Raw genomic sequence first — 72,089 nt, forward strand, 5'->3', positions numbered from 1 at the left:
GTAATTGTTGCTACGTGAATTTATGCTTTCGCCCCTGTTTACTTACTAAGCATTTAGCTTACCCCATTCCTTTTGTTTTCCTTAGCAGGGGCCGACGCGGGGATTTTGGCACTTACACTAGTGTAGTTAAGTTTGTTTGTAATAGTTGAACAGTTAGGATGGTTGTTTTTGTTTTGGTGGTTTGTATAAGAACCCTTCTTAGGGTCTATCTTCTGCTGGTTGTGGTTGTAGTATATTAGAGTGGTTTGACTCGAGACTTTTGAAGATGTAAATATAACTTTTGGGATTGTATATATTGTATATAGTGCTCTTTCGATCTATCTCGTTTGATTGCTTTAAGTTTTGAGTCCTGGCGCGAGTTAGGCAGGCGGCCCGCCGATACCCTTGGGTTCGCCCTTGGGAGAAGTGGGGTCGTCACACCTACCAAACATATATAAAGCTATTTTTTCCCAAGTATCATGATAAAGGTTTTACGCCTATAACATTCATGATTCACAACTTATGCCCAAGAAGAGCACCCAGTCCATTCTACTTATTCACGTAATCGAAACCATAACACCACTCAGCCCAAGCTCACCCCGCGCAAAGACCACACGAAGCTGCTCTGATACCACCTGTGACAGCCCCACCTTCCTTTAGGGCGTACCCCAAGAGATAGCGAACCACTTGCCCAACTCTTGTCAGGATTCAGTCATTCACATTAATTTCAGAGATAACGTTAACTTCAAAGTAAGCACAAAATTTTCCAAGAAATATTACCACCATCCAACTACACAAAACATTCATACTTAGGTACGCAACTAAAAGGATCAAAATATAAGTAAATCAATCATCTCACAAAATATAAATAGGATGGCAATTGCTTAAAATGAGGACTATAACTTTCGAGCTCACTATTCTTTGGATGCCAAATCAATAACACTATAATTCTTCAAAGTAACATGTACATGCTACAAATCATTTGAATATACAATCCAAAAAGGTAAGAACTTGAACAATTAGTACAAGTTTAAAATTCCTAATACAACTAGTACTATTCTTGTCTCTCTCATCCCGTACCCTGTTAAGAAAAACAAATAAAGAGATGAGTAAGAAGCCCAGCGAGGTTTCAAGAAAACATGTAGTCAAATTGGCAAAATATCTTTCACATATCCCAATATCTTCGAACGAACATAGTAAACAGTTACAAGCAGAGTCATTAACAGCTCAAACATTCAAATAAGCAGTTTAACACCAGCAAGAAAGGATACGGTACTGATACGGTGGCTTCCACCAAATTTTAGGCAAAGCACCAAGGATTCAAACGTTGATAAAACTGATATGGTGCTCCTGCCAGATTCCATTCGTAGCACTTAGTTTCGCACAGTGTTTCGTTTGTAGCCAATTTCGCAGTAACATTTTTCAAGTCTGTTGACATTCCCTCAACGTTTGCAATATAGTAACAAGTCAAGTAGAACACTGCTTATCTCCAATCTTTGTCCACCTATCAACCTCCTACTGGGTCCAAACGCCAAGATAACAGAGATGGTAACAGAGGTGGTAATGCTCAAATATACCGATTCCAAAGGACGCATCGAATGGATGAAGCAGTAAATAGAGGAGAAACAGTTAACAGTAATCAGTACCTATGTGTTGTTCTTGGTTTTGATGATCACAAAAGTTCGTTGAAATGTTTATACAGACCAACAAAGTGAACACTTTGATCAGGCCTGATGGAACAAGGAAAGCATATGTTTGATTGACTCCAGTCTACGATGCTTTGGATGTGGCAAACAAGATTGGAATAATATAAACAAATTTAGTCATTGTTTTGTTCCGATCAAAGATACTGTCTTTTAAGTATGTCAATTTTGTTATTCTCGGTACTTTGAAATGTTTATCTAACCTTCTTCAAATATAAGTGTTTTTACCTATCAAAGAATCAGGTACTAATATGTCATGAAATGCAAAACAACCAAAAGAAGAAGCAAAAACAGGACAATCATGTCGGACGGCCGAAAGGAATCTGTCGGACGTCCGAAAGGATAAAGAACATCAAGAAGGAAGTGCTGTCGGACACTCATAAAGAAGCATCGGATGTCCGGAAGGATCGGACGCATACCTCGGAGGCATAACAACCGCATCGGACGTTCGAAGAATTCCAAGATGACTTGTCAACTCTCTGCCTGCGATCGGACGCTGTGTAGCCGGATGATACAAACGCATCGGACGTCCGATCCTCAACTTGGCTGTTCTTCAGACGATTGGTTCGGACGATGATATAGTCGTCGGACGTCCGACAGCCCCAACGGCTAGTTGACTCTTCAGCTACCTTCTATCCGTTGGAAGCATTGATGAAACCCATTTCTGGTTCCCTTTAAAATCAAACTGGTCTGAACCAAGTAGGGATTTTTGCACACTTTGTTTACAAGATCTCAAGAGATATTTTAGCTAGAAAATAGTCTCCAAAGCAAGATTTGTTTTAAAGTGGTGTGAATTTCTGGTGAGCATTTCTTTTGTGGTTGAAAGGATCTTTAGTGTAGCTTTGTTGAGGGTTTTCTGAGTGTTTGTAAAACTTCTTAGCTTGACTAAGTGAGGCTTAGGGTAAGGAGGAAGTGCTCCCTCCATTGTACATCTAGTTGATCTTCTTTCATCAAAGAGAAGTTGCTCTTCCTAGTGTTTGGTTTTCAAGTTTGAGGATAGCTTGGTAGACACTTGGTTTGATTCCCTATCTTACTTTTCTGTTTAATAAAATTCTCATTGCTTGTCTATACTTATTTTTCTGATCAATATTGCTCTTGTCTTCTAATCTACTAGGTTGATCATTACTAGAAAAGAAGGTAAATTTTTATTAAAGAAAAAGTGCATAAATTTGGTTAAGATTTTAATCAACCCAATTCACCCCCCCTCTTGGTTGTTTTTGGGACTTACAATTGGTATCAGAGCTTGGTCTCCTTGAGATTAAGCTCTAACGGCTAGGAGTAAAGATGACAACCAGTCATGCTATGTTTGTTGAGGGGCAATCTGTTACTAGGCCTCCCATGTTCAGTGGCTCCAACTATGTTAGCTGGAAAGAAAGGATGATTATCTTTTTGCAATCTATTGATATTGAGCTATGGTTTATTGTGAGTGAAGGACCGCATGAAACTAACTTTCTTGATGCAGAAACAGGTTTACTTCGACCAAAAACGAGAGCTGAAATGAATGCTCAAGACAGGACTAACTTCACATTGAATGCCAAGGCCATGAATGTTCTTTATAGTGCCTTAGATTCAAATGAATCAATTAGAGTAAAAGGCTGCAAATCGGCCAAAGAAATGTGGGATAAACTAAGAGAAATCCATGAGGGTGGTGACAATGTGAAAGAACAGAAAAAGGCTATCTTGGTCACAAAATATGAATCATTTAAAATTGAACCTCTTGAGGATATTGACAAAATGTATTGCAGGTTCACTGACTTGATCAAAGATCTCGAGGTGTTGGGCAAAGAGTACACCTTGGGAGAGAAGAACAGGAAAATTCTCAATGCATTGGGCAAAGAATGGGAAAATAAAGTGACTGCAATAGAGGAGGCTAAGGATTTAAGTTCTGTGCCTATTGAATCTATCATTAACTCACTAACCTCTTATGAGTTGAAACTGAAATCTAAAGTGCAGGAGGAAGAGGATGCTAGAGCAAGGAGAAACATTGCTCTAAAGACTACTCAAGGTGAAGATGATACAGCTCACTTGGATGATGAAGACTCGGATGGTGATGATAATGATCTTGCTCTCATCACCAGAGGCTTCAAGAGAATCTTGAATAAAAGAAAGTTTAGAAGGGGAGGACCTAGCAATCAATTCCAGAATCAGCCATCTATCGCAAAGTACAAAGGAAAACAAGATTTCAACAAGAAACAGTTGGACAAATGCTTCGAATGTGGACAGGCTGGACACTATGCAAACGAATGCCCCATGAAGAAGATGAAAAATGGAAAAGCTGATCGAAAGCCAAGATTCAACAACTTTCAGATTACTTGGAATGAATGCAACTCCGAAGGGGAAGTTGAAGAAGAAGAAGAATCAGCTCAAATGGCCTTCATGGCTATTGAAAATAATGAGGTAACTTCCACACACTCTCAATCTGAAAGTGATGATGATGAAGATGATGATCTTGAATCTTTTGTTGAAAAACTGCATAATGCCTTGAAGGAATCTTATGATAAAAACAAGCAGTTAAAACAGAAAATGGCTTTTCTCATTCAAGAAAATGCAAGTCTTTTTCAACAAAACAAACAACTAAAGACCGACAATGAAAGTCTTGTAAGAGCCGGATGTAATGTTCAAAATGAGCTTGATAGAAAGACAAATATTTGTGAAATGCTGAAGGAAAGACATGGTGATTTAAAAAAAAAAGAATGGACAACTTGGATGAGACTTTGAAAGCAAGAAAGCAGGAGTTTATCAAAAGGAACATGTCATCTACACATCCTACTACTTTTCAAAGAACATTTGCACACAACAAAAATGCACATGGTTTCACAACATATAGAAGAGGTGGATTGAGATATGTCAAACCAGTACATGTTAAGGACTCTTCCATTATGTGTGGTTTTTGTTGTCAAAGAGGGCATTTGAAAGGTGATTGCTATGTGAAAAGAAATCTGAACAAAGGGATGAAATGCATGTGGTTAGTTAGATACAATGCTAACTATTATGGATCCAAAAATTAAAAAGGGTACCAAACACTTTATCTTTTCAGGAAAAAGGATCAAACAAGTCCAAATGGTTTATTGATAGCGGCTGCTCAAGGCACATGACCGGTGATCCCTCTTTGTTCATAAAGCTGAAATCAAAATCAAGTGGAAAGGTGACATTTAGTGATGATGTGAAAGCTAAGACAATTGGAATAGGTGATGTTGGTAAGGATGGTGAAAATTTTGTTCATAATGTACTCTTAGTTGATAACTTAGGTTATAACTTGCTTAGTGTTAGTCAATTGTGTGATAAAGACTTGTATGTGTTGTTTAAAAAGCATGAATGCATTGTACTTGATTCCAAATATAATGTTGTGTTCAAAGGGAAGAGGTTTAATGACATATATATTGTGATTCTTGATAAAGTTGATTCTTCTAGCTTAAAATGTCTTAAAGTTTCAAATGAAGATTCTTGGTTGTGGCATAGAAGACTTTGTCATTTTAACATGGATTTACTAAAGAAAATTTCGAAAAAGGAGTTGGTTAGAGGCTTGCCAAAAATCAGTTTTGATAAGGACAAAATATGTGATGCATGTCAATTTGGGAAGCAAACAAAAATTTTCTTTAAGCCAAAGATGTGTGTATCTACTTCTAAACCTTTGGAACTATTGCATCTTGATTTATTTTGTCCCACTCAAATTACTAGCTTGGGAGGTAAAAGATATTGTTTTGTAATTGTTGATGATTATTCTAGATACACTTGGGTGATATTTCTTGCTCATAAAGATGATGCCTTCAAGAATTTTACTTCATTGTTTGCTAAAGTGCAAAATCTGCTTGGGTTAAAAATTGTTAGGATTAGAAGTGATAATGGGACGGAATTCAAGTATTGTGGTTTTCCAGAATTTTGTGATCATAATGGTATAACACATGAGTTTTCTATTGCAAGGACTCCACAGCAAAATGGTGTTGTAGAAAGGAAAAACAGGACTCTCCAAGAGGCTGTTAGAACTATGCTGAATGAATGTAGGTTGCCTAAATATCTTTGGGCTGAAGCGGTAAACACTGCATGTTATGTGATGAATAGAATACTCTTGAGACCTATTTTAAAGAAAACTCCTTATGAGCTGATTTTTGATAAGAAACCTACGGTTGGTTATTTCAAAGTATTTGGTTGTAAATGCTTTATTTTGAATCTAAAGGAACATCTTGGTAAGTTTGATAAAAAATCTGATGAAGGAATATTTTTGGGGTATTGTGAAAATAAAAGAGGATATAGAGTTTTTAATAGAAAGACTCTTGTGATTGAAGAAGCTATACATATAACATTTGATGAAACCAATGATGATAATTTCAAAAGTTCGTGTGAGGATGATGATGTAGGTGTTCGAGAAGGAATGGAAAAGCTATCAATTGGAAATGAAGGAAGCTCTAAACCAGCAGCAACTGAAATGGAAAATGAAGTTCATAATGATCAAGAAGAGGAAGATGAAGATAAAAATGATGATCCACTCAAAGATCTTCCCAAGGCTTGGAAATTCAGCCAAAATCATCCAAAAGAGCTTATAATTGGTGATCCATCCGAGAAGGTAAACACTCGTTCCACATCTAGAAAATTGATTGACAATTTTGCTTTAGTTTCTCTTTTTGAACCCAAAAATATCAATGATACTTTAAAGGATGAAAACTGGATTTTGGCAATGTAAGAGGAACTTAATCAATTTGAGAGAAATGAAGTTTGGACACTTGTTGATAGACCTCAAAATCAACCTATCATTGGCACAAAGTGGATTTTTAGAAATAAGTTGGATGATAAAGGTGTTGTTGTAAGAAATAAAACCACATTAGTTGCTAAAGGATATGCACAAGAAGAATGAATTGATTTTGATGAAACATTTGCTCCCGTAGCAAGATTAGAATCTATTAGAATGCTTCTTGCTTTTGCATGCTTTAAAGGCTTCAAATTGTTTCAAATGGATGTTAAAAGTGCTTTTTTAAATGGTTTTATTGATCAAGAAGTATATGTGGATCAACCCCCCGGTTTTGAAAATACAAAATTTCCAAGTCATGTGTTTAAACTATCTAAAGCTTTGTATGGTCTAAAACAGGCTCCAAGAGCTTGGTATGAAAGACTAAGTGGTTTTTTGATTGAAAATGGTTTCAAAAGGGGTGTTGTGGACACCACACTTTTTACTAACCAAGTGTTGAATGACCTTCTTATTGTGCAAATATATGTTGATGATATTATTTTTTGTGCTACTAATGAGTATCTATGTAAGGAGTTTTCCACCACTATGCAAAGTGAATTTGAAATGAGTATGATGGGAGAATTAAATTTCTTCCTTGGACTTCAAATACATCAAGCTCTTGAGGGAATTTTTATAAATCAAACAAAATATATCAAGGAATTGCTGAAAAGGTTTGGCATGGAGGACTCAAAGCAAGTTGGAACTCCAATGTGCACTTCTACAAAGCTTGACAAAGATGAAGAAGGTAATCATGTGGATGAAAAGCATTATAGAGGTATGATCGGAAGCCTACTCTATTTAACCGCAAGTAGACCTGATATTATGTTTGCTGTTTGCTTGTGTGCTAGATTTCAATCTTGTCCAAAAGAATCACATTTGAATGCTGTAAAAAGGATTTTTAGGTATTTGAAAGGTACATTAGACTATGGTCTTTGGTATGCTAGATCTAATGAGTTTGCACTATATGGTTATTCGGATGCTGATTTTGGAGGTTGTCGTGTGGATAGAAAGAGTACTAGTGGAACTTGTCATTTTCTTGGAAATTGTTTAGTCTCTTGGTTTAGCAAGAAACAATGTGCAATCTCTTTGTCTACAACCGAAGCGGAATATATTGCCGCTAGTGCATGTTGTGCTCAACTTTTATGGATGAAGCACACTTTGAATGATTTTGGATTGTCGTATGACTGCATGCCTGTATTCTGTGATAATACTAGTGCTATAAATTTGACCAAAAATCCTATTCATCATTCTAGGACAAAGCACATAGATATAAAGCATCACTTTATTCGTGATATGGTTCAAAAAGGTGAAATATGTGTAAATTATGTTTGTTCTAAAGATCAATTTGCTGATATTTTTACAAAAGCTTTGCCATTAGATCAGTTCATTCATCTGAAATCAAAATTAGGAATAATTGAAAAATCATCTTAATTTTTTTTGGGTCTTCGGACGTCCGAAAGAAGATGAACGGACGTCCGATGATGTTCTTCAGCCATTTTCCAGATTGTGCCTGTTCGGACGCATCTGTCGGACGCACAACTTCGTTCGGCCATCCGACAGTGCAACGGCTCATTTTTTAAAAACAACTTTCTTCCTCATTTGCTTCAGTCTCTTCCTATTCTATTTCCTCTCGGACGAAAACTCTCTCTTCCCTCACTCTTAAATTCGTACCATTTTGAAGCTCTCATTCTCAAATTGACTCAAACAAAACTTTGTCTGACTGATTGCGATTCATCTCTCCTGATCATTTCACCGAATCGCATAGCATTGCACAAATTCTCAAATTTCCCTCAAAACCCTACTCTTTCATAACTGCTCTGACAACTCTTGATCAAGGCCTTTTTGTCCCAAAATTTCTGTGCGATTCACTTCCCTACTGCTGTGTGCATCATTTGCATCTTTCATTCCACACATTTCGCACAATGGTGAATCTTAGAGGAGGAAAGGTCACTGCCGGACGCAAGCTTCCACTCAGGGATGAGGATGAGGATCTTCCTACGGTCAAACGTTCATCCAAGCGCTTCAAGAGAGGAGCCATAAAGGGTCAAATGTCACGGCCTACTCCACAACCCACTTCTCAACCAGAATCTGGACAGGGGAGCTCTTCTCAACCGCCTCCTAAATCAGCCCCTCTCCCTCCATTCTTTGATGATGCTGCGAAAGACAAATACTCCTGGATATCCCAAAAAGGTGTCATCCCTCAAAGAACTGTAAACCCCTCTGAATTTCGCTCCATAGGTTTAGAATCCATTCTGAGTCTATTTGCTTTCCAGAAATGGTCACATCTCATTTCTATGCCCAATGTCTATTACCCTGATATGCTGCATCAATTTTTTGCCAATCTTAGGAAAGGAACTGACTAAACTGAGATCATGTCCAGGGTAAATGGGGTAGACCTAATCTTTGATTCTGATACTGTGAATTCCATTTTAAATACTACCATTGAACGTTTATGCAAAGATAAAATTGCTAATTTCTTTTCCTATGAAGAGCTCCCTACTGCTGATAATCATTTTGATGGGACAAAAATGTTAACTTATTTCAAAAGAAGTTTTTCCTCACCTGCTGATGCTAAATTGAATGATCTGCCCCCTGTGAATTTAATTGCCATTTCTATCATTTCAAACCTGCTTGTGCCCACTGATGGCCACAGAACTGATGCAAACAAAATGGAGTTGTATCTCTTTTATTGTTTTCGAGAAAAAATTCGGATTGATTTTGGTTTTGTCATGTGCAAGTTTTTACTTCGCTATACCACTGACTCTCGAAGAAAACTATCCTATGGAAAGTTTTTTCAAAAGATTTTTGAGTTTTACAAAGTTCCAATTCTAGGTGTTTGTCCCAAAGAAGCATCTTCTTATGCCTTTACCAAAGCATATTTTGAAAGAAAAAATCTTGTTTTTAAAGATAATCTGTGGGCATATAAGGGGGCATCATCTAGTGAACAGAGGTCTAAGACTGTACATGATCCTTCATTCAGTTCACTCACTCCCATTCACCCTAGGAAGTCTGCCACCAAAGCATCTTCCTCTTCCAGTGATGAAGTAATTGAGCTTCTTCGTGAACTCAAACAGCATGTTCTTCTTCTAGAACATGGTCTAATGCTCACTATGTCCTCTGAGCAACAAACTGCCTTCCTAGACAAAAAGAACCTCCTGTTTCCCCCCCTGTGGTTGAGGAAGTTTCCCATGACAAAGAGTCACACCCCACTGATCCGAGTTCATCAATTCCAGACCCTGGTTCATCAACCCCTGTGACTCCTCATGGCACTTCTACATCAGATAAAGGCAAGGCACCAGTTGGAGAGGCTGCTGAAGATGATGAAGAAACTGAAGAGGAGGATCTCGACCAATATCAACTCTCTCGGAGGACACCTGGATCCACATAGTTCATTACTTAGGACATTTGCATTGTGTTTGTCTTGTTTATGTGTTTGTGGTATTCAACAATGAATATGTAATGTAATGGATATTTTAAGTTTCTTTTGGTATGTTTTGATGGATGTTTAAGTACTGTTTTGATGGATGTCTAAGTATTTTGATGGATGTTTGTTTGTCTATTCTGATTGTGTGAAATGTTTTTGGATTGCATTGATGAATGTGTTTGTGGATAAGATGGATGTGATTGATCACCCTTTTGTGATGACAAAAAGGGGGAGAGGACTGAATTGAGACTGAATTGAGATTGATGATTGATGATTGGTGTTGATAGGTGATTGATTGGTGATGTTGGATATGTTGGATTGATTGTTTAAATTTGGATTGATTGTTTAAAGTTGGATTGGCTGATATGCTTAATTGTCATATTTTTGGAAAATTGTTTAACTCGGATGAGCAGCCAAGTGAGGGGGAGTTTTTCAAAATTTTCAAAATTTTATGATTCACTAAATAAGGGGGAGATCGTGAGAAAGGGGAGCTTGTACTGCAATCATCAAATTTCATTTCAAACTTTTGTTTTGTCATCATCAAAAAGGGGGAGAATGTTATTCTTGGTTTTGATGATCACAAAAGTTCGTTGAAATGTTTATACAGACCAAGAAAGTGAACACTTTGATCAGGCCTGATGGAACAAGGAAAGTATATGTTTGATTGACTCCAATCTACGATGCTTTGGATGTGGCAAACAAGATTGGAATAATATAAACAAATTTAGTCATTGTTTTGTTCCGATCAAAGATACTGTCTTTTAAGTATGTCAATTTTGTTATTCTCGGTACTTTGAAATGTTTATCTAACCTTATTCAAATATAAGTGTTTTTGCCTATCAAAGAATCAGGTACGAATATGTCATGAAATGCAAAACAACCAAAAGAAGAAGCAAAAACAGGACAATCATGTCCGACGGTCGAAAGGAATCTGTCGGACGTCCGAAAGGATAAAGAACATCAAGAAGGAAGTGCTGTCGGACACTCATAAAGAAGCATCGGACGTCCGGAAGGATCGGACGCATACCTCGGACGCATAACAACCGCATCGGACATCCGAAAAATTCCAAGATGACTTGCCAACTCTCTGCCTGCGATCGGACGCTGTGCAGCCGGACGATACAAACGCATCGGACGTCCGATCCTCAACTTGGCTGTTCTTCGGACGATTGGTTCGGACGATGATATAGTCGTCGGACGTCCGACAGCCAACGGCTAGTTGACTCTTCAGCTACCTTCTATCCGTTGAAAGCATTGATGAAGCCCATTTCTGGTTCCCTTTAAAATCAAACTGGTCTGAACCAAGTAGGGATTTTTGCACACTTTGTTTACAAGATCTCAAGAGATATTTTAGCTAGAAAATAGTCTCCAAAGCAAGATTTGTTTTAAAGTGGTGTGAATTTCTGGTGAGCATTTCTTTTGTGGTTGAAAGGATCTTTAGTGTACCTTTGTTGAGGGTTTTCTGAGTGTTTGTAAAACTTCTTAACTTGACTAAGTGAGGCTTAGGGTAAGGAGGAAGTGCTCCCTCCATTGTACATCTAGTTGATCTTCTTTCATCAAAGAGAAGTTGCTCTTCCTAGTGTTTGGTCTTCAAGTTTGAGGATAGCTTGGTAGACACTTGGTTTGATTCCCTATCTTACTTTTCTGTTTAATAAAATTCTCATTGCTTGTCTATACTTGTTTTTCTGATCAATATTGCTCTTGTCTTCTAATCTACTAGGTTGATCATTACTAGAAAAGAAGGTAAATTTTTATTAAAGAAAAAGTGCATAAATTTGGTTAAGATTTTAATCAACCCAATTCACCCCCCCTCTTGGTTGTTTTTGGGACTTACACTATGGTTCGCCAATCTTCTCGACTCAACCCTTGCCAGCTTGATTCGACTCACGAACCAATAGGGGTTTAGGATCCCAGGTAGATATCAAGTCATGCACATTCAAATCAATACACTTGTAAACAAGATATCAAGAACTCAGTTAATTTAGGTCGAGTACGATAAAGTACAAACTCGCCTAAGCGGTAATAAGCCAGTTCAGGCAACAAGTCATTTTTTAGCCATAAGTAGCATGGAACATGCAGTTGAAACACTCGCCAGTTCAAAGTAGAGCAACGATAACATTCGTTTCCAGGTGGCTCTCGAATACCGCCAAACCATAAGAGCAACTAAGGTAAAAGATATTTATGGTCCAACTATCCAAAATTTAGGTGAACGAAGTTCACATTTTAGACCCTACTATCGGCCATACACCTATCCAAGTTGGCTTCTTAAAACACAAGGGTTCAAAGATAAATTTGGAAGTGCAATTCAAGGAAAATCCAAGTACATACTAGGGCAATGATTCAAGTATAGTTGTGAAACAAAAGGAAAGCATTTGGACCCAAAAACGTGAGCAGTTGAAGAGTTCCACATTTCATTTCATTGCTTGAAATTTTCAGCTGCAAAATAGTGAAGAAACCAAGGTAGTTCACCTCCTTAAATTATGATATTTACTCCAATTCAAAACACTGTTGTAGTTCAAGGTTTTAGCAAGTGAAATGAGCAAGATTGAGTCCAAAAGACCATCAAACCAAAGGATTTTAAGGCTAAAAGACAGCAGGGTATACAGCTGCCTTGCCTACCAGAAATTTCAGCTTTGAAACAAGCACAATCATGAGGTTTTCACCTTGCAAAATTCATAGTTTTCACTCAAGTTCAACACACAAAAGTCTTAACTTGTGTTTGGAACAAGATTTGGCCTCTTAAAACATAAAATTCAAAAACAACTTGAAAGTGCCAATCGAAGAATATCCAAGTGCAACCTGGAGCTATGATTCAAGTATGTTACTAGTGTGAAAAGAAAACACTGAGACTCAAAAGATGTAAGAGACCAAAAGAGGAAAATTTAGATATTTATAATTCATGAAACTTAGCAAAATATACATAAGATATACGCACAACTTTTAGAAGAAAACAACCAGTGTCAAGTTTAAAGTTGGACAAATGAAACTAGAAAGCATGTCAGAAGAAACCATTACTTTTTCTCTTATTTTACACATGATTTTGTCAAAATTTCAGCTTATAGACCACCATCGAAGTGAACTCAAACAACCACATGTAACCTAAGTCCAAACCAACCCAAAATCACCCTTCTAGCATCACTTATTTCACAAGAAAAGAAGTAAATTAAATTTCAGCAGTACTTCCCCTTATTTTCTAACTTTTTCATCTAAACTCAACACCTATATTCATCTCAATCCATCCTCTATTACAACCATAAGTTATAGGCTACAAATTACAGTTGTCTAAGGCCACAAAATCATCCAAAATAGTCAATTTATCTAACTCAAAATCAATCATGACAAAGCTGAAATTTGAAACCCTAAGCTGAAATTTCCTATAATCAAGCCAAAATAACATATAAAAGCTAGAAAATTCACATGGCAAAGCTACTAGATCATAGCCAAACTCAAACCATCATGTCAAGGCTGAAATTTCACACTAAAAACTGAAATTTTCCAACCACCACTTAAACCATGAAATTTTCCATGTAAACTACCAAAATCAAGCTCTAAATCCACTCATATGCAAGTGATAAAAGAGAAAATGGTTTTCTTGATATGGTGACCTTGTAATCCTAAGAAGAAATGGAAGCTAAGAGTTTCTTTCTCCAAAATCTCTTAACCAAAACCCTTAATCCTTCCTAAAGGTCAACTTTGATGGAGTAGATTGCAAGTTTATAGTGAAAATTCAAGAATTTAAGCAAGAATTGAAGGTTGAAGATGAAGTCTCTCTCTCTCTTTTCCACTCATGAAATTCGGCCAAGGGAAGAAGATGAAGGGTTGCTTTTTATGGTCAATTTTTCTTTTAATTAAAGGCTAAGAATGGTTTTAGTCAAAGTCAAAGAACCATGGCTTGTTGACAAATGTCCTTTTAAGGTTAATCCTCATCTCTTTGTCTTTCAATGGCTAAAATATCTAGCCAATCTCTAATTATTCCTTAACACCTGATAAAATAATATCTCATTCCACAAAACTCCTCCTATTCTTCAAAAATTTATCACACACACCATATTAGTGGGTCCTACTACCATAATGCACTACAAATTTAACATGCACTAATTTATACATGAAAAATGATTTAAAAAAGTGACTCACTTGTAAAAATATCTAGGAAATTAAGACAATAAAGTAAAATAAAGAAAATGTGTTCAAAAAAATAAAATAAAATAAAGAAATTTTTCGGGTTCTCACACTCTTTCCCCCTTAAAAGAATTTCGTCCTCGAAATTCTCTCATTTGCTCACAAAACTCGATTCTACAGGGTTTTCCTCTACTTCTCAAGAGCTTCCCCTCACTTATGCCGTTACCACAAACTTACCTAGAGAGAAAATCTTAATAACGTAACGGCTAAATTAACATGCTAAGAAAGATCAACAAAGGTATCAAAAGGTGAAAGGTGACACAAACTTCAAACTCGATAAAAAGAAGATTTGAAATGTGGTTACTACTCTTACTAGTTCTTAAACTTATACACTGTACGTTGACAAATCGGCCACAACGTATGGCCTCTCTCATCTTTACAACTGTGCCCCTTGATCCAGATTACCCTCTCTAATCAAAATTTTTTTCCTTTCGAACCACAAATGAAGAATTCTCGCTTAAATTCAAGACTAGATTATAGTAATTGATTCATGAATAAGGATTCACTGCTGCTCAACCACCAACATTTAATAGCACTAATTAAAATATCAGGTACTAAGTTCACTGTTTCTAACAGAGATATAACCTACTGCATAAAACTTTCACTACACAGAATCCAATTATTACAACTATTTCAGGCAAAACATCACTAATTGCTAACTTTTACTATTACAGCCGCTTCACCATCGCGAAATTTATTTGTCTTGGGCAGTTCCTCACTTAATGTCCAAGTTGACCACATCCAAAACATGCACAAGTTTTCAAATAATATAATCTTGTATGAATTTTGTTACATATTTTACACTTAGCAGCTATGCATCTCTTCTTGAAGTGTCCATTCTTTCTTTTCTTCCTACCGTTATCCTTCATAGCAAGTTCATCTTCACCAATCTCTTTACGTTTCTCTTTAGTTTTGCAAAAACTTCCTTAACTCCTTTTATCTTGATTACTAGGAATGTCTTGAGATGCTACTTGACTAGACGAATGCACCAATTCAAATTTATTCCGCACCTCTTTCGGGATCCCTTCGTATTTCTTTTTTAATTCTATGTTCTTGTGCAACAGCTCAATTTTCTCTGAATATTCTTGTTTCCATCGTTCTTCCCAGTGTTCAGCTAATTTCTTTTGGAATTCTACTTTCTTTCGAAGACTCTCTATTTTCTTATGCATTTCAACCAAATTTGTCATCTCACCGATTCTCTTAAACTCAAGTTGCCAGGCAAATCAAAGGATCGAAATAAGTAACTAATTACAATTGGAAACTCTGGCCATATAACTTTTAACTTCATTCACTCCCAATCCAACCACGAGAGATTAGACTTAATTATTCTCAAATGAGATAGACGAGAAAGTAGAACACAGGTAGGACAATATCTCAAAATACTATGCCACTAATTCCTATTCTGGGGTCTTAATACAAGGGGTACCATTATCACTTATGTACATAATGAAACCCTAAAGCGTACTTCGTACACCAAAAGTTCCACACCCTATCTCAAGTTTTTGCATACAGGTATAGGACCCAAATTCTTTTTCTCAAAATCTCCATACATAATTCCAAAACTCTCAATCTCGGCACAATAATAATCAAAGCCAAGTCTATACTTTGACTGATTAATAGGTATCAGGAGGGTATTGTGACGACTCCACCTCCCCTTAAGGTGAACCAAAGGGTTCAACGAACCGCCTGCCTAGCTTTCGCCGAGACCCACTCACGTATCACTTCAAGAGACAGTAAAGATAGGTCAATCAAACTTAACATATATACAATCATTACCAAAGATATATAAATCCTCAAGGTTAAGTACAAAAGTTCAGGATTGAACCAACTTCTAATACTATTACTATTACACAACAAAAGCTCTAGTCAAAAGTTTAGTCTTCCTCTAATCACCCGTCCTTGCTCTCAAACCCTGTAAGGAAAAAAAATTTAACGGAATAGAGGGATGAGCTAAAGCTCAGTGAGGTTCCCATACACATAACCAAGTAATTGAAACAAGAATATTAGTCATGTAATAACAATCAATCGAGAAAACATTCACAATATAAAAGCAATGAGAACACACTCATTAAAAGGATACATGCTCACATGGAGCCATTCGTTCATTCATTCGCCAACCATTTTTCTTATCTTTCCAATATTAGAAAACATTTGTTTTGCAAGTGAAAACCCCTTTAGTATTCTTCATTGATTTCATTTCCCACTACTAGCCAATTCACTGGCCAGTTCTCCACCAACCTTCGTGGTCATACTCGAGTATACCAAATATTATCCTAGGGTCACCAGTTGCCTAACTGAGTCCATTTCTGGCTCGAGTCGACTGACAATGAAGGGCAAGGGCCCAATTTAGCCAAAAGGCTTATATTCATGCACAAGTAGCATTCAATCATTGAAAATTCACTTTTTGCTTGGGTCGAGTGCGATAAAGTACACACTCACCTATCGAAAGTACACACTCAAGAGAATATTCACAACAAGTACACAGTCATTTAATATACAAACATGTAAGAAACACTCACCCTAAACAAGTCAGTTCAGGGCCGGAACCTTGGCCACTCTCGAAATTTGCAGCCAAATATTGTCCACAAAGAGCCAATCATACACGAGTACAAGCTACACAACTTATATTTCTATATCAAAGAAAAAAGACATGAAAAGTACAGTAAGCCATATAGGCAAAGTGCACGCATAATTTGTAAAAGAAAATGATAAAAAATGATTAAATTCAAAGCCAATATATGCAACTAAAAATCATGTTTTGAATGCTTGTTTAGAATGTTAAAAATCAGGTTTAGAACACTTGAGAAGTACGTGTTAAGTCATATCAAGGAAACGGAAAACAAGAGAAAGGCAACGAGAAACAATGAAGATGGCAGCTTTGCCATTCTTTGGTGTTTTGATCACAAATGAAGGTACACTTAGCAGATTGAGGCAAATTTTATGGCGTTTCGAAGTTAAGACATATACCTACATTTCCTATGAAGACATCGATGCCCAGTTCTCAAATTTTCGGGGTAAAAAATGGACGGTCAGAAGCACATGAAAACTGGTTAGGAAAATTAGAGTTTTTGTGCAGTCAGGAGTTCTCTAGCCAAATCATAAGCTAAAATGATCCAATTGATCTGAAATTTTGCAGGCAAATCCTATAACTTTCATGTTTTGTCCAAAGGCTGATTCGGTCTAAACCAAAATTTATGATTGGAGCTCAAGATTCAAGCAAGAAAGTTGGGATTGAAGATGAAGTTTCTCCCCTTGGTTTTTCCTCTCTAATATTTCAGCCAAGTGGTGCAAAAATGAAGACAATTGGTGGTCAAATGTGGTTTTAGTAAAGTTAAAAAGACTTGGTCAAAGTCCAACATCCAACGGTTTCGCAACACTTGGCTCTTTTAGGGTTTGATCTCATCTCTTTGTCTTTCAAAGCTAATTTATCTAGCTACCCTCTAATTATCCCCTAGCACCTTGTAAAATAATATCCCTTCATGCAAAACTTCAGCTAGTCATCAAAATTTTACCGCACTTACCGCACTAGCGGGTCCCACGTCCATAATACACTTCAAACTTAACATGTACTAACTTATATCACGAAAATGATTTAAAAGCTTGACTCACTTATAAAAATATTGAGGAAATTAAGGCAATAATTTAAAGTAAAGAAAATGCATTCAAAAAAATAAAATAAAATATAACCTAATTTTTCGGGTTCTCACAGGTATAGGTAAGGGTAGTTCATAAAAAACCGAACTATGGGTATCTAATATCACAAGAGTGATAGACATACATGAGAAATTGCAGTTAAGCTGCTTCAAAGTCACGTGAACATCTAAAAGTTCACACAAACATAAAAATGATATTTAAAAAATGATATTCAAATCTTTTTTTTTAAAAAATAAAATGTCGAAGAAACAAAATGATGATTTAAAAAAGATTAAAAATGATATTGTTTGCAATCAAAGTGATTTGAGAAAAAAAATGGATAAGAAAACAAAATTTTATGAAAAATTAAAGAAGAACAAACCCTATTGAGAAAAATAATGAATGATTTTAGTGATTTTCTTAAAAAAGAGAAGCAAAGTGTTTTGGAAAAGAAAGATATTAGTTATACTTTTATTAATAAAATTTTAGTACTTATAGAAAAAATAAATCATATTTTGCTGGATCCTTTCATGTGAGAAATACGCATATTTTATGCGATTATTGTTGTCAACATGGCTATATGAAAAGTGAGTGTTATGTGAAAAGAAATATAAATTTGGGAATGAAAACCATTTAGGTATTGAAGGATACAATTAAACGCTATGGATCAAAAAATAAGTGGGTACCAAAAGTGAGTTCTGTAGTGTAGGTGCTCAAGGAGAAATTGATCCAAGTCAAACTTGAAAAATGATATAAAATTTCACTTGAAGTCAAAAGAATAAAAAACTAGAAAAGTGTGAAAGAAAAAGGTAAATTATGCATCTACCTTGGACAATGAGGATGATAACCAATATATATATGGAATGATATTGGGGTATATTTTCAATATTTAACTTTTTCTTACCTCAAATTGTGTATGAGACAAATAGGTGATATTTGTGTGAGGACCCGTAAATTTTCTTTATTTCACAATATTTTATTTTATTTTTCTTGCATGCATTTTCTTCATTAAACCCTATTATGTTGATTTTTCAGAGATTTTTATAAGTGAGTATAGGTTTTAAATCATTTTTATAAAATAAGTTAGTTCATGATAAGTTTGAAGTGCGTTATAGATGTGGAACCCGCTAGTGCACTAAGTGCGATAAATTTTTTGTGATTAATTGAAGTTTTGTATTAAGAAATGTTATTTTACCAGGTGCTAGGAGATAATTGGAGGTTAGCTAGATTAATTTGTATTGGGAGACAAGAGGATGAGAATAACATTAAAAGGTGCTAGGTGTCGCGACCTGATTGGAGTTGGACTTTGACCTAACTTTCTTACCTTTACTAAATACCAAAAATTTGACCAAAAATATCCCATTTCTTCTTCCTTCTTGGCCGAACACTTGAGAGAAAGAAAGAGAAGAAAATTTTCATCTTCAACTTCAAATCCAAGCCAAATCTTAAGTTCCAACCATTAGAATCTCAAATTACTCCATAGAAACTTCTTGCTAGGGAGGATTAAGGAGGTTGGTGGAGTTGTTTTGGAAAGGGAAGACCTAAGTTGCTAGCTTTCTTGAGTTTTTGAGGTAAGTTGCTAAGGAAGTTCCCTCTTTGCTTTCATAATGGTTGATTAGTGGGTTGTAGTGGCTAAATAGATTATTTTGTGGAAAATTTTAGGGTTTAAAGTAGAGTTTGACAAATTTTAGAATTTTTGGTGATTTTTCTGATTTTATATGATGATTATTGTTGGGACATGGAATGATAGCTTAATATGGTGTGAAATGAAGCTTTGGTATATTAGTTTTGATTACCTAAAGAAATTTCAGCTAGAGTGCATAAATTCCAGTTTAGGGCTTCATCTTACCCTGTTCTGCCTGATTCTGTTCGGCCATGATAGAGGCCGAAACAGCCATAGGTTAAAACATAAAAGTGGTAGGAAATGATATTTTATAGCTGGCTGTAAAATTTTGGCTCAATCCTAGTACTGTAGCATATGAAAAGACAAAAATACCCTTGACTGCCATAGGTAGAGCTCTGCGGACAGTGTTGACATTTCACCAATCTGACCGCATCTATTCACCCTGATCCGTACTGAATTAGCTTTTGGCCAAAACATGAAAGTTGTATTGCTATGTCTTAGCTTTCCAACGGCCCTAAAAATGCCTCAATTGGACTTCAGTAGCCTGAGTTATTGCCGTTTAAGCATCGTGCGGTTAACTAGCCTGATTGTGAGACCCTAGTTCTGTAATTTGAAATTTTGATCTGGTTAGCTGGACTAAGTGGTCTTCATCAAAATTGTAGCTCTTTATCTTAGCTTCAAAACGGTATAAATTACACACCAATTTAGTAAGCGTAGCTTCGGTTGTGTTCGATACGCTAAACGACGTCAAATCTGTCTTTTGTTTTATGGCTTAAACTTCATTTTCAGACATTTTCCTAGTTTGATTTTGTATTTGTACGACATTGAGCCTATTGAATGGATATTGAAATGAGATTATTTTGGGTGACATTGGGCTGATTTGAGGAAAAATGAAGCCATGATGGCTGGCAAAGTAAGGAAATTTAGGGGGAAATGCTGTCCAATTTTCTAGGATGTCTGATTCTTTTAAGTTAAAGTTGCATTGTGGTAGAATGAAGGGGTTTGGGGGTGTTTGTAACCCTCATACCAACTGTTATCTGTCTGCTCAAAAATTGCATTTTATTCTTTTGTAATAGTATATAACTTGGAGAGGCACCCGACTAGTAATCGAGCCTCACTTGTGCATCCCGTTTACTCGGTTTTGGATGTGGAAACTTCAACTACTTTACCTTTGTTATTCTTAGGGTTTCACGGTGATTAAAGCCACTTTGGGCGAAAACTTTTAAAATATCTGTACTTGAACTGGTGAATGTACCACTCCTCTCACTTGTTGTTTAACTTGGTTTCTATACATGTAATCTATGATATGAATGACTGTACTATCCGTTTATTTTGTTTGGACAGATTATGTGTGAATTGTAGGATGAAATTGGGGGTTTAATGGTTTTTGATAGATTTATAGTCTTGATTTTGATTTTAGTAAATTTTGGAAGATTTTGTTGTTTGATTATAGCAAATAGATTTTCATTTATTTCTTGTGAATTTTATCATTTGGTTTTGTTAGGTTTCATCTTGAGCTCGTCATAATTTACTTTAATTTAGACCCCTAATATTTGTAATAATAATTTGACCCCTCAAACTTCTTTAATTCTTTCAATTGGGTCCTTATTTGTTTTAATTTGTTGACTATGGGTTGTTTGCTTTTATTTGAATGCTTTGATTGATTTAATTTAGTGTTTATTTTCATTTCTTGTAATTATTTGTTAATTAAAGTGATGCTTTGGCCTTTTTCTTTGTTTTGGAGGGTAAATAAGAAAATTGCATTTCATTAGACAATCAATTCAAGGGAAGTACACTCTACTCTTTTGTTTGACCCTTTATGTTCCTACATGATTTTATGTATGAAATTGCATGCTTTTTGAAGTTTTTTTTTAAAAATTTATTATTTCATGTATTTCTTTATTTACTTTATTTATTTTAATTTTGTATATTTATTTAATTTTGGTCATTTGAGAGGCATTCAAATGCCAAGATATAATAGTTAGGTATTTATTTTATTAGTTTATTTTATTACTTCCCCCTTTAGATTGTAGTTAGGGCCCCCTAAATGTAATAGCTTGGAGTTTATTTGCTTTATTTGTTTTGTGTGTTTTGCATGCTTATGTGTTTACGTATTATTCACTTTTTTAGGGTTTTGTATCTAGATATCATGCTTATGTGCTATGTGTTTTATGTGTTTGCTCGTTTTTATTATGTTTATATGATTTATTTGATTATAATAAATGCATGACGTCACCACACTAGTCCAACTCTAGTTGCGATACTTTTTTCCGACATCACACAAGTCCAACGCTAGTTGTGGCCCTTTATTCCGATTTGTCACTAGTCCAATACTATTGAGAACTTGTAGACATGGGTTAATCCAACGCTAGATCCTTAGGGACCATCCACGCGTTAGATCATGCTTGTGTGCCAATCACTATATTTTCATGCATATTTTCTACTTTTTAGAGTTTTATCATTTTGCATGTCATTTCCCTTCTATGTATATCCCTTGTCCTATATTTCCCTTATATATATATCCCTTATCCCTATGTGTGAGGCATGACATGTAGAGTTGCATTTCATTTAAGAAAATTAGAACTAGGTTAAATCATTTGCTTGATTAAATAGGAGATATACCCCTCGAATATGGAATATGGACAAATATGGTTTTCTAATCTTAGCACGCTCGTATTCCTTTTATTAAAGGAAAAATTGAAGTCACGAGTGTTAGATTCCCCGCACCCGTTATGATGCATTCCTATAGGTCATATATATTTGTATACTTATTATTTTCTTTTCTTTTCTTTGAATTCTTATGTTTTTTTGCATATTCATGACCTGTTCAAAGAGTCACTGTTGGGCATCACAATTAATGTAATTTGCACCAATTAAACTTTGTAGAGATATTTCGACCCCCCTCGATATCCTCCTAGGGTTAGGGTTTTACATCCATATAGTGACATCCAAATGTGATAAAATTTTAGGTTAAAATAAGAAAATCTTTGACCAAATCACACAACTAGCCCTGGCTAAGTTGAAAGGGTGCCTTGAATTTTATTCTTGCCTTCCTTTTCTTCAAATGTGACTCCCGACCTCTTTTCTCTTGATTTTCGCAGATTTGGAGTCGTTTAAAAAGGGTTGTATCTACTTTTTCTTTAAAAATTCATTTTAGGTGATTTTTGGTACACCTCAATTCCATACCTAGTGGCAACTCCTAATTTTCATTAAAAACCCTTTTTAAACTATTATTTTTGGATAAAAATCGTCGCACTTTAAGTCTCATTTAGGCCCATTTCTTTCTTTATTTTCTAAAAATGAAAAAATCATTTTTTAATCAAAATTAAATCGAAATTCATTTCTTTATTCATTTTTCATTAAAAATACATTTTTCTCAAAATTAATCAACAAATTCATAAACTCATTCATTTATTTAAAAAATGGGGCGCGACAGTTTCGCGACTCTATTGGGGACTTAGAGAGTCCGAGCATTTGATTTAGTCAATCGTTTGCTTTTTCTAACCTTCTTATATATCACATTTGAAGGTTTTAGGTTACATTTTTTCCTTTTCAGGGTTTCTTGCATTTCACACATTCAATTGTCTCGATATTCGTGTATGTGAATAATGTGTTTATTTTCTTTCATTCACTTATGTTTGTATATCGCACTTGCATCTTAGGGGAGGGGGTAGCCACCCTAGAACCTTCACCCGCATTTAATGGTATTCAATCCCTCCCTTTAATAGGGGCACTTCATACGTGCATACGTTTTACTTTTATAACCCCTCATTTCTTTTTACTTTTAGTGGTTGTCATACCACTCCACCCATTAGGATTAGGATCAATCCACTTGGACATGTGGTCGTGGCACGACGTGCGCGTAGCAATGTCCGAGGGATCACTTGAACCACCAACTCTTAGGCCTTGGGATTGATGACCCTCTGCCTGTGGTCTAAAGGTTTGGGGATCTGAAGCTTTGTCGAGTCTAAATGCAGTAGTGAGTCCAACCTTATGCATTCATAATAGAAATCGCCTAGGATAGGGTCGACCGTACCCAACTAGGATCGTTAGGCACGAAGGGAGAGATTCCACTCCTCTTTCCTTATTTTTCTTTCTTTTCGCCTTCTGTGTCATCTAATTGCTTAACGTGTTATGTGTTATTTGTTGAACTAACATTTCCTTGTTCTCTAGTCTTTTGCATTCACAAATGCTAGAAAATAAAAGATCTGGCATGATCTTCTTTTAGAACCTACCCTCTTAGATAGGCTATTGCACGTTTAAGATTCCAATGTATTGCATTTGTAGATTAATAATTGCACATCATTTTAGACCCACTCTGGCATACAAAGGGTCCCTCAGGTCATGTTTTCAATTCAAATTGCATATTTAATCGCTTTCATAAATTGGCATCATGCATAAACTTTAGAGGGAATGCCACATAGGGAATCCCGTGTTAAGAATAAACCATCTTGTGTCTCAGATATGTAATCCAATGAGACTTGCACGTCTATATTTCTTGCACCATCCAAAGGGATAGTGCACAAGGTAAGGTAGGATCTGATCTTTCCTAAGATAATAAAGCAACTTTTGCACATTAGAATATGAGCATCTAACAATCATCTTTTGGCCTTTTTATTAGAATTTGGTAAAAATTTCTTGCGTAAAGGACATTAAGTTGAAGAAATTCACAAATAATTCCTCGTTGTTGAGATGGTAAATATATTGAGGGCAAATCTTGATTTTAGAATGCTCATAGACTAATGCATCGCAATGAATTTTTACCAAGGGGTGGATAATTCAATCGATTTTTGAATAAATCATCAATTCCATTCAATCCGTTTGAACCGATTATTCATTTTTTAGGACAATTTAATTCAATTCACTTGACCAATTTATTCATCAATCCATTTTGTCAATTCATTCATTTCATCTATTTGATCAATTCATTCACTTTTAGAATAATTTAGTCATTTTTGAATAAATCATTAACTCAATCCATTCATTCATTTTTAGGGCAATCTAGTCAATTTTCAAATAAACCGTCAATTCCATCCATCCCATTTTTATGAGTTTATTCGCATCTAGGATGATTGAGTCAATTTTTTTGGAAAAACCATCTGCTCCATACAATCTATTTGATCAATTTATTTTTAGGATAATTTAGTCAATTTTTGAATACATCATCATTTCATTCGATCTATTTGATTAATTCATTTCATGCAATTCATTTGACTAGTTTTAGGGTGATCCATTCAATGCTAAATAAATTATCAATTTCATTCAATTCATTTGACTAGTTTACCCATTGTTAGGGCGATCCGGTCAATTTTGAATAAATCATCAATTTCATTCAATCTATTTGACCAGTTACCCATTTTTAAGGCGATCCGGTCAATTTTTGAATAAATCATCAATTTCATCCGATCCTTTTATTCTCTTTTAGGGTATCGATCTAAGGTTCACTAAATAAACTAGTCAAGACATTGCAATTCTTTCAAGAGTAGGCTGTTTCACACATCATTTTATGTGTTCGGATTGGTTCTCATTTTGTGAGGATAGATGTCTCTTGCCACACCAATCAATAAAATATTTCAAATTATTTTTTACTCGAATGTCAATAAGTTGATCGGGTTCATCAGGTAATGTATAGTGTCTGCTCTGAAGGATTGCATCTTCATGCTAGGCTAACTTTTGGCATAAAAAGGTCCCCCCAATAAGACATGCATCCGAATTACCTCAATATTTACCAACTCGTGTCTTTTTCTTTTTCTTTCTTTTCTTATTTTGTCAACAACTGGTCAAGAGAGGAATTTAAATAGGATTTTTCCTAAAATGTCAAGTGTTTTGCAAACATAGCTACACAAAGAAGCCCCATCATTACACGGTCACATAGCCGAGGTTCAAGAAATAATGTAAACATGAGTACACATCCTGAATCGTCCGAGGTGTTAAACAAATTCAACGGCACATGATTGATCAGATGCAACGGTGTACAACCTTACGTGTTGGTCAAATTGAACTGCAGCCACTACCCTTACCATATTCAAACCTCTTTTTACCCCACATTTCATAAATTCACCTGAGAAAGCTTTCATATATCCAACTCATGGCCTACCACATACCTATACATCTAATATCCATATCAATTATCCTCACACTCAAGTTCCTCAAAAAATTATCCACCTGTTGGACCATTGATTTCTTTTCTCTTGAAAGGAAGTTTCGATAAATTTGGGGAATTATTTTGGTTAAATCCAATGAAAAATCATTCATGCGTGTGTCTTTTGTTTAACTATGTTGTTTGTAAATAGCTTTTAATCAAGTGGTTTTAAAGATACATTTCATTTAGCAAGTAACATGATATTAAGTTTGATTTTTTTTCTTGAAATGCAATAAAATGTACAGTTTTATATTTACTGTGACTTACCCATTCTTTTCAGATGGCCCAGAATAAAACCCCTGACTCTTTGGATATCACCATTTCGAAATTTGATAACTGCAATCTCGATATCTCTCACGAGTTTTGGAATTGAAAATTCAAGACGAGAGCGATAACGAGGAAGAGTCTGAGTCTTCGTTAAAGAATCTTGAACAGTATGAAGAGAAATCCAAACCAAACTTAAAAGAAACAGAAATCATTGGCACTGGGGTCAATGTCAAGGAGATAAAAATTAGCATTCATTTGAATGAGGAGCAGAAAAGGTGCTTACAATAAGAAAGTCAAGCCACGACTATTCGAAAAAGGAGATAAAGTGTTGAAACGAATTTTGCCAGTGCAAGAAGAGCCCAAAGGCAAGTTTGCCCCAAGTTGGCGAGGCCCATTTATCGTCAAGAAGGTATTGCCTGGTGGAGTACTTGTTCTCGTAGAAATGGATGGATAAGTTTTCCCTCAACTGATCAATTCGGATATTTGTAAGAAATTCTTCATCTGATAAATGAAAATTTCCTTTTAGGGTCGATGCGAGGAATGGAATGAAAATGAGGCATTTTTCCTTTCCAATTAAACATTCTATCCCTAATTATCCCTTTTGAACTTTTAGAATAAATTATTTCGTTTGGCAACCCCTGAGGATCGCAAATCCCACATTGGGCCAAGTTTGAGTTGAAAGAAAAGGAAAGAAAAATCTCAAAAGGTGAAAAGTGATAGAGGAGCAAAAAGAAAAGAAAATTAAAGAAAAATACCAGTTAAAAAATAAATTGGGACAAATTTTAAAAAATTTCAAAAGATGAATGGAATGAGAGAAGAAAAAAGAGGAAAAACGAAAGAGAAGAGAACCTCAGTTGAGAATAAACTGGGGCAAGTTTTGATTTAACCCTAAAATAGGGTTGGTATAATAATGCAATCTCAGATCATTTAAACCACTTTTGAAATCTGCCTTCAAGCCTTAACCTTTTCTTAGCACCTCACCAGACCCCATTACAAAAGCCGAAAGTCTTGATTTCTGTTCTTTATATCATCTCTTTTAGGAAATTTTCTAATCAAATGGCAAATGATGTACACCTTTACCAATTTTGTAAGGGAAGGATTGTCGCACTGATGCCATCATTTCTTAAAACACATTTTTAAGTTGATAAAGGCTATCGGCAAGATTTGTTTAGCAGGTGAAAATCCGAAAGGGCACCTTTGAAAAAAAAAAGAGAGAAAATAAAAGGTGGGGGTAGCCTTAGTGAAAACCTGAAAGGGCGCTAAGGTAGGGTTTTATAATGAGAAGTGAGCTTGGATTTGAAAGGCTGGTGACTCAGTTCATTGGAATTTCTCTTCAACTTGTGGTTCTGTTGCCAACATTGAACTTCGAAGGAATGATATCGAAAGGGTCAAATGTGGCATTTTGTTTGAAATCAAAGTACTTTGGTTCCTCAAGGCTAAATTGTTAAGTTTACAGGTTCATTTCTCTAAAATTAATTTTTTTTCAAAATAAATGATTGTTTTCATGTTACTGAGATTTTCATCATTGTTGTGTAAATAAAATATTCTTTCATCTGTTTCATGGTCTTATTTATCTCTTTGGATTTATCAAATGGCAATCCTTGTGATTTATTGAAATTGCCTGGATACCAAATGTTATATTTGATAAGCATTAGAAGTTAAAAAGATTTGATGTAGTTTGCAGAGCAAAATTGAGTTTTGCTACATCGGAGATTTATCAAATGGCGATCCCTGTGATTTATTGAATTGGCCTGGGTACCAAGTGTTTTATTAGCATTGGAAGTCAACGAAACTTGATACATCTCACAACGCAAAATTGAGTTTTTACAGCATCGAGGGCAGAACATAAAAATACTCATGTTTACACGTTTCTTGAAAGCTAAACGGGTCGAATGGTGGTGGTATTATTTGTTCTTTTCTTGCAGGTCCATATGTGTTTCAAATAATAAAATTGGGGCAAAATTTTTATATAACTCAAAGTCTTAAGGAGAAGCAACAATGCCATAATGCAAAGCAAATGATAGATTGCACAATAATTGGTTGAAACTGGGGCAAATTTTTTTGAAAAGATTCTCCAGATCAAAAAATCAAATTTAACTTCTTGTTGCGTCTGCCGCACACCTTTCTATCCCACTTCTTGGAGCACAACCGCGTCTCTTCATGCATTTATGTCAATTTATTTTACTTGACCATTTTATTGTGTTGGATTTGGAATCTCAACTGGTTTGGGTTATATCCCGCTGATCGTTTTATCGTGATGGATTTGGAACCTCGGCAGGCTTGGATTGTATCCAGCTTGACTATTTTATCGTGATGGATTTGGAATCTCAGCAGACTTGGGTTGTATCCCACTGACCATTTTATCGTGTTGGATTTGGGTTTTATCCCACCAATCTTGGCAGGCTTGGGTTTTGTCCCACTGACCATTTTATTGTGATGGATCTGGAACCTTAGTAGGCTTGGGTTGTATCCCGCTGATCGTTTTATCGTGATGGATTTGGAATCTCTACAGGCTTGGGTAGTATCTCACTGACCATTTTATCGTGTTGGATTTGGAATCTCAGCAGGTTTGGGTTGTATCCCACTGAACATTTTATCGTGTTGGATTTGAAACCTCGGCAGGTTTGGATTGTATTTTATTCAATTTGATCTTTAGTCTTGTTTTATTTTATTTTTATTTTTATTTTAATTAATTAAATGATAGTTAATGTTCATTTTGTTTATTTTTATAAATTCGGTTTATCATTTTCATTTTTAAGGTATTTTTGCATTAAATTTCTAAAGAAAGGAAAAATTCTCACAAAAATTCAAAATTTGTCTTTAAACCTTTTAGATTTATTTTTTTAAGATAAATAATAATTGTGCAATGCATTTACAATTAGGAGTTAACATTTTTTGTTGTTTACCTAAATTGTTTTTGGAAAATACTCCCTCCGTCCCACTTTGATAGTCTTGTTTTCCTTTTTTGTCTGTCCCAAATTGTAGTCTACTTTTCCATTAAGAAATGTAGTAATCTTTCAAATTGTCTAAAATACCCTTATTAAATATCTTGTTATTAATACATTGTTATTAAATACTAACCCACTACATTGAATACATTGAGCTTTTCCAATACTAACCCATTAGCTGTAACTGATATTAATTGGCACTCTTCGTGATTAGCATAAGGGTATTTTAGGAAATTATTAATCTAAATTTATGTTTCCAACCAAATTAATTACACTTTCTTAATCTGTGTGAAAAAAAAAATCAAGACTAACAAAACGGGACGGAGGGAGTATATAATAAATAAATAAAATAAGAAGATAAGTGTAATAGGGGATCATTAAACAAGTGTAATAGGAGATTATTAGACAAGTGTATCAGGAGAATAGTAGCCAAGTGGAGGCCATGCAAGAGGGTTAGGTGTGATGGATAGGTTTTAGACAAATGTCCCTATTGTTTGATTTGTAGGATGACACTTGTTGATATGGGGATTTTTGGGAGGAAAAACAAAAAAAAAAGGGAAAAAAAAGGAAGCTTGGAGACTATGGGCAAAAGAGGAAAAAAGGAGAAAAAACAAGAGAGCTGGAGGGAAAGGAGGAGGAGTTTCGGGGGAACTGGAAAAAAAGACTGAAAAGACAGAAACAAGAGGAAGCTACGGGCTGAGGGTTGGAGAGAGAAAAAAAAGAAAACTAAACCGAGGGGAGAGAGAGAGCAAGAGATTGGGAGAGGGTTGTGAGGAGCTTTGGGAAGAAAGGGGGAAAAAGCAAGGAGAAAGTAAGAAAAAGCTGATGAGAGGCTTCGGGTAGAAAAGAAGAACAAGAGAGGCTTGGGGAAAAAATGGGTTTCAAGAACGAAAGAAAGAAACGGGAAGCAAAGGAAAAGCAAGAGAAGGAGAGAGCTTGGTGGCTAGGGTTGAAGGGTTTCGGAGGGATTGGTAGAGAGAGTAACCGAGAGTGAGAGATAGAGGAAAAGGAAACCAAGAAAGGGGAGGAGATAGAGGGAACGGCGGCAGAACCAGAAGAGGAAAAAACAACGGCAAAAAGAGAGGGAAAAATCGAGGAGAAAAAGAAGAATTGCTGGCTGCAATCTCTGGGGACAAGGCTGATTTTCGGGCTTCCTTTCAAGGGGGTTGCAGAAATTCCATAGAAATCAACTTCTGCTCGTTCTCTTTGGCCTCAACCTCGTCCAAGAATCATCATCAGGTAATCATCACTCCATTTCTTGTTCATTCTAACTCTTGGATGAAGTGGAATCCACAAAATCTGTGCCTGTGGGTTGTTGTTTCTTGGACTGACTTTGCATCCCAATGGTCGGTTATGGTTTGGGTTTTGATGAATCTGGTTTCATCATTGTTTCATGGCCAAATGGGAGGATAGGATGTGTAAAATGAATCGAATTGTGGTTATTTTTCACTTGATCATGCATATTTATTTTCCTTTTCCATTCTTTCGTTACCTTCTTCTTGCTGCCTTTCCATTTGTTCTGTTTCTAGAACCTGTTTCTGCAGAACCTGCTTCTCCTTTCTTAAAGGGTGGGGAGCGTTGTTGTTTGATGTTTTTATATGGGGGTGAGAATGATTTTAACATGGGTTTTGCTCCTTCAAAATAATGTTTTGATTTCTTCCCATTTTTTGGTACGGCAAACCCATTTTATGGTACTTGCTATGCTCGATGCAAAACCATTTTCGCAGCTTGTACTATGCTTGTTGTTGGGATCTTTGGATAGATAGATCTGGTTGGAAATCGTTGAGAGAATGAGACGAAGTTTTGTGGTATTTGAGTTGGCAAATTTATGGTTTTCGTGTGAGTTTACGAATGATCTGGTGCTAGATACAGTTGCAGAAGCTGCGGCTGGAAACCGCAGAAGAAGAAGAAAGCTTCTTCGTAAGCTTGCATGGGAATTTCAGAAATATTGTATTTTAACCCCTCACATTTCCCCTTATTCCACTATAGCCCAATAAATTGGAAAATTTAATCAGTTTTGTCCCTTTAAAGTGTTATTTTTCTTTGGCATCCTCAAAATGTGTTTTTTGGACAGATTATGTGTGAATTGCAGGATGAAATTTGGGGTTTAATGGTTTTTGATAAATTTATAGTCTTGATTTGGATTTTAGTAAAATTTTGGAAGATTTTGTTGTTTGATTATAGCAAATAGATTTTCATTTATTTCTTGTGAATTTTATCATTTGGTTTTGGTAGGTTTCATCTTGAGCCCTTCATTTTAATTTACTTTAAATTAGACCCCTAATATTTGCAATAATAATTTGACCCCTCAAACTTCTTTAATTCTTTCAATTGGGTCCTTATTTGCTTTAATTTGTTGACTATGGGCTGTTTACTTTTATTTGAATGCTTTGATTGATTCAATTTAGTGTTTATTTTCTTTTCATGTGATTATTTATTAATTAAAGTGATGCCTTGACCTTTTCTTTGTTTTGGACGGTAAAAAAGAAAATTGCATTTCATTAGACAACCAATTCAAGGGAGGTACACTCTACTCCTTTATTTCGATTTTATTTGACCATATGTGTTCCTATGTGATTTTATGTATGAAATTGCATGCTTTTTTAAGTTTTTTATTTTGTTTTATTTTATTATTTCATTTACTTCTTTATTCACTTTGTTTATTTTAATTTTGTATATTTATTTAATTTTGGTCATTTGAGAGGCATTTAAATGCCAAGATGTAATAGTTAGGTATTTATTTTATTAGTTATTTTATTACTTCCACCCTTTAGATTGTAATTAGGGCACCCAAATGTAATAGTTATGGCTTTATTTGCTTTGTGTATTTTGCATGCTTGTGCGTTTACGTGTTATTCGCTTTTTTAGGGTCTTGCATCTAGATATCATGCTTATGTGTTATGTGTTTTATGTGTTTACTCGCTTTTATTATATTTATATGATTTATTTCATTATAATAAATGCATGATGTCACCACACTAGCCCAACGCTAGTTGTGGTACTTTTTTCTGACACCACACTAGTCCATTTCTAGTCGTGGCCCTTTGTTCCGATTTCTCGCTTGTCCAATACTATTGAGAACTTGTAGACATGGGCTAGTCTAACGCTAGATCCTTAGGGACCATCCACGCGTTAGATCATGCTTGTGCGACAATCCCTATATTTTCATGCATATTTTCTACTTTTTAGGGTTTTTTCATTTTGCATTACATTTTCCTTATATGTATATCCCTTATCCCATATTTCTCTTATATATATATCCCTCATCCCTATGTGTGAGACATGACATATAGACTTGCATTTTATTTAAGAAAATTAGAACTAGGTTAGATCATTTGTTTGATTAGATAGGAGATATACACCTCGAATATGGGATATGGATGAGTATGGCTTTCTAGCCTTAGCACGCTCGTATTCCCTTTCTTAAAGGGAAAATTGAAGTCACGAGTGTTAGATTCCCCGCACCCGTTATGATGCATTCCTTTAGGTCATATATATTTGTATACTTATTATTTTCTTTTCTTTTCTTCGAATTCTCTTGTTTTTTGCATATTCATAACCTTTTCAAAGAGTCACTCTTGGGCATCACAATTAATGTGATTTGCACCAATTAAGTTTTGTAGTGATATTTCGACACCCCCCCTCCCCGCGGATATCCTCCTAGAGTTAAGGTTTTGTATCCATATAGTGACATCCAAATGTGATAAATTCTTAGGTTAAAATAAGAAAATCTTTGACTAAATCATGCAACTAATCTTGACTCGGTCGAAAGGGTGTCTTATATTTTATTTTTGCCTTCCCTTTCTTCAAATGTGACTTCCGACCCCCTTTCTCTTGATTTTCGCTGATTTGGAGTCGTTTAAAAAGAGTTGTCTCTACTTTTTCTTTAAAAATTCATTTTAGGTGACTTGGTACACCTCAATTCCATACCAAGTGGCAACTCCTAATTTTCATTAAAAACCCTTTTTAAACTATTATTTTTGGGTCAAAATCGTCACACTTTAAGTCTTATTTAGGCCCATTTCTTTCTTTATTTTCTAAAAATAAGAAAATCATTTTTAATCAAAAGTAAATCGAAATCCATTTCTTTATTCATTTTTTCATTAAAAATATATTTTTCTCAAAATTAATCAACAAATTCATAAACTCATTCATTTATTTAAAAAATGGGGCGCGACATGAGGTATTTTGCAGATGTTATGTTTGGTTCATTTTAAACTTTTTTGAAGTGTTAAACTTTATTAAAAATTGATATGAATCGTATTTCAAAAAATGTGGCAGTTGCGTGATAATTGACTAAAATACAGAAACCTGCACTTTGGTACAAAACCTAGGGATCTGCAAGGCAGATCCGTGAGGTATGCCTCACGGTTCCTATCTCACAGATCCTGAAGGTTTGTTTTTGAAGGGCTTTTTGAATTTTTGTTCTTCATTTGCTTTCTTCCATTTCCTCAAGAACTTGCACCATAACACAACACACTTCATTAAATCTCAATTTTCAACCATTTTTTTTGCTTTAAATAATCATGCAAACACCTTAAACATCCTATAGAATAACTTTCACTAGTCAAATTCACCGAAAAAAACATAAACTTTTGATTTGATTTAAATCATCCTAGGGTTTGCAAGTGCAAATTTTAATTATTTGAGGACCAATTTGGGTGAAATTTTTTAGGGCTTTTGCATCATTTGTGTCACCAAACATCATTCTACCAATTTCAGGTAAGTTTTTTAAACATAACTTGGTAGTTTGAATTTGACCATTTGACCATTTCTTGAATTTTTTAAGAATTTTCAAAAGAGTGAACTTGTGATGTTATTTGTTGAGGTTTATGAATTGCATTATACTTATTTAACATTTCTAAACATGTTTATATGATCAAATATGGGAATATGATTATCTATGCAATGTTTTAATTTTATGCATATTCCTATATTATGATTAATATGGTAAATGGTTTTGGAATATTATTAAGCATATTTGGATGACTCAAATAGCCAAAATATGACTTGATTATGATGCTTACATGTATACAAATAGCCAAAATTGAAAATTTTGAACTTTGGATTATGACTAGTTTAAACTAGTTTTGAAAATGATGTAATTGACTTGATATTTGAGTGTTTTAAGTGGTCATGATTATTGCCAATTCATTAATTGAAGCATGCTTGTATGATAAATGTTGGATATTTGAAGAATTGAGTACTTTTAGTGGTATTTTAGGAGTGAAATGAACATGTTCATAATGTATGTTTCTTGGTTTGGTTTGGCTCCTAAATTTGTTGTTATATGTATAATTACCTAAGAGAAGGATACATGCTTATACTTCATATTCTAGGCAATTAGGATGATAATTTTGTTAAATGCAAAAAGTTTGGCAAGTGTGAGTTATACCTTAAGCAATTTTTCATATATTTTATATTGGTACAATAACAAAGGCAAGAAGTTATTTGAAAAAACTTGTTATGTCATTGTGACATCGTTTGAACGTTAATTAGTTTGTTTACCATATTGTTTTTTAGGTTTCTATTACTAATGGCTATCAAGTGGAACTCACAAAGATTTGGAGATAAGCAAACAATGCATCATGGGACTTCATGATTTGTGACATTTCAATCACGTCAATAGGAAAGTATTCTTTTCTTTATCTTGTTTCTTCTTTACACATTGAGGACAATGTGTACTTTAAATATAGGGGGGAAATCTTGTGATTATATATATTATGTGTGATTGATTGGAAATATTGGACTTGTGTTTGAAATTGTTATTGTGCTTTGAATTTGTTCAAATTTAGATTTGCTGGTAGGGAATTTCATCCTTTTATAAGGGGAGGCTCTACTGAAATTTTTCCAAGAACTTGTCGAAAATTTAAAATTTACCCAAATTTTTTCAAAATTTTCAAAATCTTCGTAAGGGCAACAAGTTCCATACCATTAATAATTCAAATTCTCTTGCTTTTGAGATAAATATATGTGACTTGAGAAATTCATTTCTCACTTAACTTGGAAATGACTATTATGTGATTATAATTTTTGCTATTTTAAGGAAAGTATAGCTTGTGAAGTGGAGAAAATTATGCCTAAATTTTTCATAATTGATGAAATTTCTTCTCTTTACTTGATCTTACAAAATTGAGTGATAAATATGGTCAATAATTGCTATATTCTTCTCATGATTATTCTTTTGAGGGAATGTTTATTTGTTATCTTTACATTAAAAAAATAAAAAAAAAAGAAAAAAGAAAAAAGAAAAAAAGTGAATAAAAGTTATTCTACTCCAATGCTTCTTGTACTTAGTAACAGGGGGCCTTCATTTACAAATGTTGACTTTTGTGTGAAACGGTACTTGAATTAAAATTATGCAAAGTAACTTGAGAATGTAAAGTGTTGAGTAACCTGGAATCTTCATGTAGAAATATCGATTCTCGTGTCAAAAGGCACTTTTCCAACTTGAGTAATTATTGAATATGTTTTTTGAATAAATCTCTCTTTTGAAAAGATGATTATGGAATTAGGAAGCTATTTATTGACTATATGATTCATTTTCTTGTGAACTTGAGTGGGGACGCGAAATTGAGTTCAACTAGTTGAAATTATGTTATGATTGGCTCTCCTTTACTTGACTTATGAGTACTTGAAAATTAATGAATAATTTCATAATAGTTGTTTATCTTGTTTTGAGAATTGATTTTGAATTGTGCACATATGTTATTTCAAACCATTGAATCATTGTTGGTTTGTAATTCTTTTTACTTGAAAACAAGTAATGATTCAAGTATAGAGAAATTTGATAAATGTACATTTTGCATGTTTTAAGCGTGCTTTATTGATTTGTTTTTGGTATATTTTAGTTATTTTTATAACTAATTAACTAGGTTTCTAGTGAATTATGTATTTTCTGGATTCAGTGTAAAAAATTGCATTTTTATGAATTAAAGCAGTGAAAACTTCATATTTTTGTAGGATTTAATGATTCAATCATCAAATGAAGAAAAATTAGAAGATATGATGATTAGTGATGACTTGAAGTGAACATCCAAATGAGATCATTCTTGATGCATAGAAGAGCTAGTTCAAAGGACTACAACTTTTATGTTTTTTCAAGCTGTTTTTGCTTCAATCATCAAGAAAATTACAGTTGAATTTGAAAAAAAAAATAGAGCAATATTGAGGGATCATCAAAAAGTGCAAACCTATAAAAGAAGGAGAACCACGAATGGATCTATGAGGTATAGTTTACAGATCTACCTCACGGATCCCTGATTTCACTTGTCAACTGCTCTGCAACTTGCAGCATGTTCACATCATCCTTTTGGACCATTTCTCTAATCAAATTTCAGTGGGATCTGCCCAAGAAATCAAGGAACCTTGTAGAATCAACTTTTGGTTATTTTAAGACTTCAATAACTCATTTGGAACTTCAATTCATTTATAAATAGAGGCCTTGGAGAGCTTATTTGTTTAACTTTGGAAAGCTAAGAACTACCACAAAATATAGCTTTTACTAGTTCTCCTTATTTCATTAGTTTAGTATAGGTTAATGTTGTATATTTATCTTGTGTGTCGTTCAACATAGATGATGTTAAAGATAAAGATGGATAGTTTGAAGCTCAAGTGACAAGGGTGGCATCTCTTCTATTACTTTATTTCTTGTATTGATTTTCATGTTTAGTTATAATACAAGTTTGGTTTTTGTTTTCTTAACTTTCGTGTTTTGCTAGTTTTTCTACCTAGGGAATGGAAAAACTTCTGTGATTGTTATGTGAAGTTTTAACGGTTATTTGAGCTTATTTCTTGATCAAGTTATTTAAAACTTTTGTTTTACAATGATGATTAACTTGGTACCACTAGTTGTAATTATCTAAATGTCTTGTTTCATCAATAAACATTGCGATCTAACACTAGTCCACGGAAGTGTTAAACCTAGGGAATTAAATCACTAATGCAGGGTTGCACCTTTGTGGATTTAGTGGCTTATTCCATGAAATTTTATTGAATTTAATGAATCTATAATTAGTTCCACATCACATTAGTAGGTGCCGGATAATTATAGGTATGGTTGATATATCAGCAAAAATGTGTATCACATATAAATGAAAATTATGCCATAATTGTGAGAACTCGAAAATTTATTTTCATATCTTTTATTTTAACCTATTTGCCTTGAATTCATGGTTGATTTTGTGATGCCCCCACTTCTTCCAAGGGTGAACCCAAAGGTATCCACGGAACGCCTGCCCAACTCTCACCATGACTCACTACAATTCATGGTTCAAAACTATGAATACTTCAAATAATTTCAATATATATATTTAAAGTACTCCAAAACATTTCATACTTACAATTAGTTAACTTTCAAACCTAAATACAACCCAACGGAATATGTACCATAGTCATCTACTATAATACAACTTAAAGTCTCAAAAAGGAAACAACTTAGTACTATTCACAAGTACTCTCGGTCTTGAACCCTATTAAGGAAAACAAAAACGTGGAATGAGCTAAACAACCCAGTGAGGTTCCAAGACACTCTAGTGTTCTAATACATCAAGCAATTTGAGCACAATACATGTATGATTCAAGGTTGCACATTGGCACATTAACATGAAACAGTTATCATTATACAGAAATAAACACAGATTGAAGGATACGGTGTTCTAATGGAACCATTTCAGTTAACTTCACCTTATAACTTTAGATTCCCTCGGTTTGTTTGGCCATTACCTTATCCCTCCAGTGGTAATACTCGAGTATACCGAAATGGTGGCCCAGGGCTCTAACCTACCCGACCGATCCCAGTTCTGGCTTGAGCAGGTTAGTAACCAAGGGTAGGATCCAGTTCAACTTAGAGCTTACAACATGCGGAAGTAATCAAGTAAATCAGTAAATCGGTTGAACGGTAGAAATTTGTTATTTTAGTAGGTCGAGTGAGATGAATAACACACTCGCCTTAAAATGGTGGCAATTTCATAAGAACAATTATAGGTAACACTTAACACTTAAACACATAAACAATATGCCGTAATTTCATATGAACACGGAATTTACGGTAATCAAGTAATCAAGTAAGCAGGTAATCAAGTAAATCGGTAAATGGTAGATCAGTTGAACGGTAAATCGATAAATCGGTTGGACGGTAGAAATTTGTTATTTTAGTAGGTCAAGTGAGATAAAGTACACACTCACCTTAAAACAGTGGAAAAGTTCATAGGAGCAATTATTGGTAGCACTTAATAGTTAAATACATAATGACCATGGAGTAAACATGTCGTAAAACTATTCAAGTCACGTACTCCTATATGGAACACTCACCAATTCAAAACAAGTGAGTAAGTGCTCAAACAAGTGTTTAGGCATCCGCTTCGAATTCCTCTTGAAGGTCCCCTTGAGCGCCTGAGCAAATAATAATTAACTTCACTCACAATTATGCATTTACCAAGAAAGGATGCACACTCATTTAGACTAAATGTGAGGACTTGTAAAATCCCTCATATTTTTCTTAAAATTCCCTTTTATTAGGCATTTATTACTTTTTAAAAGCCTTACTCCTCATTTATCCCACAATAAATGCAAACAAACATAGAATCAAGGGATTTTTCCTTTTGTTTTCTTGTTATCGTAAATTAAGGTTTTTACATCTTTTCGTAGTGTGAGTAATTGGCACGGAGTGTGTACTAAAAAATTACATTTTAGATGAGAAAATAATATGTGATTAGAAGTAATAATAATTAGTGAATGGTAAGTAAAAACCCTAGTACGTGCGAGTTGAGGAAAAAAGGTGTGAATCGACGTGTACCATTCACTACCAATTGAACACACCACTTGACCACCACTTTATTAACTTAATCTCCTTGTAATTAGTGCATAAAATATCAGCTCTAAATCAGATCAAGCTAGCCGAAATGATTGGCAATAAAAAACAAGGGAAAAGAAAAAATTTGAGATGTAATCTTGTGATGACACTTGGCAAGCATCCAACCATTTTTGACCAACTCAAGTCTAAGCTTCTTATCCCTTTCTTGGAGCTCAATTTCTGTCTTCTAAGCTTCATTTTGGCCGAGACTTAGAGAGGAAAAAGAGAGAAAGAAACCACTTCATTCAAGCTTGCTTTCTTGCTCAATCTTGTAAACTAACCGATAGATTCACCAAATAATCCATAGAAGTTGCATAGGAGGGTGGATTATCATCTTGGAGTGGAGAGTTTTGGTGGTTCAAGCTTCCTAGGGGCTGTTGTGCTTCTCCAATTTTAGGTAAGGATGGTATTAGTTCATGGTTGTGCAATTATTGGTTTACAAATGAAAGTTATGGCTTGTTAGGTAGATTTCATGGTTTTAGTAGTAGTTTTGATGATTATGGTTGATTTGTAAGTTAGGGTTTTGAATTGTTCAGCTGTATTTCTTCTTGTTTAGATAGAATATGATGTGAATCAGCTTAGATAAGGAGTTGGAGTAGTGGTTCTATATATGAATAATAGGTTAGACCTTGAATGCTTTGAATTCCAGCTTTAAATCCTTAAGATGCCCTGTTCTAACCAGTTTCATTCGACCATGATGAAGGCTGAATTGGGCTTAAATTAAAACATAAAAGTTGTAGGAAATGATGTTTTATAGCTGCCTGTAAAATTTCTGCTCAATCCAAGCACCGTAACATGTGAAATGACAAAAATACCTTTGACTGCCATAGGTAGAGTTTTGCGGACAGTTTGACATTTCATCATTCTGGTTTCATTTTTTCCCTGAAAACGTTCCAATCGGACTTTTGTAGCCTGAGTTATTGTCATTTGAACACAGTATTGTTAACTAGCCTAACGGTGAAATTCTGGTTCTGTAATTTGCAGATTCGACCTAGATAAACTGTGAATTGGGTTGAGTTGTCTTCATGAAAGTTGTAGCCCTTTGTCTTAGCTTCGAAATGATATAAATTTTACCCCAATCTGATAAGTGTATCTTTGGTTGTGACCAATACGCTAAAAGCCATCAAACCTATCAATTTGTTCTTTGTCTTAAACCTTATTTCCGGTCACTTTTCTAGCTTGATTTTGTAATTGAATGACTTTTAGCCTATTGAACGGTTATTGTAATGAGATTATTTTTGTGTGATTTTAGGGGCTGATTGAGGAAAATAATGAAACCATAAATGACTGGAAAATAGGTAAATACAAAGGGCATACTGCCCAAATTTGCACTCGAGGGTTAGGTAGATGTACTCGCGACTTGAGTAAGGGTTGAGGATGAAACTAACTTGAATCATCTAAGGTATTCAAGTCTTCTTTAATAAAGGCTTATAGGTTAGAATCCGGCCGAAACTTGTACCTTTGGAAAAAATGAAATTTACGACTAATAGAATTACGTTTTCTTCATTTTTTCGACTCAAATGGTATTTCCAAGTATAATTGCTGCCAAGTTTCACAGTTTGAATAGTGAGCAAGAGTTTTACGAATATTCTCCAAATGAATTTCAATTACTTGATTCTTGTTAAACGAAACGTCTATGTTTCGAACCTTAGTCAATTTTCAAAACTCTTAAACGATATTTTATCACAGATTTGGACTCCAAGCCAGGAGTACTACCTAGACGTGATCACTAAAAGCACTACATTTTTGGTGAGTGTTTCCAAATACCTAATTGCACTTGACACTTGTGTTTAATACTTGAGCAATGTGATTACCTGATATATGAGTAGATTGATAGGGCAAGCGTGTACTTTATCGCATTTGCCCTAATGTGATTTGTTCTTGGTCATTGATTTCAGTTGAATTAATATACATGCACATGAATTATATCTTGTTTGGAATTTAAAAAATCCTGTGGCTAGTTAGTCGAGTCGAGCCAACAAGTGCCTGGTCGATTAGATAACGAACCCTGGGTAGTTAATGATGTCGAGTGGAGCGTTATCTTCTCGACTAATCAGTATACTCGAGTATTACCACCAGTGTTTATCTTGGAGTTCGGGCCCGATAAGGGGTTTGGTTGGTAGACGGAGATTGGAGTTAAGTGGTGTACTACTGGACTAGTTACTTTACTTGAAAGTTGACGGAGTGTCAACTACTATATGATCAAGATATGGTGGAACTGTATCTTTTCACGTGAAACATTGAATATGAGATGTTGGTTAATTGCTCGCTATTGCACTTTTATGTTATATTTACTATTCATTAATGGTCAATTTGTTATTTGGAACATCACTAAGCTATAGCTCACTCCGTTAGTTTTGTTTTCCTTACAGGGGGTACAACCGAGGCGTGAGACGTGTACAGACGAGCGTAGTCTAATTATTTTGAATTTTGAAATTATACTCACAATAGCATCCGACTAGGGTTGTGTATACTTGAATTATAAACCCGTTAATGTATTTGAGCATGTATGAACCTTTGTGACGACCCCACCTCCTCCTAGGGCATACCCCAGGGTTTAGTGAACAGACGTCTGTCCAACTCTCACCAGGACTCATTCACGCGTAACTCGAGAAAGATACCGCGTCCATAGAGAAGAAATGAAACAACAATCTCAAATTTAACATATACATTAATGTTTAAATCCAGTTACAAGGTTTATATATGCTCAAAACATTAAAGTATTTACAACCTGAGTAAAATCAACCTTAGTCGGGTGTTAGCACGGGTACAATAGCAAAATCAAAAAAACTAGACTACGCTAGTCTGTACAAGTCTCACACCTCGCTTGTACCCCCTGTAAAGAAAACAAATGGAGTGGAATGAGCTAAAAACCCAGTAAGGTTCCAAATAGCAAGTTGACCCTTATTTAACAGTACAAGTATCAATGTAGCAAAAGAACGAGCATCACAAGTTTATAAAAGTGAACAATACCCTTCAAGTAGCAAATTTCAAAATGAACAAGTGAAAAATTTTTTTCTAAAAGAAACAATAACACTACGAATAACAATCCAGATGTAAGGATACCGATGGCTCTCAGGAGCCAAATTTTCATTGTTTCACCAGAGCTTGATCAAGTATTAATTGACACTCCGTCAACTTTCAAGGAAAGTAACCAGTCCAGTAGTACTTCGCTTAACTCCAATCCGTCCACCATTCAACCCCCTTATCGGGCCCGAACACCAACTAAACACTGGTGGTAACACTCGAGTATACCGATTAGTCGAGAAGATAACACTCCACTCGACATCACTAACTACCCATGGTTCGTTATCTAATCGACCAAACCCTTGTCGGCTCGACTCAATTAACTAGCCAGTGGGGTTTGGGTTCCCAAGAAATAGATGAGATAACATCTCCAATCGACTGAATCAAGATAAAAGTACGGAGACGGGAATGAGAGGCACCTCCCACTTGGATTGAGTGTGGTACATACTGCCGCTCCATACTTACAACTCAAGTACAAGTATATCAAGTTAATTGCAACAATAAATAAGTATATACCATATTTGGACAAGTGCGATAAAGTACACTCTTGCTCGATCAAACAAATCACATATCATGTATTTACATTGATCATGTATTGACAACAAGTGTCCAGTTCAACCAAATATTTGGAAGCACTCACCAAAATATAGTGCTTTTCAAAAATCACGTTCAGACCCAACTCATTGGTTGGAATCCAAATTTGCGATAAAATATCATTGACGAATGTAAAACTCTCTAGAGTTCGAAACATGGGAGTTTCGCTTCAAGAAAATCAAGTAAATGCAAACTCGTTGAAGTAGTATTCAAGATACTTATCAAATTCTGAAAAATTCATACTCGCTCTTAAAACTTTGAAACTTTGAAGCAATTATACTTTGAACTACCATTTGAGTCGAAGAAATGGAGAAAATGTTTTTCTTTTAGTCGTAAATTTCATTTTTCCAAGGGTACAAGTTTTGGCTGAATTCTAACTTATATACCTCGATAAAAGAAGATGCAAATATCCTAACTGGTTCAAGTGGTATTCGTTCTCAAATCCTTATGCAAATCGCGAGTATATCTACCTAACTCTGGAGCGCAAATTTGGGCAGCACACCCTTTGTATTTACCTATTTTCCAGCCATTTATGGCTTCATTCTTGTCCTCAATCAGTCCCAAAGTCACACACAAAATAATCTCATTTCAATAGCCGTTCAATAGGCTCAATGTCGTACAAGTACAAAATCAAGCTAGAAAAATGTCCTGAAATAAAGTTTAAGTTATAAAACAAAAGACAGATTTGACGTTGCTTAGCGTATCGGACACAACCGAAGCTACGCTTATCGAATTGGTGTGAAATTTATATGTTTCAAAGCTAAGATAAAGGGCTACAACTTTGATGAAGACCACTCAGTCCAATTCGTAGTGTATCTAGGTCAAAATTTCAAATTACAGAACTAGAATCTCACAATAAGGCTAGTTAACCTCACTATGCTTAAACGACAATAATTCAGGCTACCAAGTCTAATTGACACTTTTTCAGGGCCGTTGGAAAGCTAAGACATAGCACTACAACTTCTGTATTTTGACCAAATGCTAATTCAATACAGATCAAGGTGAACAGATGCGGTCAGATTGGTGACATGTTAACACTGTCCACAGAGCTCTACCTATGGTAGTCAGGGGTATTTTTGTCTTTCACATGCTACAGTACTCAGATTGAGCTGAAATTTTACAGGCATCTATAGAATATCATTCTATACAACTTTCATATTTTGTGCTAAGCCTAATTCGGCCCCCATCATGGTCAAACAGAACCGGTCAGAACAGGGTCACATGAATACTCCAATCTAGAATTTGGTGAATTCAAAGGGTAAACTTCACATTTCTAGCTTAAACCACTACCACAATGTCCTATACAAGATGATATACACCATATACCATCCAAACAAGAAGAATTATAAGTGACTCATTCAAAACCCTAATTCAAAATTCATCACTACAATCATCAAAATCACTTTGATTAGGCATCACAAAGCAAGAACACAAGTTACTACATAACTCAAACAAGACTAAGGGAAAGGGAGAGGATGGTCAGCCATAATACCTCAATAAAAGGGCTTGCAAGAGATATCCTTCACATCTCCTTGTGAAATTTAGCTCCCCAAGCTTCCTAAACTCTCAATTTATGAGTTAATCGGTTTAGTTTTCTTGTTTTCTCACTCAATCAAGCTCAACCAAAGATGGAATTGAAGTTCTTTTCTCCCTTTTTCTTCTCTCAATTTTCAGCCACCATAGCTGCAAAATGAAGAGAAAATGAAGTCCAAGAAAGATAAGAAGCTTGGACTTGAATTTGGTCAACGATGGTTAGATGTTCGCCAAGTGTCACTCCAAGATCTTCCTCAATTTTTTTTTTCTTTTCCTTGGGTTTCTTAGCCAAGAATTTATCCTGAATTTTTTTTTCATGCCAAGTATCACTGCAAGTGTCACTCAATTTTTTTTCACTCTTGAATTTTACGAGTTGTCACAACCTTGAAGTTGGATCTGAGTATTATTGTATATATTAAGTCGAAGGGATTGTGTTATTTATTTTTCTACATTTGTAAGTTATTCTCGAGCTTTAAATGAGTGAGTCCTGGCGAGAGCAGGGCAGACGACTCATTCAACCCTAGGGTACGCCCTAAGGGGAGATGTGGTCGTCACACTAAATCAAAGTCTTAAAAGAGAGTTTTAATTCTCTCAACTTGAGGTTCAAGAGTGAAGTTTTAAAGTTCAAAGAGAGACTAGCATCTTCCATGAAATCGAGTTCAAAATGTTCAATCGATAGCTAGAAAAGAAGTCAAGTTCCCGAAATTGCATTTTCTAAGTAATCGGCAAATTTCAGCTTTGCACAACAATATTTGGAAAATAGAATCTGGAGTTTGGCATGTCAAAAAATGGTAAACTTTATACCGTTGGAATTTTTGTTTGAAATACTAAAAGTTCCTAGAAGACATTTTTCTAAGATTCTAAATGGAAGACATTCAAATTTCAGGTTAAAGTGGCTGACTTGAACTTATAAGACAGTTTCAGTCTTGGTTTTTGGTAAACTTTGGAAATTCGGCAAAATTCACAGAAAGTGAACTGGCCTTTGAAATTCGTAAAACTATTAGAGTTCCAATCAAAGTTTCAAACACAATAAACAGAAGTAGAATTGGAGTTTTGAGCACCAATATATAGCAGCTCAAATTTAGTTAAAAACAAGGACCGCTCGGTCCATTTTTCCAGATTTGAAAGGTAATTTTGGGATCTTAATTGTATATCAAAACAGTCTTAGAATGACACCAAAATTGGTACACTTCAACTTCCATATGAAGAATACTCCTCTATCAAATTTCATTGAAAAAATTACGTGGGAAGGCAGTTAACAAAATGACTGAAGTTCGTAAAATGTTTCAAAGCAAATCTGTCTTCTTGCTTTCTTTTCTTTTCAAAACATTTTGTACCATGAAATCAGTCCCATTTTGGTTCATTTGTGAAATCAAGGTCCTACAAACATCTATTATCCATTTGGTAGGTGATTGACACCAAAATTTTCGAAACAACATGTCCCAAATCAAATTAGACCAGTCGGCTAGCAAGAAAGAAGGATTTTCCAGATGTCCAGCTTTGGTGCAGTTCTGTAATTGGACCATATCTCACTCAATACAGCTTGAAATTGAGAGTGGTTGGTGGTGTTTGAAACTAGATTCAAAAGCTTACATTTCATTAGAAGAAATCATTTTGAAAATCAGTTCATAGCTAGCTCGAATTCAAGCAACAAGCCGCAGCTTATCACTGTCACTCGCACAGCACAACAGAACAGAACAGGTAAATTTGGTGTACTACTACGGCTCACTAGGTTCGAATCAGAGGGTCCATATTACACCGTACTAATGATGTCTAGTTTCGAGTGCCACTGATGGCACTCAATTTTGACCTCCATACAGAGAGATATGTTCGTTCAAAATTACTGCCAGAGGACCCTACTATGCGATTTTCCAGAATTGTTCTTGCCAAAACTCAATTTTTTCTCAATCAAATCAAGTGATTTTTGGTGGAAACTTTCCACACATCCTATACAAAATATCTACATCAGATTCAAGGTCATTTGAGCATCAAAAATTCGAACCAAAGCTTCAAGAAAAACAGGGCAAATTTTCGGCTAAGCTTCCTATGCAATTCCTTTGGCTTTCCTTTCACTGTTCCAACAAATCTCATCTTGTTTATCACATAATTAACACAAAAAACACTTATCATCATCATATCAGTCCTATATCATCAAGGTGGGATTTCATAGAGACCACTTCAACCTTTTCAATCCAAATAACAACAACAATATGGAAGCTACAAGCTTCATAGTCAAAACCGAAACCCATTAAAGCTAAGAAAATGGAAAGATTTGAAGTGGATGAAGGCTACCTCTTAGCTCTTGAAGAAACTAGAAATTTCACCACTAAAATTCCCAAGAAAACCACCAATATGAAGCTTTCCTCCAGGCTAAGGTTAATCTCCAAGTGATTTTGAGGTTGGATGCAAAGTTGGAAGTGTTTTGGAGCAAGAATGAGCAAAAATGGAGTGGAGAGCTTTCTTCCTTATTCCCTTGAAGTTGCTGGCCGAAAATGAGGGAGTGAGGACAGAGAGGTGAGGGTTTGTTTGGGTGATGAAACTTGGAGAGAAAAAATGAAATAGTAGCTTTAGGTTGTGTGCAAAAAGTCAACTCTCACTAGTGGTAGCGCGAGGGTTTTGTACTGCAGTTTTCTCTCGGGTTTGTTTCAATTGTGCACTATACCTTTAATGTACTTTCTTTAACATTATAATTATTCACTCTTAGTAGTCTAGAATAAGTTTCTTAATTTCCACTTAGCCGTTCCGACTCGATATACGTGAATTTTCGATTCGCGCGTGATAAAGCGAAATTTTTTGATCTCATTCACCACTAATGCCTCAACTAACTTTTCTTAGTCTATTATTATTCATTCTTAATTCTCCAAAACTAACGCACTCTCGGATCAAATTTATCTCAAAAAACATGTACTCGTTATTCCTTACCGAAGAGCCTCCGAAAAATAAAATTTTTTAACGAAACGTATTAAAAACGAAAGTGAGACATTGTTTCGTGTAAATGGATTTAAAATGGTTGAAATAAATTATTCGCAGGTGTTGATTTGTTGACACCTGTGGAAGGCAAGGAATTCTAGTGTTTTCCAAGGGGTGACGGTAGAGGTGCATGGGGTGTGTCGCGCCATCTTTCAGGACCTGAAGGATGCTTATGTGATTAAGTACGGCGAGTTACAAGAGATCAGGCTTTGGCCACTATTCTTGGAGCAGGTGGAATTGAGACGAGCCGTGCTCCAAATCACGAAAGTTCAGTGGATTCCGCCTCAATCAGGGTGGGTCAAGCTCAACACAGACGGCTGTTCGATGGGCAACCCTGGAATAGGTGGAGGAGGGGGGATAATACGTGATTCTAGGGGGCGGCTAATGTTGGCCTTCTCTGTGGGTTTTGGCACAAAGACAAGTATGCAAGCGGAGGCCAAAGCCATGCTAGAGGGAGTACGACTATGTGCCCAGCAGGGTCTCACGCAGGTATTGGCAGAGTCGGACTCGTTGGTCTTGGTACGGGTTTTAAACAACGAGTGCAGGAGGCCATGGTCCATTGATAAGGAGCTGGAGCATATTCGCCTTGCATCGTCCTCTTCTTTTAAAGTCCAACATTGCTTTCGGGAAGCCAATAGAATTGCGGACATATTGGCAAAAGAAGGGTGCAGCAAATCGATGGATGAGATTAGCATCTTTGAGAGGACGGAGGATCTGCCACGTTTAGTTAGGGGAGAGTATAGGTTGGATAGGATGTCGTATCCATCCTTTCGGGTGCGACGTCGGCCTAGTCGCTTGGGTTAGTTTGCAGTCATTTGATTTCAATGTGTCGTTCGCTGGCTTAGGTTGGGTCCAGGCCCCCCTCAGGCAATTTCTGTTTCTAATAAAAAATAGATAATTGATAAAAAAAAAGTAAATAAATAATTAATTAAGCCATTAAAATAAGATTAAAATAAGTAAAAATTCAGGTCCTCACATCCTTCCCTCCTTAAAAAGAATTTCATCCTCGAAATTCATACTTAGGATAATATCATATTCCTTAAGAGCTATATTTATCGAATCGATCAACAACTTACACTTTCCAACCCATATCTCATAATTTCCATTCATCCAATTAGCAATCAACTTTAATTTCGCCAATAGGCATTTTACTTCCAAGTCGTAGGACAAACGATCACACTTGACTTAAACCATTCATGAAACTCGGGTTTACACAAGAATAATTGGCTCCAAGGTCAATTAAAACTCCAGTTTAAAAGATTCAATCTTGTAGTTCAAAACTCGAATAGAGTGATATATTTTTAATAGAAGACTAAACTTACCAAAATTTTAGGACTTAATTTGTCCAAATCAAGTCAATCATGACATGCGAGATAAAATCGAGGGTTTTAATGTATTTTGAATATGTATGTGACATAATACGATTCAAAATTTCAAAATTAGGGTTAAAGATACAAACTTTTCTTCATGATCCGAAATTAAATTTTCTTAGTAAGAAATTTCAAATAATGTGTTTTGCCACCATCATCGATACATATTGCAATTTCCTCAGATACGTTTAAGAAAATTACTAATGCAACTCAATGCGTGGATATCAAAACACATATATAATAAATAACATATATATGTAGGATATTTCAAAAATTCTCTCAAAATTTTGAGTTAAGAGCTGCGTTTGAGTAAATGTATACTATAAAAAACCCTTTTAAGAAAGATAAGTAAACATGCAAGTTCATATATGCATAAACTTCGATCCAACACCTTTATCACCCTTTACCTCTAATTCGAGGGCTAACTTTAATGGTACATAAAGTTCTGTCATTTTTACTCTCCAATTCATAGCAAATATTCATTCTTATTCTTAAGGAAAGATCCGAGCCTAAACTCTACCTAATTTTCAATTCTTAGGCGGGTTCAAAATGTATATACATATATTTAAATATTTGCGAGAAAAGGAATAGCAGGCATATAATTATATATAATAATGGTCAAGAAAAATTAAAAGTGCTTTTATTCAATTATAACTATTAGGTAATGAGTTCAAGTCACCTCAAGAATAACCAACGCAATATTTTGGAAGTTCAAACGTTCATAAAAACTGAAACACGTCCATAGGACCAATCGCAAGATACGTGTAGAACAATTATTAAAATTTTCACAGGAGAGAACCTCACTAGGTACCCAACTAAGTCAATCCTTTAAAACACTGGTAGGTCTAATCTTCTCGTTCATTTCTGACTCGTATCAAATACTAGGATCCTATTGAGTTACATAGGACCATCCATTAATCTTTTTCTACCTCTCTCTCTTAATTATTGTGCCATCTTAGCCAAATGACTATTGGTTAACTATTTACATGAAATATCGATTCGTTCTTATTCTCCGCAAATGGAGATCTCAAGTCCTTAACATTGCCCTCAACTCTTAAGTATTCGGGTACAAAAATCCGAAATAAGATAATTCACAACTCAGGCCATACGCTCCCAAGTGTAAATCATCCAAGTTAAGATTTTTACCCAACATACATATCTAATTTTCCCCAAGTATCAAGATGAAGGGCTTGTATCTATCACATTCATGATTCACAATTTAAGATCTAAAAGAGTACTTAAGTTTTTACTCATTCACATAATAAGGACTATAATACCACTTGGCTCAAGCTCACCCCACGCAGATACCATGTGAAACGGTTTTGATTTTTATCCGTACAAGTGGTCACTTAACTTTCAAACCAGTCCTACAGTCCAGCATTCTAAACCTTTAAGCCTAGGATACACTACAAAGATCTGAAGCCTAAACTCTGATACCAACTGTGACGCCCCCACTTCTCCCAAGAGCGAACCAAATGGTATCCGCAGAACGCCTGCCCAGCTCTCGCCGGGACTCACTACAATTCATGGTTCGAAACTAGGAATACTTCAAATAATTTCAATATATATATTTAAAGTACTCCAAAACATTTCATACTTACAATTAGTTGACTTTCAAACCTAAATACAATCCAACAGAATATGTACCATAGTTATCAAGTATAATACAACTTAAAGTCTCAAAAAGGAAACAACTTGATACTATTCACAAGCACTCTCGGTCTTGAACCCTGTTAAGGAAAACAAAAACGTGGAATGAGCTAAACAGCCCATTGAGGTTCCAAAACACTCTAGCAGTTCTAATAAATCAAATAATTTGAGCATAATACATGTATGATTCAAGGTTGCACATTAGCACATTAACATGAAACAGTTATCAGTATACAGAAATAAACACATATTGAAGGATACGGTATTCTAGTGGAACCATTTCGGTCAACTTCACCTTATAACTTCAGATCCCCTCGGTTTGTCTGGTCATCACCTTATCCCTCCAATGGTAATACTCGAGTATACCGAAATGGTAGCCCAGGGTTCCAACCTATCCGACCGAATCTAGTCCTAGCTCGAGCAAGTTAGTAACCAAGGGCAGGATCCAATTCAGCTTAGATTTTACAACATGTACAAGTAATCAAGTAAATCGGTAAATCGGTTGAACGGTAGAAATTTGTCATTTTAGTAGGTCGAGTGAGATGAAGAACACACTCGCCTTAAAACGGTGGCAATTTCATAAGAGTAATTATAGGTAACACTTAACACTTAAACACGTAAGCAATATGCCATAATTTCATATGAACACAGAATTTACGGTAATCAAGTAAATCGGTAAACAGTAGATCGGTTGAACGGTAAATCGGAAAATCAGTTGGACAGTAGAAATTTGTCATTTTAGTAGGTCGAGTGAGATAAAGTACACTCTCGCCTTAAAATAGTGGAAAAGTTCATAGGATCAATTATCGGTAGCACTTAATAGTTAAACACATAATGACCATGGAGTAAACATGTCGTAAAACTATTCAAGTCACGCACTCCTACATGGACCACTCACCAATTCAAAACAAGGAAGTGCTCAAACAAGTGTTTAGGCATCCACTTCGAATTCCTTTTGAAGGTCCCCTTGAGCGCCTGAGCAAATAATAATTAACTTCACTCATAATCATGCATTTACCAAGACAGGATGCACACTCATTTAGACTAAATCAAAGTCTTAAAAGAGAGCTTTAATTCTCTCAACTCGAGATTCAAGAGTGAAGTTTTAAAGTCCAAAGAGAGACTAGCATCTTCCATGAAATCGAGTTCAAAACATTCAATCGATATCGAGAAAAGAAGTCAAGTTCCCGAAATTGCATTTTCTAAGTAATCGGCAAATTTCAGCTTTGTACGACAATCTTTGGAAAATCGAATCTGGAGTTTGGCATGTCAAAAAATGGAAAACTTTACACCATTGGAATCTTTGTTCGAACTACTAAAAGTTCCTAGAAGAACTTTTCTAAGATTCTAAATGGAAAACATTCAAATTTCAGCTTAAAGTGGCTGACTTGAACCTATAAGACAATTTCAGTCTTGGTTTTTGGTAAATTTTGGAAATTCGGTAAAATTCACAGAAAGTGAACTAGCCTCTAAAATTCGTAACACTATTAGAGTTCCAATCAAAGTTTTAAGCACAACAAACATAACTAGAATTGGAGTTTTGAGCACCAAGATATAGCAGCTCAAAGTTGGTTAAAAACAAGGACCGCTTGGTCCATTTTTCCAGATTTGAAAGTTAACTTTGGGATCTTATTTGTATATCAAAACAGTCTTAGAATGACACCAAAATTGGTACACATCAACTTCCATATGAGGACTACTCCTCTATCAAATTTAATTGAAAAAATTACGTGGGAAGGCAGTTAACAAAATGACTGAAGTTCGTAAAATGTTTCAAAGCAAATCTGTCTTCTTGCTTTCCTTTCTTTTCAAAACATTTTGCACCATGAAATCAGTCCCATTTTTGTTTATTTGTGAAACCAAGGTCCTAGAAATATCTATTATCCATTTGGTAGGTGATTGACACCAAAATTTTCGAAACAACATGTCCCAAATCAAATTAGACCAGTCGGCTAGCAAGAAAGAAGGATTTTCCAGATTTCCAGCTTTGGTGCAGTTCTGTAATTGGACCATATCTCACTCAATACAACTTGAAATTGAGAGTGGTTGTTGGTGTTTGAAACTAGATTCAAAAGTTTACATTTCATCAGAAGAAATCATTCTGAAAATCAGTTCATAGCTAGCTCGAATTCAAGCGACAAGCCGCAGCTTATCACTGTCACTCGCACAGCACAGCAGAACAGAACAGGTAAATTTGGTGTACTACTACGGCTCACTAAGTTCGAATCAGAGGGTCCATAATACACCGTTAGAAAACTAAGGATGTCTAGTTTCGAGTGCCACTGATGGCACTCAATTCTGACCTCCGTACAGAGAGATATGTTCGTTCAAAAATTACTGCCAGAGGCCTACTATGCGATTTTCCAGAATTGTTCTTGCCAAAATTCAATTTTTTCTCAACCAAATCAAGTGATTATTGGTGGAAAATTTCCACACATCCTATACAAAATATCTACATCAGATTCAAGGTCATTTGAGCATAAAAAATTTGAACCAAAGCTTCAAGAAAAACACGGCAGAATGCAATTCCTTTGGTTTTCCTTTCACTTTTCCAACAAATCTCATCTTGTTTATCACATAATTGACACAAACAACACTTATCATCATCATATCAGTCCTATATCATCAAGGTGGGATTTCATAGAGCCCACTTCAACCTTTTCAATCCAAATAACAACAACAATATGGAAGCTACAAGCTTCATAGTCAAAACCGAAACCCATTAAAGCCAAGAAAATGGAAAGATTTGAAATGGATGAAGGCTACCTTTTAGCTCTTGAAGAAACCAGAAATTTCACCACTAAAACTCCCAAGAAAACCGCCAATATGAAGCTTTCCTCCAGGCCAAGGTTAATCTCCAAGTGATTTTGAGGTTGGATGCAAAGTTGGAAGTGTTTTGGAGCAAGAATGAGCAAAAATGGAGTGGAGAGCTTTCTCCTTATTCCCTTGAAGTTGCTGGCCAAAAATGAGGGAGTGAGGACAGAGAGATGAGGGTTTGTTTGGGTGATGAAACTTGGAGAGAAAGAATGAAATAGTAGCTTTAGGTTGTGTGCAAAAAGTCAACTCTCATTAGTGGTTGCACGAGGGTTTCGTACCGCTGTTTTCTCTCGGGTTTATTTCAATTGTGCACTATACCTTTAATGTACTTTCTTTAACATTATAATTATTCACTCTTAGTAATCTAGAATAAGTTTCTTAATTTACACTTAGCCGTTCCGACTCGATATACGTGAATTTTCGATTCACACGATAAAGCGAAATTTTTTGAACTCATTCACCACTAATGCCTCAACTAACTTTTCTTTGTCTATTATTATTCATTCTTAATTCTCCAAGACTAACGCACTCTCGGATCGAATTTACCTCGAATAACGTGTACTCGTTATTCCTTACCGAACGAGCCTCTGAAAAATAAATTTTCTCACGAAATGTTTTAAAAACGAAAGTGAGACATTGTTTCGTGTAAATGGATTTAAAATGGTTAAAATAAATTATTCAGAGAAAATGGGTGAATAAATAATTTATTAAGCCATTAAAATAAGATTAAAATAAGTAAAAATTCGGGTCCTCACAGATTTAATGGTTGAGTGATGATTTTTGTATCCTATTACTTCAACTTATTGCATGTCGAGTTTCATGGTGCATTATGCTAATGTGACCAACTAGTGAGGTGAGTGCAATAAATTTGGTAAATAAGAAGGAGTTTTGTGCAAAAGGGATTATATGTCAAGAGGTGTTAAGAGTTAATTGGAGAAGAAATAGATATTTGCGTGCATTAGAGACAATTAGATAGACTTGAGTTGGATGCTTGTCATTTGTCACTCACCCAACCAAGCTTGACAAAAACCAAGCTTCATACTTATCACAAACCATGCTATTATTTCAACACCATTTCTTCTTCTTTCTTTCTTTAGCTTGGCCGAATTTTTAGGGAAAGAAAAACACAAATTCTAGCCTTGATTTCTTGTCTAATTAATGAGCAAACAAGAGAGCAAAACCTAATCTATTCCATCAATATTTGAGTCAAGCTTGGAAGGAATCTCTTGAAGGAGTTCTTGGAAGAAGGAACCTTTGAACATATCTTGCTTTGCTTTCCATTCTAGGTTTTGGAGGTAGAGAAGTAAAATTTGCTAGGAAACCTATCTTTCTTCCCTTATCTTTGAGTTTATTTGATATATGATGTTATAGAAGATAAAGAAAGGACTTTTATGGAAGATTTCATGTTTTTTTTCAAGTGATGTAGTAAATTTCCCGCTTTGGTGCATAAAATATATAGCCTAGTTTAGAGTTTATCTATGTGAAATTTTGATGGATTTCTTTGCCAAGAATGTGTGCCATACACCTCATGACATGTTAGCTTTGATCGATAGTGTATTTGCTATAGAAATAGGGTTGAAAGTTGGAGGTTTAAATAGGGAAACTTGGGGACAAGTTGTTGCCAATTCTTCTTTGGTTGGCCAAGAGAGAGAGAGGGAGAGTTTGAGTTCTAAGTTTAGGGTGATTGTGACATACTTTTGCTCAAGATACTTGATAATACTTTGCTCTTCACATGTATGTTGGTTTTGAGCCAAAATAAAGAGGATTAAGAGGAAGAAAATGATTTTTCTCCAAACCATTTTATTGCTCGAAATTTCCAGCTTTGAACCTTGAGAATCTTGTCCTGTTTTCTTCAAAATTCTTCACTATAATTGATGTATTTGTGCTCCATATTATCCTTGAAATATTGTTTTAGCATGCATGTGGTTTTTTCCCTTGATTTGAACAAGAAAACTTTGCAATATTGGAAGCTACATTGGGGTAAAACCTACAAATTGATGTGTCTTCTAAGTGAAGTTTCGAAGCTCAAATTTTCGCATTTATATTGGCTTAGAGTTGATGGACTCTTGATATACTATATGATCACAAGACTTGAGAGTGTTCAAGAGGAAGAACCAGGGTTTGAAGTGGAAAGGTGATATAGTGGTGAGTACTCCAACTGCATGTTAGAACCATGTGATTTACTTGATCGATACTTCATGTGACTTGTTGATCGAAATTGCTAGATATCTCAAATTGTTAGTGCATCAACGAGCGTGTACTTTATAGCGCTCGACCTCCGTAAACTTGAATTCCATGATCTTGAATGCAGACTTGAATGTGCATGAATGTAGGTCTGAAGCGTACTTGATCGCATCTACTGAACTGGACCCTTCGCTGGAAACCCTATCCGAGACTTGCCTTAGTGAGCTCGGGTAGGCTAGATAGCCTTGGGTAAAGAAAGGATTCCTATCCTATTTACAAGTGATCTGAACAAGTGAAATGCAATATTTGAGCGTTAGGCGCTCATGTGCTTTACCCCAACGACTCTATTGAGTGACTGGTTTGACAGTCGATTGTGTACTTTTACCACATCGGCTATACTGTTACTGGGACTCCAAAACCCAAACTCCATTGGCTAGTTGGTCGAGTTGAGCTAGCAAGGACTTGGTCGAGTAGATTGACGAACCATGGGTACTGTTTATTGAACTTGTACTGGATTCAATATACTCGAATATTAGCCCTTGTTATATATTTGGTGTTCGGGTCCGATAGGGGGATGATCAGTGGACGGAGACTGGAGTTAAACGGTGATCTACAGTATATTACTACTGTATTCCAAGGTTGACGGGGTGTCAACAGATCCTAGACGAGTTGCCACTAAACTGGTTCGCATGAGCAAACTGTATCTTTTTATGTGAATATGTTATTGACTGTACATTGTTAAATGATTTATCTGGACATTGCTTGCTTCATGAAATATGTGATCATGCCATCATGTGAATTTTACAATGCCTGATAGATTGCTTGTTGTTTTCTTGGAACCTCACTAGACTTTTACCTCATCCCATTATTTGCTTTCCTTAACAGGGTGTGGGAATGAGAAAGACGAGAATAGCAATAGTTTGTAATAGGAAATCTAGATCTTGTATTTGGCCGACATACTGTATTATGGAACTAGTCGTTTAAGATCTTCTCTTTTGGCTTGTACTTTAATTTGAACATTTGGATGATTTGTAGCATGTAAATGTTATATTGAAAGACTTTAGTATTATTGATTGGGGTTTGTAGTGAGTTCTGACAAGAGTTAGGCAGACGGTCCACTAACCTCTGGGGTACGCCCTGGGGGAGATGGAGTCGTCACAATAACTAGTCGAGATAATGAACTCATTTAACTAATTATTTCAGTTGCATGAGTAGATTTGAATTCCATAACCTGCACATTTTCTTATCATTTTTCTACTTTTATTGAACGTTAGTAATGTAGATTTACTTACTTATTTGTGGTAGTCTAAATAACAGAGGAGTTCAAAAATCACAGGTAGTTGACAATTTTCCTTATGGGATTGATACCTAATATCTCCTATACTTGAAAATAATCAGTGTACTTGTATAAAATTGGATAATTAGGTTTTTAAAACCTTCTCAATGAAGTTTGTATTATGGATTGAAAATTTGCATTGGAAATGAAGATCAAGGACTTGATAGTGTTCAGTGATTTCGACTTAGTTGGAACTAGACACTCAAGTAGTGAGTAGTTCGAGATTCGAAAATTATGCCGTATCATTCATTGTAGCTTGCTTAGTATGGCTGGTAAATGCAAGAATCTAGAATTCAGGCACATCGCCCACACTTGCAATGCCTTTGTTGATGATTTAGCCACTCTATCTTCAATGATCCAACATCCGGATGAGTTGATAATTGATCCTTATACCAATTCAACTTCAAGAAAAGCCAGCACATTACCTACTTACAGAAAGGGCTTTTGATTGTCCTTCCTAGCATAGAGAACTTAAGCAATTTATAAAGACAAGTCTTATCCTCCTAGCACTGATTCCGTTCCAAAAAGTTTCTTGCACCGAATGTCCTCAAGATTTTTCTTGAATAAAGAAGGGTTGTACGAGAAAACATCCGATTTAGGACTTTTAAGTGTGTTAATGAAGACGATACCAATTACATGATGAAAGAAATGCACAATGGTATTTGTGGATCACATATGAATGGACATTTATTGGCTAAAAAGATTATGAGAACATACTATTTTTTGGCTTGCTGTAGAGAATGACTATGTAGAGCTTGTCAAAAAGTGTGTTAAGTGCTAGATGCATGGTGATGTTATACGAGCTTTGCCTATAGAATTGTATAGTATGACTGCTCCGTGACCATGTTGAATGTGGGGAATGGATGTGATTAGAACTATTGGCCGTCCTCTTTCGAATGGGCATCAATTCATTCTGGTGGCAATAAAGTATTTCACTGAATGGGTTGCAACCGTGCCTTATATGCATGTGTCTAAGAAAGTCGTGGTGGATTTTTTAAGAAAAAATATCATCTGTTGCTTTGGGGTGCTAGAAACATTGATTACTGATAATGCCAAGAATCTCAACAATGACATGGTGGATGAATTATGTGAACAGTTAAAAATGAAGCATCAAAATTTTACTACTTATAGCCTCAAATGAATGGAGCTATGGAAGCTGCAAATAAGAATTTGAAGAAGATCATCAGCAAGATGATTGAGATACACCAAGATTGGCATGAGAAACTAGTTGCCTTATGTATTGATAGTGTACAAAATTACTATTAAAACTTCTACTGGGGCAAACTCCTTACTCTATCATGTATGGAATGGAAGCAGTATTTCCTGTAAAAGTTGAGATCCCATCCTTGTGCATTCTAATGAAAACCCAAATAGGAGAAGCTGAATGTGTTAGTGAATGTCATGAATAATTGTCTTTAATTGATTAAAAGAGGTTAAATGCCATTTGCCATAGACAATGTTATCAATGAAGAATGGCCTGTGTTTACAGTAAGAAAGTCAAATCTCGTTCATTTGAAGTGGGAGACATGGTCTTGAAGCGAATGCTTCCAACTTAGGAGGATGCTAAAGGAAAATTCACTTCACATTAGCAAGGGTGGTGGTCTCATTCTTCTCATAGGTTTAAAGTGGAACATTCTTCTACGATATTTGAACCTATACAAGAAATATGAAATACTGCATTTTTTTTCATAAATTTTGTCATCACCATTAAAACCTGTAGACTAAAAAATATTACATTCTACTCTTGATAAATATCATGAATCAATTTCATACTTCTTGATTTATCAATGACCTCCTAAATTCTTTCAAAATCTAGATTTTTTATTTCTCCACTTCAAAATTGTCAAAATTTGACCCATTCAAAGTGAATTTTTTCTTTCATTTTAATTGAGAATAAATTATTCTCAATCAAATCATAAGCCATTATCCTTGTAAAACGGAATAAAAAATGGATATGCGAATGATGGTCTTGGATTTCTATCTAACTACAACTCTGTGGTCTATAATTTTCCTGCCATGGTTTTGAACTAATAAAGGATCCTCACTAAATGCACTTACTCTAAAATAACAGGCCCTTAAGGCATAGGTTCTTGATACCACTTTACTAGTTTTTAAGATATAAACTAAAAAACAACATCATAGTTACTGTTGTAAAAAAAAAAGACTTACAAAAGACTTGTATTGAAAGTTGAAAATAATCTTTTATCCTTAATTCACTAACCCACTATTTATAGTGTCAACAAACAATTTGACATAATTTCCAACGAACAATTATGCTAAAAAATCTCAACAAAATATAATCTAATCTTATCAAAAGTATTTGTTAATAACTCAACATGATTTTCTGTTAACAAATATCCTGACAATAACATTTATTCAACAATTAACTAGCTTATTCTAGTACCAAATGAATCTAGAAAAATCTGCAAAAGTTGGCAATCTTAACAGCCAAGAGTATGGCTCATGTGTTCCTAAGTTATGAAATGGCTCAGAGAGTTTGCTGTAAGTTCGAAGGTCTGCTCAGTTCCATATGCCTTCAGCTGATAACATCCTTCTCAAATTACAGGGGTGGTGGTCTCATTCTTCGAGTTCCTCTTTAGTTGGTGAACTGGTTGATATTTTGCCCTCTATCATTTGCTGGGAGCTTTGGAAGGCAAGAAATAAATCTTTCTATGAAGGCCTGCTGGTTAATGCTGTGCAGATTTCTCATCAGGTGTTATCTCTCTTGCAGTCAATTGGCTATGCGCATCCTTTTGTACAGAAGCAGCCAGCGGGCATCTCCTTAGCCAGTCTTGCTCACATTCCTTTTCTCCACTCCCAAAATTACGGGTAGCTAAGGTTACCTCCTGGAATCCGCTGGCACTTCCAGTGGTGAAGCTGAACGTGGACGGTTCTTCAAAAGGAAATCCAGGCTATTCTGGAGGATGGGGCCTTATCAGAGATCATTCTGGTAACTTATTTGGTGCTTTCTTCTCCTTTATGCTATTCCAAACAAATATGGCAGCAGAGGCTTCCACTCTTCTTCAGGGTCTGCAGTTTAGTCTAGATAAAGGTTACTGCAAGATTCTCGTTGAGATAGACTCTTTAAGTCCATGCAATTAGTTCTAGGATTGGCAGCGATACCATGGAAGATAGATCATCTTGTTCTCATGATTCAGCAATTGATTAATCAAGCAAACATTTTCTTTCAACACTGCTATCGTTAGATAAACTCAGCTGCGGATACTTTGGCTAAGAAAGCGAGTTCAAGCCGCACTTCAGCTACGTTTGATGATAGGACCATACCTCGACACATCAAAGGCTTGCTATACTTAGATAATCACAAATTTTCTTATATTCATCATTCTAGCAAAAGGAAATTGTAAGGGAGTAGTACTATTTATTCTTCATGAGATTAATTTCATCAGCTATTTCGGGAGATTTGGTCTACAAACCTCTCCAATCTATGTAATATTTGATTCCAAAAAATTAATAAAATTTGGACTAACATCTCACCCCCTTTATAGGATTTGCCAAAAAAATTAGAATAAGAATAACTATTTAAATATTTAATAACTAGGATTTATGATGTAAGAAAAGAATTCTAAGTAAAATAAAATTGCCTTCAAAAAGTAGATTTTGGCAAAAGAGCCAATGCCCGAAATAGGTTCAATGGAATTAGTAAAGATCGATACTGGTTCACACAGAGACAAAAGTTGAAAATTTTGGTGTTTATTGTAACTAATACTCTTATTTTTTCTTTTTTCATTTTTTAGTTCAAGTAAATTTAGCATTAAAAATTTGTACTTGTGGCTAAATCGTCTTCTACTTGTGTTTGATTTCTTCTTTTTGTCATATCTTTTTTTTTGTTTTATTTTGCATATCAATATGGTATTTCTAGTTGCTATTTTAAACCTATAAGTAATCATACCTAAAACAGAATGATTTGGATAGCAAGTGCCCAATGAGAGACTCATTAAGAGGGGTCTCCGATGTGAATTTCTTTTAAGTGTACTTAATTTGTAAGTGTCTAAATACAAGCATAAAATAATTGTAATTGTTTATATTCATATAATGAGTATATTTATACTGCTAATTAGTGATCACTGGATACCAGCTAAAAAATTCCATAGAGGACATAGTATTTACTTAGTTGCTATTTAAAAGTTATACTAACTACTAATGCTATACAAACATTAAAGTGAAAACTGACATGTTTGCTAACACAAGGAAACTAAGACTTGAATTGCTAGATACAGGATATTTTTTTACAAAGAAAAACTAAGGGAGATTATTGAGTTAGTATTTAAAAGTTACATACGAAACACATAGACTAATTGTATACCGAGATTAGCTTTGTAATAAATTTGTATCTCATGCTAAAATAAGAAAACTAAGAGTCGGCTTTAAATAATGCCATTTAAACAGATTATGTAATTAACATATATATAAAAGGGGGAATGCAATTCCTCAAGAAGGTGCTTGTGTTGCTGACGTAGCAACGTGGGATTTGCTGGAGAGTGCTCGTCCAAAAATTTGTTTTCATTTTAAGTTATTACTTGGGTTTCCAGTGGTAGAGTGAAGAACCCAGACAAGCAATATTTGGCTGTTTGCCCATTTGGGATAAGGTGATTGGATGTTTGCCCATATGACGCGGCAAAACGAGATTGGTGGCAAGTTTGGTGGTTCTTCACCTTTTTTTTTTCTGGTTGGAAAACACAGACGTGATGTAATTGATTGGAGAAGGTTACCTTCTTCCTGGCTCTTCGGTGACAATAGCTGGAGATGTTCTCTGCCAGGCGCGCCTTTTTTTCACTCATTTCATTTGCCATCTGACTTCCTCTTTCCAACCTTTTCTTTCTCTTTCTTCTTGTCCCTGTTCTTCATCATCGTCACGAAGAATGCTCATGTTTTTCTCTCTTCATTTTCTTTCCAATGGATGACAACAAAATCGAAAACTAGCTGGAATATTTTTTTTTGGCTTCAAAAACTCTACTTGCTTCTTTCTTCCAAAGCATCTTTATTAGTCTTTTAGTTTTTTTTTCCTCCTATTATTTACGAGTTTTTTCTTTCTGATGGACGACAACAAAATTAAAAAACTGGCTGGAATTTTTTTTTTTGCTTCGAAAACTCTTCTTGCTTCCTTTTTCCAGAGCATCTTTATTAGCATTTTGGTTCTTTTTTTCTCCTATTATTTACAAGTTTAGTTGTCTAATTTTTTCCCCTTTTGTGATGTTGTGATGCTGAAAGTACATAATTTGGAAATTTCCTCTGCCATCCTCATGTAATTTTGTAAATTTTTTTCCCCTTTTGAAGTTAGGTTCCATAAGGTTATTTTCTAAAAATGGGTATTCTCACCCCCTCCGCATTTCCAACCCTCTCCTTTTAAAGGAAAAATATAAAAGGAAGAAACTAGAAAAAGCATATCAATGTTCTTAAAATAAAGCACTTGCTCTTCATTTTTCTTTGCCTTTATGAATTTTTGCCTGGATGTTTATGTTTATTATGTGGGTCGTTTGGTTGACCACTTCTATATATTTCTTGCTCAGTTTCGGAGTATGTGGAAGGCAAATGGCCCTTTAAACTTGCTGCTCGCTTGATGGTCTTAGAGAAAGTATATTACGGAAGTATTTTCGAGATATAATTTATGGGTTGATGTATCTTCATGCAAATGTAAGAGAAGGACTTTTCATTTTTTATTGTTATATGTTCACTTTCTTTACTCTAAGCTAACTAACTGGTCCAACCCATCATATTGTTATTCTTCCCTTGCATAGAAATAACTTTTCCATTTTTTTAAAACGTTTTGCTGTGATACTTGTAGTTGCACAAATTACTGGATGAAAAACTAATCCTTGCTGTTTATTAGTGGCTTTTTTTTTTTTTTTTTGCCAGCCCAAGGCTTCTTTATTAAAATCGATTTTTTTTTTTGTTTTCTGACATTCTTTGAAATACCTTTGACTGCTAATCCATTGTGCATGAAGTAGATGTTAATCTTCTTTGTGGTAGTTTTGAGCTCAAAGCCATCCAAAAAAGAGCTTCTTAGTGATAGTTGATGATCATACTTCAGTTTTGTTCACTACCAAGCATTGTAAGGGATAGGATTTCCATTTTTGTCTTCTACTTGCCAATGCATATTGTTGCTTCCCGAATAAGGTCTGTTAGAGATATAATCACAAAAAATTCTTATTAGTTAGTAGTATCCTAGCTTGTGTTAAGACTACCCTTGCCAATTGTGGGTTTTACATGGTTTTACAGTCTATATTCTCCTTAATTATTGCATTGCCTATGAGGCAGTATGAGCTCTTCCCCTTTGACAGATTGCTACTTAAGCTTATAGATTACCTCAATAATTTTGCAAGTTGAATCATTTAGGAAATTTTTTTACCATGATGTTGTTCTGAAGAAATTTGGCCTTTTGTGACAACAAAAAGTCATCACTAAAAATTAAAATGTCGTCATTATATGAGTATAGTGACGACTTTTTCCATTGTCACATCGTTGTCACTAATTTTTGTCACAAATAGGTAAGTGTGACAACCTATATAAAGTTGTCACTAAATATTTATATTTAATGACGAAGACTATGTCGTCACTAAGGATTAGTTTTCTGTGACGAAGTTTCTTGTCATTGTTTCAAAAAATTTTCTGTCATAAAAGATAGCAAAAGTTGTCACAAATTTGGACGTGCACAGTGACGACTTGAACTTGTCACTCTCACTCCTAGTATTTTGTGAAAAGAATAGCCATCACTTAGTGAACTTACAACTTTGTCTACAAGAGCTGCAATTGTTCATTCCAAATATAACATTGCCATGGCTCTCGTTCTGACAATTGTAGTAAAAAAAATTAAATTTGGCTAAGAGTGACATCTTTTGGGAAGGTTGTCACTGAATTTTGTCTAAAGAAGTTGAAATTAACCGATACAAATGTAGTATTGCGATGCCATTTTCAACAAATGTAACAAAACATTCAATTTGACAAAAGGCAAAACCAACGTAGAATATATGCCGCAAATTCATATATTTGGCCATAACACATCTCCAAATTAATCAAAATAGAAGTGAACCACAAATGTTAGGAATATAGTAATCCCACATAATCAGTTGTAAGTTCTAATGGCCAATACATATCCTTCCCAAAAGATAGAATACTAGATTTTGCCACTAAAGCATAGACTACACAGCTATGGTCAGATTTTGAACATCTCTTGCAGCACGAGCATCATCAATTTTCTCACGATCAAAATATGAAGCTAAACTGCATTGAAAATAAATGGCCAATAAGCATGAGCAATGAAAATATGAACCAGCACACTTTCACAAGTTCACAATAATGGCCAATAAGCATGAGCAATGCTGATAGGATAGAATTTCATATCAACAGTAGTAAATTTGGCAAAGATGATGCTCTATAAACGCCTAGTTGTGACCATTAAGGCATTAATATACAGCTGGCAATGGTGCAGAAACAAGCAGACATGACCATAATAGAAACTGGACCACAATCCCCAAACTAAAAAAGAAAGAGGGCAGAAGAAAGAAAATTCAGATACGAGAGAAAAAAGCAATATAGTTATCTTGATTCTCTGATTTATTCAACACGACAATGACAAAAATGTTAAAGTTGAGAATAACAAAAGCATGAATGCTTGCTTTGGCCCAATGAAGATTGCTTCAACATAAAGGTGATACCCGCCTTTTTCTTCTTATTTCAGCCAAGTAATTAGGATTGGCATTCCTTTCTAGAGGCATGGTTCTTGCAAAGCTTCCACTACTGCATACAAAATTCCCAACGTCCCACATAGAAAGGATATAGGGTGCAGAATAAAACACAATTTCCAGATTCAATGTTTCCATAATTGAACATTAGAAGAATTAAGGTGACAAAACACAATAGCCAATTTCCAGAGCTAAAAATCTAACCTTTTATGAAGAGCCAGGGACACATATAACAACATGCAAATGCAACAAAGTTTCAAGAGCTCACAGTTTCACAAGATACAGTAGTGTACTTTCAAGTGCTCATAGTTTCACACAATGCAAATGCAACAAAGATTTCAAACGACGGGTTCGAAGTTAAGGCTTGATTTTCACCATAAGTATCATCTTTGGACCAACATTAAGCATAAAATTATACCAATAATCAAGTCATCAAGACTTAAGGTTGAAACTCCTCATCTTTTTGCTGTCTATCATTTGCACAAGTCTTTCATTTGGGCTATCAACTCCTCGTACAACCCTCTAGTTTCAAGTTGTTGATCTTGCAAGCTCTTAATTAGCTCCTTTTGGGCATTGAATTCCTCTGTAATTTGTGTAGCTCGTTGCTCTGTCACATCTGCCCGTCTTCGATGTTCTTCAATTTCACTCCTCAAGTGGTCAATCTCCATTGCTTGCCTCTTGGTTGTGCTGCGGTTACGAAGCTGTCCAGGTATGTATCCAAGTTGCTGTTGACAAATTTCAGCACTGCTCATTGAAGTTGATGCTTCCATCTCTTTCATTGTTGCCTAGACAAGACAGGATACCTTAGGTGTTAAAAGGCATGTCACAAAGGAGCTGTAAATGCATAAAAATAGAAGGATATCTTGTACCAAAGTCTCTTTCGCTAGATCATTTATCAGCCCTCATATCTTCTTTGATGTACGACTGATTTCAAACATTTCTATCTCTGAAAGTTCCACTCCCTCCTTCCTCTTCTATCAAATAGAAATTTTGACACTTGATTTTGAGAATGAAGAAGGACAAAAAGCATAAGCACATCTCCAAACAGTTTTTATTGATTACCTTCTCTTCAACAACTCTAGCAAGTGACTTTGTTCCCACAGTAGTATGAGTTTCATTCTTGGCATGATTTCCTTTGTTACGGTCACTGATTTTCTATAATATATAAACAACCAACAATAATTCTAAATAAATATGACAAATAAGTTTTATATTTTGGCAAGACTAATTCAAGTATATAACTAGACCTTGAATTCTTCACTTCCAAAGTAGTTGCATATCCATGTCCAATCCTCAGCTGATACACCTTCAGGAACATGTTGAATTGCTTCCTCCTTAGTCCCAAAAGTTAGAAAATAGTGATGCAACCGATATTGGTGATTCCAATACAAGGTGTTCAACTGCCTATTTATAGTAGTTTTTGAGGTGATGTTATTCTCAAGCTGGAAGTCATCCTACAAGACAAATATAAGTACTGAAAAATTAAATAGAAGTACATAAGAATATTGCATGAGTATAAGGATCAAGCAATTCATTCTAGTAGTGATATAAGCAAAAAAAGACAAGTATCGTAACCGTCTTGTATATGTTCTCTCTATATTCAGCCTCAAGATATGACCATTTGGGTGACAGCCCCACCTCACCCTAAGGCAAACCAAAGGGTTCGGCGGACCACCTGCCCAACTCTCGCCAGGACTCAGTCGTTCACTTTTGACCTCAATCAAAACCGGAATAAAATCACAAGAATTTGTATAACAAAATCCAAAACTTAAAACGAAACTTATCTACATTTCTCTCTCAAAAGAGAGTTCAACCATTGAATATACAAAGGTTCTCAATTCTTCATACATCCAGCCCATGCCAAGCGCTATGGCGAGAACCATTGCAAAAGAAATGAAAGAACTAGACCTGAACTAGACTATACAGAGCTCTCGTCCTTGCTCGCCTTCCCCTATTAAGGAAAACAAAACTAAATGGGTGAGTTAAAAGCTCAGCGAGATTCTATGCACAGAAACAAGTAATTAAACAAGAACATTAATCATGTAATAACAATAATCCAGAAAACCTGTCCAATATAAAGCAATGATAATACATTCATTAAAAGGATACAGGCTCACAAGGAGCAGTTCGTTCGTTCGTTCCCCATTCATTCCCTTTTCCTCCAATTATTTAAAAACTGCATTTTGTAAGTAAAACCCCTCGTTTTGACGTTCGTTTGTTCATTCTCATTCACCTCCTCCTGGACGTTGGCCAGGCTTTTCACCCCCATCCGGACGTTGGCCGGACTCTACCCAACAACAAGGTAATACTCGAGTATACCAAACGTTCACCCAGGTCACCAATCGCCCGACCGAGTCCGCTTCTGGCTCGAGTCGATCGGTAACAAGGGCAAGGGCCTAGTTCAGCCAAAAAGCTTACATTCATGCGCAACTAGTATTTCAACATTTAATCACCGAAAATTTCATATTTATTTAGGTCGAGTGCGATAAAGTACACACTCACCTAGCAAAAGTTCATTTTAGAAATCATAGAAAACAATTAACATTTAATCAAATATTCACAAATAATCACATAGTCACAACAATCCACATAGTCATAGAAACAAAACGTATACAGAACACTCACCTATTTAAGCAAAATAATGTCCAAAGTATCCTCCCGGATAACACTCTCAATCGCCAAGAAACCCTAATAATAGCCAAGAGAAAATATTACAGTTAAACCCCTCCAAATTTTAAGTGAACCAAAGAAAATCCGAATAACTACTAGTACAAAGTATAAGTATAGTTTTGGAAGTGAAAAGATACATTTAAACCAAAGGCTACGAGTAAAATATTTGTAAAACTTATGCTTGCTCGTAAAACTTTGAAATCTCCATTTAAGTCAAAGTGACAAAGAAAACGTACTCCGAGCAGTCATTATTTTATTTCTCAAGGGTATAAGTTCGATCAAGTCCTTACTTATATACCTCGGTAAAAGAAGATCCAAATATCTTAGATGGTTCAAGTGATATTCATTTACCAACTTTATTCAAGTCGCAAGTATAGTTTTCTAGTCCTCGAGCGTAAATTTGGGCAGCATGCCCTTTGTATTTTTCCTATTTCCAGCCATTTATGGCTTCATTATTTTCCTCAATCAAACCCAAAGTTACACACAACACAAATTCATTTCAATAGCCGTTCAATTGGCTCAAGACAATACAAGGGCAAAATCAAGCTAATAACAAGTGCGGAAATGAAATATAACAAAAAATAGATTTGACGGGTTCTTGCGTAACGGACACATCCGAAGCTACGCTTATCAGATTGGGATGAAATTCATACCGTTTCGAATCTAAGACAGAGAGCTACAATTTTGATGAAGACCACTTAGTCCAAATCCCAGTGTAACCAAGTCAAATTCCCAATTCCCAGAACCAAATTCCAACTAATCGGCTAATTAACCGTACTACCTTTAAATGGCCATATCTCAGGCTACCAAAGTCCGTTTAAAGCATTCTTAGAGGTGTTGAAAAGCTAAGACAGAGTACTAAAATTTTCATGTTTTGGAAAATGGCTAAATCAGCACGGATCATAGTGAATAGACATGGTCAATTGGATGAACTGTCTTAAATGGATCACTGGATGCATCCTAGGGTAGTGAGGGTATTTTGGTCTTTTCACAGGCTACGTTGCTCCGATTGGCCTGAAATTTTGTAGGAAACTATAAAACCTCATTATATACAACTTTTATGTTTTATGATAAGCCTAATTCGGCCTCTAACATCACGAACTGGAACCAGACAGAACTGAACTACAATTTTCCAGAAATCTGGAATTTTACGGTTTCAAAGGAAACTTTCTTCATTTCTTGCTCCAATCACTACCACAACCTCTTATATAAGCTTAGATACAACTTATACTATCCATACAGCAAGTATAGGTAGCAATCCTTCAAACCCTAACTCATGTAATTCAAAAAAAACATACACTATATCCACCCAAATCATGATAATAACTATCATCCACCACAAATTTAAGGTGCTATGCCAAGTTAAACAAGATTAAGAGTAAGAAATGGGGAAATCAGCATTATTACCTTGCTAAAGTGACTACCAAGAGCAGCCCTAGCTTTTCTTTCCAAAATTTCACCAACACACTACTAGCTAAACACTCAAGGAAGGGTTTAATCGGTTTAGTTTTCCTTGGTTGCACTCAAATGGTTGGATTCAAGATGGATTGAAAGTTTTTTTCTCTCTTGCTCTCTCTCTCTCCCTTAAGCTGGACCAAAACAGAAAGAAATGAAGGAAAATGAGCTAAAATGAGGGATAAAAGGCAAGAAAAAAAATCAATCAAAGAGCTATAGGGTGGTGACACTTGTCACCACCAAAGCCATACAAATTTCTCTCTCTTTCCCTTGCATTTTTGGCCACCAATTTCGGCCATGAGGATGAGTATGAGAGGGGATATTTTGTAAAAAATGTCAAGGGTATGTGGTGGTAAGGAAGTGGTGGTCAAGTGGTGGGTTCAATCGATAGTGCACGGTACACGTCGGTTCGCACCGTTTTTCCTTAAATCACACGTACTAGGGTTTTTTACTTCCTATTCACTAACTTTTTATCATTGCTCCTAATCACATATTATTTCTCACCCAAAAGTCACTTTTACCTATCACATTTGATTCTCACTCCGTACCAAATAATCATACAACGAAAAAATGTGAAAACCCTAATTCGCGCTAACTTAAAACGAAAAAGGAAAAACCTTTATTTTCATGTTTATTTGCAGTTATTGTGGGGTGATTGGGTGGTAGGGCTATTATAAAATCATAAGTTCCAAATAAAATGAAGTTTTTAAGAGAAACGTGAGGGATTTTACAATTTCAGTGATTAAAATTAGGGTTTCAATTAAAATATGACAGATTTAAGAAAACCGGTTAGTCACAAGTAAATTAGGGTTTTTGATTAAAAATCTTAGGGTTTCTAGTCTTTTAAAACAAAATAAGGTTTTAAATCAAACCCAAAAAAATACACTTTAGTATTTTCTTTACAAACAACCTCCTAATTTTCAGGGTATCACAATTTGTCAACATTAAGCCTTCCAAACTTCCTAACAACACAGCCACTCTCACTAATGAAGTATTGAGAGTCTTTTCCTACTATGCGCGAATTGGAAGGGTCAACTTCAATAGTTAGAGTTTCATTATCCTCTCTTTTGCGGGCCAAAGTAATGTTTCTAGTACGACCCCTTCTTTTTGGCAATGGCACAGCTATGCATAAACAAAATTTAAGGCTAAATTAGCTATAATAGTTCAACCAAAATAAAAGAATCAGAAATGTAAGTGCATAAGTTGGTACCAGTATTTTCATGTTGACCATCCTGAATTCCAGCAGTCTCATTTGCATCTGATGCCAATGAATCAGGAGTTTGAGGCTGCCCGTTGTTTGAAGCAGTAGTAACATTTTGTGGTGAAGATGCTGGCGTCAAAAAGGTCTCATTGCCGTTTGAGCTAGTACTTGCAGATGGACCTTGTTGTTGATTTGAAGGTGGTGATGGTTGCTTTTGTTGTGCTTGTCTTCTAAGTGTTTGGGCTCTCGTTCCGGATCCAGCCATCTGAAAGCAACAACTAACCAAACATCTATTAAAAAAATGTTACTAAAAAGATACTCAAGGTGACAAAACAAGATCACATCAGACTAACAGACAAGATGATAAAACAAGATGACAAAACTTTTGAACTAACCAAACATCCTTTAAAAAGATAAATCAAATAAGATGACAACATATTGAATCAACTAAACTAGAAGTTGTACTCAAGATACCAACAACCATTAGATTCATATTGAATCAATCTCATCTAACTAGAATCTGTGTCATTGTCACTAAGAATATCCTCATCTTCGTCATCATCGCAACTGTTGGGATCCCCAATGTCACTGTCATCAATAAAGTCTTCATCAGCTTGTTGAGTTCTTCTCAACTGTTGGTCACCATGAATAACGGATGAAAGCACGCACTTTAATAGATTGCCATCTTCTCTTGAAATTGGTGGGGGGTTATCGAGATCTATTATAATATTGAATTCCCCCCTGTGCTTCCTCTTGATATATCTTCTCAACTACTGCCTCTTTGTCCACATGTTCAGGAATATCATAACAGTTTCTTGGACCGAACCTCTCAACTACATACCAGTTTCTACCCATTTTCAGGTCCTCAATATAAAATACTTATTCCACATGTTGAAGAAGGACATAAGGTTGGTTTTCATACCATTTTCTTGATGAATTCACACTTGTAATACCCCAATCCTTGTCTATTTGCATACCGGCTGTATCATCTAGTTTCCACCAGTCACACTTAAATAGGACAATATTTTTCTTTCCAAACCAGCACCTCACTTCAATAATTTCTTTTAGGATACCATAAAAGTCAATGACATTATTACCATGCTCGCCTTTCACTACGATGCCACTATTTTGTGTTTTTCTCTCTCTTTCACGATCTTCAGTGTGAAATCTATACCCATTAGCCATGCAACCAGTATATACAAATTCTATTGTCTAAACCTAAGGCCAATGAGCGAAATTCATCATTCCAGGGTTGGGAACCATATAACACCTGTCCAGAGATTGAGAAAAGTCACTAAGAATATTATTTAAATTATAGTCATAAGAAGTCCAAACAATTGCAGAGTTAATTAGACCGTACACATTCTTTGAACCATGTAGCAAACTCCTTATCATGCCGTTGAATCACATTTTCAGTGCATTCAGCTTCCAACAAGGTTTTATGCTCACCAGCCATAAAAATATGTTAGCATAAGTTTACAGGTGAGTCATAGACATAAAAATATGTTAGCATAAGTTATTCTTACTTGATGTAGTCATCGAGCTCATCACAGTTATTTAGCAAAAAGGTGTGGATCTTTGCTAGCTCTGAATCAGGTAAATACCGATGTTTAGACCCTCCAAATGGATGAGCAGAGCCTGAAAATATTGATAGCTGCCCGTGTTTGTCAACTCTTTCGTTGTTACGCTCGAGCCTATTGAATATTGTCTCGACATTATCCAAATACATAGAGAAGAATGTCAAGCATTTTTTGTCTATGTACCGCTCGGCAATACACCCCTCTGGGCGAGCCTTATTCTGCACATAACTTTTAAGTATTCCCATTTTCCTTGTTTTAATAAAAATAGGAAATATTAGTATATGTTGGAGTAAGCGAGACATATTATAATAATGGATGCACAAAAAGACACTATATATGTATGACGGCATACCTCTCAAATGGGAACATCCAGCGATATTGAGTTGGGCCAGCTAGAATTGTTTCGGCAGGTAGGTGAACCAGCACGTGTAGCATTATGTCGAAGAAGGCAGGAGGGAATAGTCTCTCTAATTTGCACATAATCACAGGAATTTTGCTATCACACTCCTGTAGAACATCCCTATGCAATGTTCTAGCACACAACTTTTTAATCAAATCACTTAATTCAAACAGCACTTGTCAAACTTCTTTAGTTAAGCTTCCATGAATTGCAAGTGGGAGTATTCGTTGAATGAAAATGTGAAAGTCATGGCTCTTCATTCCGAAAAGCTGGAATTGCCCATTCTTTATGCATCGAGATATATTAGAGGCAAAGCCATCCGGAAATTTGATAGAAGCTAAGAAATCACAGACTTTTTTTCTTCTCCTCTTTAAATAGCTAGTAGCAAGCATGAGGCATGATGTAAACATCACCATTCTGAATCAAATGCAACTCTTTTTTGATACCTAACTCCTTCAAATCATTGCGACACTGCCAGCTGTCTTGAATCTTGCCATCAATATCCATAATAGTAACAAAGACACTCTCCGATACATTTTTCACTATATGCATGACATCTAAATTATGCCGCAATTTTAGGTTTGACCAATAAGGTAACTCAAAAAAACAACTTTTCTTTGTCCAATTAAGCTCACTAGTATCACGTTTGCGCTTCCTTGCCTTGATTTGCTGAAGAGTTTTCTCAAACTGTATCTCAACTTTTTCTACTTGTTCCAGAACTTCTTTTCCAGATAAGGGAATAACAGGATTCCTAAAATCTACTTTACCATCAAATGGCTTTCTTTCTCTATGCCAATGATGATCAATAGGCAAGAAGCAACGATGGCTTGTGTAGCATAATTTTTTCCTATATTTCAAATGCATACAGGATGTTTCTGCCATGCAAATTGGACAAGCCTGATACCCTTTAGTACTCCATATAGATAACATAGCATAGGCGGGGAAGTCATTTATAGTCCAAAGCAAAGCAGCACGAAGGGTAAATTTCTGATCAGTATGTGCATCATAAGTTTCTAGACCATCCCAAAATTCATTAAACTCATCTATTAGAGGTGCCATGTAGACACAGATCTCATTTCCTGGGGATTTTGGACCAGGAATCAACATTGACATGAAAAAGAATGGGTCTT

At 35.4% G+C, this 72,089-nt stretch overlaps 1 long non-coding RNA gene across 1 annotated transcript; it reads left to right on the plus strand.

The window, feature by feature from the left end:
• Positions 1 to 29,247: 29,247 nt before the first annotated feature.
• On the plus strand, positions 29,248 to 36,399 carry LOC140035934 (uncharacterized). Its single transcript, XR_011839828.1, has 2 exons — positions 29,248 to 29,858; positions 34,143 to 36,399. It is a non-coding gene; the product is annotated as an uncharacterized lncRNA (long non-coding RNA).
• The last annotated feature ends 35,690 nt before the right edge of the window (positions 36,400 to 72,089 follow it).

Source organism: Coffea arabica, chromosome 2c (assembly GCF_036785885.1).
Source record: "Coffea arabica cultivar ET-39 chromosome 2c, Coffea Arabica ET-39 HiFi, whole genome shotgun sequence".
NCBI lineage: Eukaryota > Viridiplantae > Streptophyta > Magnoliopsida > Gentianales > Rubiaceae > Coffea > Coffea arabica.